Genomic DNA, 72,089 nt, shown 5'->3' with positions numbered 1-72,089 from the left:
AGCAGACAGCAGCGATACCTAAACAATACGTAGGCTGCACCCGCGGATGGAAGCATCGTTCTCTCTCACCATCCAAAACGGGGACATTTCTGCTTCATCAATCTGTGTATAATATTCCTCCTCCTCCTCCTGAAACCTCACGTAATCACGCCGAACGGGCAATTTTTCTTAGGGCCACAAGGCTCACTCATATAATTTTTCTTAAAATTTTTTATATGTTTCAATGCTCTTAAAAGCGTTGAAACTTTAACTTGAACCAATTTTTCGTTAAACTGGGCTGCCTCCAGGCCTAGTTACCACTTAAGCCACATTAACCAAAGCGATTAATGGGTTTCACCTGCCATCTTGGTTGGGCATGGCCAATTTTTTCTGAGGTACATTAGTACTGTTGGTACACCAATTTTTTTGGCACTCACCTACAGTGTAATCATAGTAATTTCTATGTTCTTCGCCTGCACTCATGGTACAGAAAGGTGTGTGGGGTTGGCCTACACTTTAGCTACATAAATGTAACTGGGGCCTTGTCTATACTGCAGCTACTGAAATGTGAAAGAGACTGTTATCTCCCTAAACTGCTGCAATGGGAATGTTACTGGGGCCTGTCTTGAGTGCTACTATTACTGAAATGGAACTAAGACTGCGCTCCCCCTATACTGCTGCTAGTGATATGTTAGTGGGGCCTGTCCCTAATGCTACCGCTGAAATGTTAATAAATCTGGGCTCTGCCTATACCGCTGCTAATGGTATGTTACTGGGGTGTGGAAACAGAGGCTTCACAAAGACATGATGGCGGCGAGGCCATTTCCCACCAACGCGGTTACTGTTAAGGTGCATATAACAACGGACACGTGTAGAGGACACATAGTGCCTCCAAAACATCCCCCTCCTCCTCCAACAATGAAAACATTCTTGGCAAATACCTTTGCATTGGTCCGTCTGGTGGCAGTCCAAGAATTTCACCTTTAACGACACAACAAGAGAGCACCACCACCATCCCCCCGCCACGGCCCACTTAATCCTGGCCACATTCCAAAAACCAACTACATTAAACCGCGCTACCAGGTCCGCAGTCACCACCACATTACCACCAACGAGGTTACTGTTAAGGTACATATTACCAGTCTGACTGGGGCATGCAGTGTGGGCCGAAGCCCACCTGTATTAAGCACGACATTACTACCTCAGCTGTGTTGGGCAATGCAATGGGATATTTTTATGTACCGCCGGTGGGTTCCAGGGAGCCACCCATGCTGTCGGTCCACAGGGACTTCACAATAGGGAGTTGTACCTGCCTGTGTCTATGAATTAAAAAGCCCGGTCTGACTGAGGCATGCAGACACCTTGACAGAATGAATAGTGTGTGGCACATAGGTTCCCCATTGCTATGCCCACGTGTGCAGCTCCAGATGGAGGTGGCACAGGATTGGATTTCTCATTGCTTCTGTACAGCATTGTGGACTATCGCCCCGCCCCTTTTATGGGGGGGTCGCTGCCTAGCCATGCCAACCCTCTGCAGTGTGTGCCTGCTTTTCCTGTGGCAGACGCACTTATAAATAGACATGAGTGTGGCGTGGCATGAGGGCAGCTGAAGGCTGGGCAGGGACAGTTTGGTGTGCGCTGTGGACACTGGGTCGTGCAGGGGGGGGTTGGGCAGCATGTAACCCAGGAGAAGTGGCAGCGGAGTGTCATGCAGGCAGTGATTGTGCTTTGTTGCAGGTAGTGTGGTGCTTAGCTAAGGTATGCTTTGCTAATGAGGGCTTTTCAGAAGTAAAAATTGTTGGGAGGGGGGGGGCCCACTCTTGCCGCTATTGTGGCTTAATAGTGGGACCTGGGAACTTGAGATGCAGCCCAACATGTAGCCCCTCGCCTGCCCTATCCGTTGCTGTGTCGTTCCCATCACTTTCTTGAATTGCCCAGATTTTCACACATGAAAACCGTAGCGAGCATCGGCGAAATACAAAAATGCTCGGGTCGCCCATTGACTTCAATGGGGTTCGTTATTCGAAACGAACCCTCGAGCATCGCGATAATTTCGTCCCGAGTAACGAGCACGCGAGCATTTTGGTGCTCGCTCATCTCTAATCGCATGAAAACGTGATTATCGTGTGGTGCAATACAACTTTGACAGTAGGAAATCCTACTGTGAAAGCCCTTAGCTAAGCCCTAGCTGCATAAAAAAACAAAAAAACACATACATCATCTAGAAGCACTGTCTGCCTCTGGCCCGTTTTCTCCTCGGTCCCTGGCAGTTGTCTTCAGCATTTCTTCTGGCCAGGGATTAAAAAATCCCCGCCTCCAGGAAGAGCTGCCTCTGATTGACTGAGGGCTGCGACTGAGACAATCAGAGCCAGCGCTCGATGCATTAATCACAGCCAATTAATTGCTGTGACTGGTTCATCGAGCAATGGCTATGATTGGCTGAGCATTACAGCACTTAGCTAATCAGAGGCAGCACTTCCTGGAGGTGGGAATTTTCCAGTCCCCAGCCAGAAGAGATGCTAAAGACTAGTGCCAGTGCCAAGAGAAGATGAAGCGGAGCCAGACAGGTGATATATTCTTTTTTTCTGCAGCTAGGGCTTATTTTCGGCATGGGGCTTATATTTTAAGCCCCCCCCCCCAAATAAATTTAAAAAAAAATTCCTTGCAAGTGGTGCTACAAAATCGCAGCGATATCACATTGGTGGTCTGTGCAATATCGCTGCACCTTCTCCGTGATACCGCGATTTTGTGGCTCTACAAAGTTGCAAGTGGTGCTACAAGGTCGCATGACTGTGTAGCACCACCTGCGAAGATTTTTGGGGAAGGGGGGTGGTGGCTTGAAATATAAGCCCTATCCCAAAAATAGGCCCTAGCTTTAGAAAAAAAAAGAATACATCACCTTAGAAGTGCTGTCAGCTCCGCTGCATCTTCTCCCCGGGTCCCCGGCACTGGTCTTCAGCATCTCTTCTGGCCAGGGATTGAAAAATCCCCGCCTCCTGGAAGCACTGCCTCTGATTGGCTGAGTGCTTTGACGCTTAGCCAGTCAGAGCAGGAGTTCGATGAACCAATCGCAGCGCTTCTAAGTTGATATATTCTTTTTAAAAAATTTTTTTCCTGCAGCTAGGGCTTAGTTTAGGGCTTTTACAGTAAGATTTCCTTCTGTTAAAGTAGCATCGCATCGCATGAAAACCACGTTTTCGTGCGATGCAACAGAAAGGAAGGCTCCATAGGGAAACATAGGCTACAAAAAATTGCAAATTGTGGCAGTATAGAGCATGCCACGATTTTGTAGTCTCGCAATGTCGCAGGCTACAAAATATCACTCGTGTGGAAGAACCCATAGGAAAGCACAGGCTCTACATACATGTGATTTGTAGCATAGTGAGAAAACCGCACGAAAAAAGTCAGATGCGGCCTCACATACATGTGTTTTGTAGCAACGTCATATCGCTACAATATGTGTAACCAGCCTAAAAAGACTTAAAATGAACAAAAATTAAATACTTCTGTACTATAAAGGCCCTTTTACATGGGACAATTATCATTAGTAGTTGTTCCGAACTCTGTGCTCCCGCAGGGTTTTGAGCAATAGTCGTCCCATGTAAAAGCATGCAGACTCTGAATGACTCAGTCGTTCGGGTCCCAGGCGTTCAGTCTAAACAGCAGTCATTCAGTACTTATAGTGAATGGAGAGGGGCGGCGGAGAGCGGAAAAAAAGAACGCTCCCCGGCTGCCCCGGCCCCCTGCTGGCCACGCTGTGAGCGATCCAGTAATACTCGCTCCTGTGTAACAGCACGGGAGCGAATACACACAGGGAAGAGTGTTGGGCATCATTTGTCCGACGCTCATTCCCTGTTAAAGGGCCTTAAAACATTATACTACTTAAAGGGGTTGTCCTGCGAAACAAAGTGGGGTTATACACTTCTGTATGGCCATATTAATGCACTTTGTAATATACATCGTGCATTAATTATGAGCCATACAGAAGTTATTCACTTACCTGTTCCGTTGCTAGCGTCCCCGTCTCCATGGTGCCGTCTAATTTTCAGCGTCTAATCGCCCGATTAGACGCGCTTGCGCAGTCCGGTCTTCTCCCTTCTCTTGGGTCTCGGCAGCAGCGGAGTTCTGGCTCCGCCCCTTCTACGCGTCATCGCGTAGCTCCGCCCCGTCACGTGTGCTGATTCCAGCCAATCAGGAGGCTGGAATCGGCAATGGAACGCACAGAAGACCTGTGGTCCACCGTGGGTGAAGATCCCGGCGGCCATCTTCGCAAGGTAAGTAAGAAGTCACTGGAGCGCGGGGATTCGGGTAAGTACTATCTGGTTTGTTTTTTTTATCCCTGCATCGGGTTTGTCTCGCGCCGAACGGGGGGGGCTATTGAAAAAATAAAAAACCCGTTTCGGCGCGGGACAACCCCTTTAACCAGCATAGTAAATTCCGAGAAATAAAAGAATACCAAAATAGCCATTTCCTGTACATCTCATGTCCCCAAAAACAGGAATAAAAAGTAATCAAGAAGTCAAATAAATGTTATCCTGCACAAAGCAGCTCTGTCGAATAACAAATAAAAATGGTCTAGTCTTGAAATGTAGTTACACACAAAAAATTTTTTTTGTACAAGAAAAACTGTTTTTACAATTAGTGTAGAAAAGTGGGCAACATAATAAAAAACATCAATTTGGTGCTGCCATAATTGTAATGACCTGTAGAATATCATAATATTTATACCACAAGCTGAAAACTGTTAAAATTATTTACAAAAACAATGGGGAAACTGCATTTTTGTCCACTAATCCTAACCAAAATTAATACAATTTATTTAAAACATAATATGTACCATAAATTTATTCACAAAAACACAAAATTTAGGCTGGCAGCTAAGCTGATGTTAAAATAAAAAAGTTATGACCCCTTGAACACAAAATGGGAAACTGTTTACTACTTCTGAATACTAACATTTGTTTACAAGAAAGACTTATCCACCAACTATACTTACATGAAACAACAAAAAGTGATAGGCCTCATGTCCACTTGCACGCACGGACTCCACTGCTTATTCCCACAGTGGATTCCAGCCGTGCCCGTGGACATTAGGAGAAAAAAACATTTTCTTACCTCTCCGGCTCCAGTGCGGATCGCCTCTGCGCCGGCCGGATCTTCTTTCTTCAGCATGGCGGATGCGTCCGGACGTGCTGGCAACGTGCTGGACGCATGCACAGTGCTATTCTTTTTTTTTAATCAACTGCTTTCCGCGGATCTGCGACACAGCCACAATGACAGCAGTGGCTGTGCCGCAGATAGAACGGCTTCTATTGACTTCAATGGAAGCCGTCCCTGCAGGTTCTGCAGAAAAATGGAGCATCCTGTGATATCTTCGCGCACGTGTGATCCGCACACCAGGAAAAAAATCACATCCGTATGCTTTTAGTTGCCATGTGGATGCTAATGCAACCCTTATGGGCAACTTGATTTCCAGATTTCTCATGTGGGTGCACCGCACGGGTTCTATAAATCAAATCCATCCGTGGACATTGGGCCATATTGCTTGGAAGCTTTCCCAGTTTTAGGCTGCCTGCACACAGCCAGGTCGGACAGCGCATGTGGGGTCCTGCAGCGGAGTTCGACCTGGTGCCCAGCTGGCGGTCCCAGCGTACCTTTCTGGCATCTTCTTCCTGTGCTGTGTATGTGCTGGAAAAATTGCTTTATTCCATTGCCCCCCAGTAAAAAAAATAAATTAATAAAAGTTAATCAATTATGTACCCAAAATTGATTTCTACAAGAACTTATCCAATAGGATTCAAGGCCTCATACAGCTATATTGACAGAAGTATAAAAATGAAACACGAAAGAGGAAATGGTTCTTTAGGCAAACATTAGCTATGTCACTAAAGGGTTAAAAATGAACATGAATTGATTGAGTTATGTACTAAACATATTTACATTAGACAAATTCAAAATCTCCAAAAAAAAGGGAAATTTTCAGGAGGGTTGTTTCAATTTTTTTGAAGTGACTGCTAGGAAGTTAATAACTTTATTTTTAGGTTATTTAGGACTAAGATGCATATTTTAAACAGCAACCTTCCATCCGCCACACTGGGATAAATATTATTCCGAAGAAGAAGAAATAACAATGTTTAAGAAATCTGTTAGAGCGTTCTACTAGGATCTGTTATTCTACATAGGTTTTCAACAGCAAAGCCCCACAGTTGGGGGTTGATTGAGCTGGCTGGGTGTGGATTGATCCAGCCAACCCATACCCTAGGTCTGCTGCTCATGTATACCAACTCCTCTGCTAGAGGCTGCCCGTGTTTGTTCATTGTTTTTAGGTGTGAACAGTGTCATGTTCCTGCCTGTCTGAACAAGTGGCCAGACATGAGGTGCAAACAGTCATGTTCAGTGTATTTAGGTATGAACAGTCCTGTTCAGGGTCCATGGTGTTCTGTCTTGTATGCAAATCCCTGGCATGTTGGTGTGTGTTTGTCTCAGACACCCAGCATAGGTCCTGTCTTCCACTACTTTGTCGGCACTTATTCTGTATTCATATCTGTATTCATTTGTTTGCTGCCTCCCTGTCTTTTGTTTGGATCCAGTCTCTGTCCTCATTGTCTGTCCCTCTGTCTTTTGCCCTTGTCTGTGTGCATTTGTTCATTGCCTTCCTGTCCCTGCACCATTCCCATCTCTGTGGTTTGTATTGCTCTGTCCTGTGTCATATTAGGGATAGTCTGGCCCATGAGGAAGACCGTGGGGCCGTCCTTGTTAGGGCACCTACCCCGCTTTCCTGACTAGCAAAGAGTAAGATTTCCCCTCTGACCACTGAGGGATGGTTGGCATGGTAGGTCCACACTCACAGTCTCTAACAAAATCTACTGTTAGTTTTTCTCAATTTTGAGGATATAAATTCCTTGACATCAGTATAATGTTGTTATTGATGATGATTACATCCAATGTGTAATGCAGTACTGTGATTTTAATAAATGTACCAAATGTGTTTTGGCTTACAATGTTATTCCAAAATACACCACTTAGGCCATGTAGGAGCCACAACAGCTATAATGAAACCATTTTTCAAACAGATCCTTACAAATATTGAGGCATCCCACTGACCAGTGGCGTAACTATAGAGGATGCAGGGGATGCGGTTGCACCCGGGCCCAGGAGCCTTAGGAGGCCCATAAGGCCTCCCTTCTCCATATAGGGAACCCAGTACTATGAGTAAAGTATTATAGTTGGGGGCCCCGTTACAGGTTTTGCATTGGGACCCGGGAGCTTCAAGTTACGCCTCTGCCACTGACTTATATTGGGGTGCATCAAGTTTCCACCTGGGCTCTGGAAATTTTGAAAGAAAGAATAGTGAAAAAAACGTGCTATTCTTGCCATGAAAAAAATCAGTCTCTCCGATGGTGAGTGAAAAAAAGCTAATGTGAGCAATTCTAATGCTATTTATTGTATATGTTTAATTTGCTTATATAAACTTGGATTTGCACTGTGACTTTTGAGCATCGATTTGAGTTTACATTGCCGAGTCTATTACAGATACACTGGTTGTGTCTGCCTTGCATCCTTCCATTCTATCACTTAAAGTGTTTATAAGTATGTAGATTGGATTTACAGATTAGATTTAGGATAGTCTAGAATGAATCTCTTGGCCATGTGGCTCAGTCTAGTACTATACTGTAACAGATGTTAGTGTTTAGATTTGGTACAATATTAACCAAATGATCAATACTGCTTTTATAGTTATATTAATGTACAGTACAAAAAGAATATAACAAAGGAAGACAAAAACATACAAATGAAAAAACGTATCATATAGTGTATTTTACTAAGATTATTTTCAAGGTATAGAGTACAGACAAGTTAGGACACAAAATCTCCCATAAATGTGAAAGTTATAAAAAAAAAGTTTTGTGTAGATTACAAAAAGACCTTTCTAAACTGATAACTATTACTCCCCAGTAGTGGTGCAAACCATATAAAAAGGAGTTTAAAAAACTCCACTGCTATTTTCAAATTGGGTGGCTGGTATATGCTGGGTATTACCAGATCATCCAAGTGTCTAGCTCCACCAGCCCCCAGTTTGTTTATTAACCCTATGGAATCCAATTTTGGATTCAGGGTTTCCTAGGGGGATTTCTCTTTCTGCCATTATACAATGGCATCATCTGCTGGCTAGAGCCAGTACTGCGGTATGGGATATGCTGGAGAGCTCCTCGACAACAGAGCTGCCAGTAATATACAGTAAGAATACCCTGCCAGACGTCTTTTGACATTGGAGCTGTATAGCCTTCAATCAGAATGTCTGAAGATGTCAGACAGTGGATTGGAAAGGGTTAACATAAATAGTGCTTCCTACATCATCTATGAAGTCTCATGATGCAGGGTACAGGAGGGAACAGTGCATGCGCAGTCTGTTTTCCCTTGTGTGGTCATAGAGTTCCTTTCTGTTTTGTACATCTGCTGCCTCTCTCTGATGGCCCAGAATTTAGAGTGAGTCCAGCCTATGCACAGTACAGAAATTCATTTTATATCCACAAATGGCAAAACACACTGCACATAAACGGTGGTTCTCTTCTGCACCTGAAATACAAGACTTTGTAGAGGACTGGAGGTGTCATAGGAAACATCATCTATTTAATACGTATGCGGCACTACTAGGGAATCCATTCAGTCCTGTCAGCGAAACTAAGAAATAGATGTAGAGGTCGAGTACTGAGGCAGATAGAGTGATGTGTTATGCACAGGGGATAACAGAGATGCTACAGATGCAAAACAGTATAACAGTCAGTGGTAGTAACAGAATCAAAACCATAGTACTTCCTCTATATCTGCCCTTACTGCACCTGCAAATAGAGCGGAGAAAAAAGTTGACCCCACAGCCGAAACCTAACTTGATTCCCTAACTGTTCCTAAATGATATAAGGAGAAAAGGGAAGAGATAAGGAAAGGGATAGACAAAAAAACTAACAAACAAAGGTCGGAGTATAAAAGCAGCACCAAAAAGTTCCTGAGACAGACTGTAAGTAATAGTACAAAGTCCAAAGTCCAAGAACGGAATGTTCAAAAAAAGTACTCAGAAGTTCCAAAACAAAGATATGCCTAACAAAAGTATTCCCAGCATCCTCTACGCAAAGAAGCCAGAGAAATATCCAAAATGAATCGCTGAACAAATTTGTAAAATCATTTAATATTTAATGTTCACTTCAGTGCAAACGCCAGAGAACCCCATGAAGATTTATCAAAGTTCCATATATGAGAAGGGACTTTCAGTCACTTTTTGTCATGAAGTTGTCGTGGGTCTTTCATGCTATGGAAACTGAAGCTGCTTGAAAATATATTCTACTGCAGAGCGATTGTTTTATCCATGCACCAAGTGTAGAAAAGGAACAGTCCTTCAGAGTGTAGACACTAAAATCAACTTTTTTAGATATAAATTAAAATATACGGGGCTAAGACTGACACACAAACATACAACAATTAGTTTCTATCAATATTGGAATGGTTATTGCAGAATAGGAAAGGCATGCTTAATCAAAAATGGACAAGAAGTAAGAAAGGTACAATTCAGAGATTTGATCCCTATGATAAGCACCAATCACAGTAGGGACAGATATTCCATGCTCCCCCAAAAATAAGACACTATCTTATATTAATTTTTGCCTCAAAAGAGGCATAGTGTCTTATTTTCGGGGGTGTCTTATACTTACCAAGCTGCCGGCATCTGTGTCCCTTGCACTGGTCCCTGCGCTGACAGGATTCTCTAGTCCTAGTAACGGGGCTTTGAATAACCCGCCTCTAGTAAGCGCTGTGATTGGTTCATCGAGCGCCGGCTCTGATTGGCTGGCACTCGATCCAATCACAGCACTTACTGGAGGTGGGGTAGTTACTAGGAGAAGAGGTACCAGGAGAATCCTGTCAGCGCTGAGATCTGCAGCCTGCAGCAGCGCGGGGACCAGCGTGAGGGACACAGACACCGGCGGCTAGGTGAGTATAAGCAATATAAGCAATCACAGCTCTCTCTTACTGGAGGCGGGTATTCAAAGCCCCATCAGCAGAAGAAAATCTGTCAGCACTGAGGACTGCAACCTGCCACAGCGCTGGAGATCAGCGCGGGGGACACAGACGTCGGCAGCTGGGTGAGTATTACTTTTTTTTTTTATTCTAGTGTAGCTAGGGCTTATTTTGGAGGAGAGCTTCTATTTTTTAACAAACAGGAGTGTTTCTTTAATCCCTTAAGGCCCATTTACACAGAGCGATGATCGCTCAAAAATTGCTCAAACGACAGTTTGAGTGACAGTTTTGAGCAATCATCTTTGCATAACTAAGTAGCTACTTAGCTACTGAAGAGTTAATGCAGGCAGAGTGGGATACCACTGCTATAGCTTGGAGAACAATGCAGCTGTTTTAAGTATGCAAACAACTGCACTGTTCTCGGCGCTTTCAGCTGGTGTCCCGCTGAGAACTGCCAGCAGGATACCAGCTGAAAGAATGCTATCAGTACCGCCTGCTGAGATATCAGCGTGCCGTGCTGATAAGGCTCATCCCTCATTTTTAGCTGGCTACAAATGAGCGATGAACGAACAGTGCACGATGGCCGCGTGTTTATACGCAACGATTATCGCTCAAGAGACAGCTTTTAAGCACATTTTGAGCAATAATCGTTGTGTCTAAATGGGCCTTTAGGTTAGTGACACAATATTTAAAATAGTTCAATGCACGATAGACCTACCTAGCTGAAAGCTAAATAGGTATAGTAGAGAGAGCATAACCAGCAGTCCTGATGGTGGGTTACTGGAGGAAAAGGAACAGCATTATCCCTTCAACGCAGTTTTAAGTAGACTTCAGACTTGTGACCAGGTGATGCCCCGCAGACATATAGAGAGCACATCAAATACCCGTCAGAAGAAGTGAGATCACGGCACACACGACTACCGATGCTTTGCTTTGTTGTGTTTTTTTAAGCAAGGAATACATTTGGCGAGTGCTGCAATTTCACTTTTTCCTACTGGTATTTTATACCAGTTCTATCCATTTTAACAAAACAGAATTTGACGTAACAAAGAAACAGTGAGATGAAAATATGGGAGAGAAAAAGGCATAGAAGGTACTCTACCTTAAAATAAAAGTTGGTGGCTGTTGAAGATTCTTTCATGACAAACATTTTTCTAGCCTTCTAATAGAAAAATTAGGATCACAATGCTGTCTGAGGATTGTGAATGTTATTTCAAAACATGAATAATATGTTTTTTTTAACATCCAAAAGTACCTTTAACCCTTTCCAATCTACTGTCTGATGTCTTCCAACATTCTGATTGAAGCCTGTACAGCTCTAATGTTGGAAGACATCAAGCAGGATATTCTTACTGTATATTTCTGGCCGCTCTGTTGTCGGGGGTCCCTCCGGCATGTCACATACTGCAGTACTGGCTCTAGCCAGCAGATGGCGCCATTGTAAGATGGCAGAAAGAGAAAGCCCCCTAGAAAACCCTGAATCCAAAATTGGATTGCAAAGGGTTAATGATTGCAGCAACATAATTAAATCCTTGTTTCATCAGACCACATCACTTGATTCTAAAATGGCTTAACTAAATCCTTGGCAGTGATGTTGGGGTTTGCTGGGCATAACTGACCAATTTTCAGTCGGTTCTATCAGTACCAAGAACTAAGTACTAGAATATTATTTTGAGAGTCAAAGCCACTGAAATCCCAAACCATGCTTTTCTCCCAAAACACCTAATATTTGAGATTAAACCAATGCTATTTACTATAATGGAACACGGTTTTTGCCTATTTACTTTGCATTGCAATACCAACACAGTAAAACAATGATTCTTGACCCGGTTGTTGTATATTAACACACAGCAGATTTCTTGAAGAATTTATTGCAAATTTCCCAGTTTTCTGAAGAGGGCTTGCCCAATCACTCAGTTGCAGAAACTGTTGCAAGAAAATGTGCTACTTGTGGATATACCCTTATAAAACTGGTATCACTCACATCATATCTGTCTGGTATAAGATATTATTGAACACATACTGTAGATGTACTTTATTTACTAAAGAAAATAGATTAACTGTGACACAAAATTGTGAACACACTTCACACAAGAGAAAGCTACAGCCATATCAGATATCAGACAAGCACATTGTTCTCAGATTGGCAAGGCAGTTGATATCTACCTTATTCAACTGGAAATTACCAAGATCGGGGAATTCGACCACCATGGGAGTTTCTACTGTGCCCTTTTGTGTCAGGTGGTTCTATGAACACAGAAGGTTTGCCTACAACTGTTCTGCCACAGGACACAGAGAAGCCACTCTCTACCAAGTGGCGTATCCCAGTCTTTGTAGCCATCCGTATCTCTGTAGTGCATCAAATCCTCTGTGGAGAATGCCCTCCTACATCTTTCACATCTACATGGCTGTTAGCAGTGTCATTGCCACATTTTGTATCAGGACCAGACACCCTCGTTGATACATAAGCAACGTGCAGAGTACCTTTAGGTGCAAACAATCGGTGTGTATTTTGTCTCCACCGGAACTATGGGTGGAGACCTGGGATTGTCCTGGTGGAGTTCTAGGCAAGGCCCACAGTTGCCGATTGGCTGCTACGTTTGCTGCTGCTATACCATAATCTCCCCTCCCGGCTCCTGTCACTCTCGTGGCCGCTCCCCCTTCTCCCATCAGCTGTTATGCGTGCTGCCGTCGCTGAATGTGGGCTGCGTTGTCACCTTGCCGGCTGCGCTGTCTCTATCCCCGCCCCCGGCAGCTGTTCAGAATCTCTGCGCCCTGCTCCAGTCTCTCTTGTGCCTGCTCTCCATTCTCCCTTGATGGCTCGTGCACTGTCACCCTCACGGCCTCCCATATCTGCTGTAATGCGTGCTGCTGTCCCTGAAGGCGGCCAGGCTGTCACCTTGCTGGCTCCGCTGTCTTTGTCCGCCTCCCCTGAGGGCTGTCAGATCTCCTCTTTGGGTGTCACATCTTCCCGTTTCCTGACGGCTGTCAGATCTCCTCTTTGGCTGTCACATTTCCCCGATCCCCGGCATCTCTCTCTCTTTTTCTGGTCTACCGGCGGCTCTCACCCGCTTTCTTCACCCTTCGTCCAGGTAGCCAATTGGCTGCTGTGGGCGTTCACTATAACTCCACCCAACAATCCAGGTCTCCAACAATAGTTTCGGTGGAGACAAGATGCACCAGTACCCAAGCAATTATGGTATTACGGTTAGGAAGGTGTATAGTCCAGAGCTAGTGTAGGATTTATAGATTTACTATATGCAATTGCTGATGAGAGCACACTTACCTGGTTGATTAGTGATTTATTCTTCAACTAGTTGCTCAGGAGAGGGTTATTCCTCCTCTACTGGACAATCATTTTCAGGAGTATATTATAGGTATTGAATGGGTTAATTGAACTATTTTTGCCTAGAAGGTATTTGTCTGTCATATATGCTTCCTTTCTACACCAAAAACAGTTTTATTTTGAGACTAAACTGGACTGCTCATAACATGACCACCACGCACATTACATAGAAGTAGGTTGATGATTAAACAATGGAGATGCACACTCATCCGAGCTTGATGCTAGTTCGAGTATTAGACTACTCGAGATGCTTGGTACTCGAGTTGAGCAACACGCGGTACTCGAGAAAATTAAATTTCCCTTTCCCGCATGTTTAGCGCCATTTTGTAGCCAAAAAACATGCGGGGAAGGCATTACCACTTCCTGCTGTGACGTGCCAGCCCTCTGCACGTCTACAGCAGTGAGTGGCTGGACTGATCAGGTGACCGCCGAGTACTTAAACTGGTGCCACGCACAGCTCGCCTCAGATGCATGCTAGCAGAGGTTAGGGAAAGAGCTGCTGACGCTGAGATAGGGAAAATGCTGGTGTAGAGTGCGGTTAGACAGGGATCCTGACATCAAGAACCCAACAGTCCTTCATAGGGCTACTCCTCATTGTGTGCATTACTTTTGTGGCTGGCTGGGAGCAGTAGTGCACCAATTTTTATTTTCTAGGCCTGTACAGAGCATTGTACCTATACCATTCTCTGTGTGCAGTGCATTAGGCAGAGTTCTCATCGCTAAACAGTACGCTAATTTTTCCTGGGGCACTGCAGAGCATTTCAGCTATACCGTTCCTCGTGTGCAGTGCATTAGGCAGAGTTCTCATCGCTAAACAGTGCCTTAATTTTTGCTGGGCCAATGCAGGGCATCTCAAGTCTCCCAGTTGCTGTGTGCGCTGAATTAGCTGAAGCTACTTCCCATCACTAAACTGTTCCTTAATTTTGGCTTGGCCAGTGCAGAGCATCTCACGTCTCCCATTCGCTGTGCGTGCTAAAATAAGCCGAAGCTAGTTCCCATCTCTACACAGTGCCTTAATTTTGGCTGGGCCAGTGCAGAGCATCTCACATCTCCCATTCGCTGTGTGTGGTGAATTAGCCAGAGTTATCAGCACTATCCACTGGGTTAATAGTTTTCTGCCCCTGTGCAGAGCATCTCACAATAAACTTTCCTTGTGTGCGGTGAAGTAGCCACAGTTATCAGCACTATCCACTGGGTTACTTTTTTCTGCCACTCAATACAGCCTCTCCTATCTACAAGTCTCTGTGGCCGGTAAATTACCCCTAAGTATCAGCGCAAGATAGCAGTTTAATTTTTTCTGTCACAGCGTAGAGCCTCTGGTATCTACAAGTCTCTGTGTGAGGTGCATTAGCCCCAGTTCTCAGCGCTATACAGTGGGTTAATTTATTAGGGCCCTGCTCTATCCTTTATCCGACATGATGAGGAGTAGGGGTAAGAGTTGAAGACGTGGACGCGGGCATCCTGGTGAGGGTGTGGGACAAGCCGAGGTCCTGGGCGGGAGGGATTAGGAGAGCACCGCGTCTGTCCGCTCCCCAGCTTCATCTCACAATTTGTTGGTCCGCATGGCAAACCTTTATTACAAGCACAGCAGTGTGAGCAGGTCCTGTCGTGGATCGCAGATAACACGTCCAGCAATGTATTGAACCCCCAGTCTTCCACGCACTTCACTACTACTGGGCTAGGGACTGCACCTCTAAATCCTCTGGCTGCTCTTCCTTCTTCCCAGCCTCGTCACTCCAGGAAAATGACAGATTCTGAGCAGGCAGAGTCCCTGGAACTGTTCTCGGGTCCCTGCCCTGAGTGGGAAAAAACGGTTCCTCACCCACCTGAGGAGTTTGTCATGACCGCTGCCCAACAGTTGGAAATTCCCCAGAGTCCAGGTGATGTGGCTAGGGACTTCTGGCAACTGTCTTAGGAGCTTTTTGCGGATGGGGATAATGCAAAGCCTACTGAAGACAGGGCTTCAGGGGGGGAGGCAAGTGCAGCATCAGGACAGGTTGGAAGAGGCAGTGGGGTGGCCAGGGGGAGAGGCAGGGCCAGAGCCAATAATCCCCCAACTGTTTCCCACAGCACCCCCTCGCGGCAAGCCTCCGTGAAGAGGGCTAGGTGTTTCAAGGTGTGGATGCTTTTAGTGAGAGCGCGGACGACCGACGAACAGTGGTGTGCAACCTGTGCCGCACTAAGATCAGCCGCCACCTCCATCTGTCAATTAAGAAGTGTGAGCACGTCGCCAGCAGTAGGTAGCGCACAGCAGCACAGCGATGGGCAAGCGTCAGCAAGCCGTGCTGAAACTAATCAGCTTAGGTGACAAGAGGCACACAGCCCCTGAGCTGTTACAGGGTCTGACGAAGCAGACCGACCTCTGGCTTTTGCCGCTGAGCCTCCAGCCGGGCATGGTCGTGTGTGACAACGGCCATAACCTGGTGGCGGCTCTGCAGCTCGGCAGCCTCCCACATGTGCCATGCCTGGCCCAAGTCTTCAATCTGGTGGTTCAGCGGTTTCTGAAAAACTACCCACACTTGTCTGACCTGCTTGGCAAGGTGCGTCGCGTGTGCGCACATTTCCACAAGTCCACCACGGATGCTGCCACCCTCAGGACACTGCAACATCGGTTTAATCTGCCAGAGCACCGACTGCTATGCGACATGCCCACGCACTGGAATTCTACGCTGCACATGTTGGCCTGGCTTTATGAGCAGCATAGAGCAATTGTGGAATACCAGCTGCAACATGGCCGGCGGAGTGGCAGTCAGCCCCTGCAGTTCTTCACATAGGAGTGGGCATGGATGGCAGACATCTGCCAGGTCCTCGGAAACTTTGAGGAGTCTACCCAAATGGTGAGCGGCGATGTGGCCATCATTAGCATTACGATCCCGCTTCTTTGCCTGCTGAGAAGCTTGCTGCAAAGCATTAAGGCCGACGCTTTGCGGTTAGAACAGGAGATGGGCGATGACAGTATGTCGCTTGATAGCCAGACCATCCTCACGTCCAGTGATTCCCAACCGGTGTGCCGCGGAACCCTGTGATACTGTGAGAGGCTGCCAGGGGTGACGCAGCTCCAGGCTGGAAATCATGTCAGTACTGGTATATTATGTTGCCACTGGAAGTTAGGGGTGGGGACATAATACACCAGTCTGCCATCACTCCTGCCTGGCCGGGGCTTAAATGACCCCGGCACTCCTGCCATCAGTGACCCACGGCCCGTGCAGTCAGCTCTCCTGCCATCAGTGGTCCCCGGTCCTCTGCCTGCTCCGCTGTGTGCTGCAGACCATGTTTGCCGGTGCTGGGCTTACTGACCCCCCCACTCCTCTGGCTGATGCGGTCAGCGCAGCTGTGCGGCCACTGTCGGCCGCACAGCTGTCACTCACCCCACCTCTGCATCAAGGTACTCCAGTATCATCTGCGGCGGGGACACAGTGAGCGTGGGACTGCAAGGAGGAGGTAAGTATATGGGTTGGGGGGGTTAATGTTATTACTGGGGCAGGGGGTTAATGTTAGTACTGGGGGGTGGGGGTTAATGTTATTACTGGGGGCAGGGAGGTTAATGTTATTACTCGGGCTGGGGGGGGTTAATGTTATTACTGGGGCTGGGAAGTTAATGTTATTACTGGGGCTGAAGGGGTTAATGTTATTACTGGGGCTGGGGGGGATTAATGTTATTACTGGGGCTGGGGGGGTAATGTTATTACTGGGGCTGGGGGGGTTAATGTTGTTACTGGGGCTGCAATAGGGGTCGCTATAACTACTAGGGTCGCTATTACAATTGGGGTCACAAAAGGGGTCGCTATAACTACTGGGGAAGCTATTACTACTGAGGCAGCAATTGGGGTCGCTATAATTACTGGGGTCGCTATTACTCCTGGGGCAGCAATAGGGGTCGCTACAACTACTGAGGCAGCAATAGGGGTCGCTATTACTACTGGGACCGCAATAGGTGTCGCTATTACTATTGGGGTCGCAATAGGGGTCGATATTACTATTGGGGTCGCAATAGGGGTCGCTATTACTATTAGGGTCGCAATAGGGGTCGCTATAACTACTGGGGCAGCAATAGGGTTGGCCATTACAACTGGGGCAGCAATAGGGGTCGCTATTACTACTGGGGCAGTCATAGGGGTCGCTATTACTACTGGGGCAGTAATAGGGTCACTATTACTACTGGGGCAGTAATAGGTGTCGCTATTACTTCTGGGGCAGTAATAGGGGTCACTATTACTACTGGGGCAGCAATAGGGGTCGCTATTACTACTGGGGCAGTAATAGGGGTCGCTATTACTACTGGGGCAGCAATAGGGGTCGCTATAACTACTGGGGCAGGAATAGGGGTCGCTATTACTATTGGGGCAGCAATAGGGGTCGCTATTGCTGCCGGAGCAGCAATAGGGGGCCGCTATTGCTGTTGGAGCCGCAATAGGGGGCCGATATTGCTACAGGGGGCCGCAATAATTGCTACACTGGGTTCACCTACACTCTTGCTACAGAAATGTTTCAGGGGTCCCCCTATACTCTTGCTACAGAAATGTTTCAGGGGTCCGCCTATACACTTGCTACAGGAAGGTTTGAGGGGTTTGCCTATACACTTGCTACTGAAAGGTTTGAGGGGTTCGCCTATACTCTTGCTACAGAAATGTTTCAGGGGTCCACCTATACACTTGCTACTGAAAGGTTTAAGGGGTTCGCATACACTGTTGCTACAGGAAGGCTTGAGGGGTCCGCCTATACACTTGCTACTGAAAGGTTTGAGGAGTTCGCCTATACTCTTGCTACAGAAATGTTTTAGGGGTCCGCCTATACACTCGCTATTGAAAGGTTTGAGGGGTTTGCCTACACTCTTGCTACAGAAAGGTTTGAGGGGTTCATCTATACTCTTGCTACAGAAATGTTTCAGGGGTCCGCCTATACTCTTGCTACAGAAATGTTTCAGGGGTCCGCCTATACTCTTGCTACAGAAATGTTTCAGGGGTCCACCTATACACTCGCTACTAAAAAACTTGAGGGGTTTGTCTATACTCTTGCTACAGAAATGTTTCAGGGGTCGCCTATACATTTGCTACTGAAAGGTTTGAGGGGTTTGCCTACACCCTTGCTACAGAAATATTTCAGGGGTCCGCCTGTACTCTTGCTACAGAAATGTTTCAGGGGTCCACCTATACTCTTGCTACAGAAATGTTTGAGGGGTCCGCCTATACACTTGCTACTGAAAGGTTTGAGGGGTTCGCCTATACTCTTGCTACTGAAATGTTTCAGGGGTCCGCTTATACTCTTGCTACAGAAGTGTTTCAGGGGTCTGCCTATACTCTTGCTACAGAAATGTTTCAGGGGTCCACCTATACTCTTGCTACAGAAATGTTTCAGGGGTCCGCCTATACACTTGCTACTGAAAGGTTTGAGGGGTTCGCCTATACTCTTGGTACAGAAATGTTTCAGGGGTCTGCCTATACTCTTGCTACAGAAATGTTTCAGGGATTCGCCTATACTGTGGGTGCACAAAGGCTTCCCATAGCGGTGTTTAGCTGTCTGGAACAAATACACTGAATGACTTGGACAGAAGTGTGGCCGAGGCGAGGTCCTGGGCGGGATTAAACTCTGCCATGTTTGGGCACTCTCATTTCTTCATGTGTTATACTGTCTTTGGGTTTCATGGGCTCGCCTATGCTCAGGGTGCACAAAGGTTTCCCAGCGCTGTGTTCAGCTATCTGGCACAAATACACTGAATAAATTGTGTGGGTACACATGGGTTTCCCATAGCTATGTAGCTCACGGCACCTTGGGTCACACAAGGTGGAGGCTGGGACCGAGCTTGACCCTGGGGCCGCTCACGTGCTTCCCACACAGAGTATTGTGGGTCCTACCTCGGTCACGGTTTCTCAGGCTTATTATGCTACCTCCTCCTCCTCGGGGTCTGGGTAACAGCGCTGGTAGCCATGTAGTATCTCTCGTTTTACCACAGTTATCCGAGATACTGGATTGGAGCATTCACAGTAAGCGTAACTGATTGAATGAGACGTTCACAGGGTCACTGTATACCTGTGGTGGCTACTTTTGCGACACCTCCTGCTTCAAACCAATCTTTGCTGTTAGTATGCGCTGCTGCATTGTGGAGATGTGTAGAAGTACTGGCACCTGAGTCCCCTTTATGCCCCCGTTTGCAGCTCCTGACAACTTTGTGACGGAGGTGGCACGGGATTGGAATTATGATCGTAAGTCAATTTATCATTAATTCTCTTCAGCATTGTGGGCTATTGGCCACACTTTCAAAGAGGGTCGCTGCCAGGCCCTGCTAACCCTCTGCAGTGTGTGTCTCTGGTTCTTCCTCATCCAGTATGCACTTATAAATAGACATGAGGGTGGTGTGGCTATTAAGTGAGCGTGTGGCATGAGGGCAGCTGAATGATGCGCATGTAAATTTTTGTGGCGCTGTGGACGCAGGCTCGTGCGGGGGGTTGGACAGCAATGACAGCATGTAACCCAGGAGAAGAGGCAGTGGTGTCACCTGCAGGCGGTGATTGTCCCTGGTTGCAGCTAGAGTGGTGCTTAGCTAAGATGTGCCAGCGTGTGTGCCTTGCTGCTTATGGTCTGTCCCAAGTAAATTGTTACAGGGGTGACCGCCAGGCTCTTGCCACCAATTTAGCTTAATAGTGGGACCTGGGAGTCTCAGATGCACCCATGCATGCTGCCCCTGCCGTTCCTTATCTGTTTCTGTGGTGTTTCCATGACTTTCTGATGTTTTTAGGTGTTTCACACAACCTCCCCCATGCAGAGTATCGGTCAGCTTTAAAAATGCTTGAGTCCCCCATTGACTTCAATGGGGTTCGTTACTCGAAATGAGCTCTCGAGCATTACGAAAAGTTCGACTCAAGTAATGAGCACCCGAGCATTTTGGTGCTCTCTAATCTCTATTAAACAACCGTTGAATAAAATGTCTGGTCAAAGATCGTTTTGCAGATACAGCCATACACATTTAGTCAATATTGGTCAATACAGAGGATTAAAATGGCTGTATCTTTTCAAGGAAATCACACAATCTTTCTGGAAAGATTCTTCCAAAGAAAGATTGTTCTGACAAAAGATCATTATTAAGAATGAATTTTTTTTCATCCGACTGTCAGACAAAAATATTGAAGGCGGTCAACTTCTTCCCAGACGATGATGATCTGTCATGTGTCAGGTAAATTATTGTTTAATGGTAAATTTCACCCAAAAAAAGGATCATTTTGGATGAAACCTGCCATTTTCATCAATTTTACTATATTTTACATGGGCACCTCTGGGTCGCAAGGTGTCCTAGTGGAAAAATTTAATGAGCCCAGCATTTCCTGTGTCAGGCCGCCTGCAGACGAGCGGGTCGGATCCGGCAGCGAGAAATCTCGCCGCGCGATCCGACCCCAGAGCCTGCAGGGACGAGCGCGTACTCACCCGCGCCTGGCGGCCCCGGCTCTTTGATGTGCCGGCTGCCGCGCAGCCGGCGCATGCGCAGACCGGAGCCGGCGGCCGGGTGAGTGCGTGCCCCGCAGAAAATTAGAACATGCCGCGGTTTGTTTGCCGTGCGAGATTTCGCGCGGCCAAACCGCGGCCGTCTGCATAGGAGTGCGTATTGTAATGCACTCCTATGCAGACTTTCAGCGGCGGAAATCCCGCGGGAAATCCCGCGGCGGGATTTCCGCTCGTCTGCAGGCGGCCTCAGGCTTAGTAAGATATCCTCCAGTGCACGGTGTGATGAATACATTAAGAGGGGCACCCTCTTCATGTAATGAGCACATCTCCTGAACCTCCATGTGACTGCTGAGAAATGTATGCCTGGTCTTTATCCTGACTTGGATCCATGGCGCCAATGTTGTCTTGGGGCCAAGTCCCGTGTGGGGAAGGAGACTCCTCCTCCCGAATGCTGCAGGGTTCTTCACCCTGGTGATCTCATTAGCCTGTACACATCGGACGTTGTGTCTTCAGCTCCAATTATCAGGACCTTTTTGCATCTCTTCTTTTTTGCTGCACTCCAGTATAGGTACAGTGCTACATACACCAAACAGTGGACGGCGCCATGTATTTTATGGCATCTGCTGGGCCTTTCCTTGTGCCCTGCTGAGTAGCACACACTGCTGCATTTACCCCTCTCTGCTACAGTACTTACAGACCACAGTTACAGCCTTCTGGCGGATTCCACAGGGGAAGAGATAGAACTTCCTTCCCTCTCACTTCAGCCCAACCAATGGGTTTTCTTCTGGGTGATGATGTTCTAGCCACATCATTGCCCACATCACAGAGGGGGAAGAGCCTCCTCTTGGCAGCTCCACACACAGGGCTTTAAAAACATTCTGTTAACACCTTCCTCCCTCTGCTGCATTAGCAGGGGAGTGGGGCACTTTTCTGTCACTTGCATGAGCCTGTAACAGCACTGCAGGCGCTATGAAGAAGGCACTTCTATGCACTGGCTCCTCTCCCTATCCGCAGGGGAGGGCTTAGCAGGCATCAGCACTACAGTGAGGGGACGTGCGCCAGTACTACTCCCTTACAAGGGCATGCATTTCAACCTTTAAATACGGGTGACCTCAGACACAGGGCGTACGTTGAGGAGCTGGGAGGGCAAGGTACTGGCTTGTCACGGCGGTACTTACATGCTCCCTCCCAGAGGGATGCATGTAGCCTCGGCCAGGATAGCGCTGGGCCTCTTCCGGACACCCCTAGGATAGGGATGCCCAATAAACTTTAGACCAGGGATAGCAAATGTCACGGGTGACGCCACCATTCCGTTACCCACTGGTATGACCCTCAGCGGTAAACAGATGGAGCCGCAGACAGAAGTAACGTACCTCAGGTTCTTGGGATCGGTCAGGGCCTGGCAAAACTTTACTGGAACAACTTGTTGCATACAAGGCACAAATGACAATGATTTGCAGTGCATGTAATAGACAGACTTGAGAGTACCTCCACCCGGTGATACCAGACTTCAGGATGGCTGGGTGTGAAAAACAAATGGGTATACCTACACCCGGTGATCCACTAGATCCGGACAACCGCGTAGGAAAAATGAATAAAGAGTACCTCTGCACTAGGCTTTGGAAGTGGTACCGGCTACTTGCTCACGCTCTCTCTCTCTCTCTCTTCAATTGGGGCTTACTCCTCTCTCATCTCTGGAACATACATTCTCAGAGAACCTCTCCACTTCCTCCATTCTTCACCACATGAGGGTTGAAGGTACCCCCATATGGTTGGCACTTTTAGGAACCCAAAAGCAACGGACCCTTTTCCAGTCTCACACACTCACATTTATATTCTCACTCATACCACGTGACAGGACATAAATTGATACATTTACAGGCAATCCCCAGGCTTTTGCAAACACTTAACCCATCACATGCTGCAGCTGTGCAATACATATAACAGAATGACTAGACAGGTTTGCACAGTGCACCAACATAAGACATGACATGTATGACATTATGGAGGGGAACAGGAATAGATGTACTGGGCCACAACAAAAGCGTTTGCTTTGCAGTGCAGTTTTCACTCCAATGCTTCTAAAGCAAAGCATGTACAGTACTATCATCAAGGGTGTTAAAGAGTAAAAAAATTCTGACTTACTCAGCTGCTAACTGAATAGGGGTCATAGAACAATTAACACGAAGTTTGACCATTCATCTGGAAATAATTACACATAACAACACTTGTGGATAAGAAATTACACATTTATTTCTAACGCTACATCATTTATTATTAACCAGTAGTAACAGATCAATAAGCTCTTATGCCAACTACAAGCTTCCTTCAGCGACTGAAAGTGACTCCGTGGTATCAAGGGTCTCTTATCGCAGTGGCATTATAGTTAACAATTTCTGCTAATCTGCTGCTTTATATGTTCTATCAACTCATTTACATAAAAGAGTAAAAAAAAACATCATGCTGCCCGAAGAATGAAATCCAAAAGCCAATAATTTTTCTGAGATAAAAAGTTTTCTAGATCTGTTTGTTATAAGTATGATAACACAAAATTAAGCTCATGTAGGCCACAAAAATCGCCATTTTATTAGTAAGAATAAAGGCCAGCTCCTCCCAAGCTCCCCTCCGACTAGGGGCAAAGTCCTCACTCTCCTCATCCAGCAACAGCCCATACATTAAGGAAACCACATGTGCTACAGCTGAAGATGAGAGGCATAACTTTTCATTGGGGATGAGTTCCAGTGTACTATATAACTATATAACTAAAACTATATAACTACGTAGCTAGAAATATTTTACCCAAGACCTTGGTATGATCCTGAGACCCCCTCTTAAATCAAAGAGTGATCACAGACCCAGAGGGCCAAATACATCACATAGGAACACAAGGAAATGGAACCACCAGTAAGGAGGATGGAGATGTACTGGACAATGTAAATGGAAACTGGGTTACCAACCAGGGGTGTAAGAGGGCCAAGAGATGAGACCAGATTGGGAACAGCTAAAAAATATATGCCAAGTCCGTAAGAGAACAAGCAGGCACAATGAGTTAGACTCCTAATGTATTCCAATTAGTTCCCCTGAGGAATCCAAAAAAATCCCTTAGATTGGCACGGGGTTCGCACTCTATTGCTACCTAAAACTTGGTTGGCCTATGATGGAAGAGGTCAAGAAGACAATTACAAATGGATGATCTGTGGTATAAATCAACATTGGACAACCCTATAACTCCCGGCAATTAAGGCCTAGTGAGTAGTCTATAGCTTAGACTTGATGTAGATTTTTTTAAAATAAAACAGCTTACTAGCTTGCACAATTTACAAAGATAATTCCTGGGAAAATCCCAGGGAACAGTTTGAAACACATATAACAACCTGGGTAGGATGTCCATTTTTAGGGCTTTAACCCTGTCAAACCAAGAAAATGGCAACCAGCTCCAAGCTGTAAGATCAGATTCAAGGGTACGAGGAGGGGGTTATAATTTAATGCAAACATCTGATCTGTGTCAACAGGGAGATGAATCCCTAAATATTTAACTGATGCATCTCTTCATCTGAAAGGGAATGTTTTCTGAAGATCGCGTCCACCTCCTGGGCCACTAAGGTAATATTCAGTATCTCAGACCTTTGGGCATTTACTTGGAAATTACTAACTTTACCAAATCTGTTGAATTCTTGAAGAATGACTAGGAGACCAACTCTGGGAAAAGGAACATAGATCAGCAAGTCATCTGCAAAAAGTGACAAGTTGTGCTCTATGTTCCCTACTTTTATTCCCATAATAGAGTCATTTTTCCTAAGGGTGTTGACTAACAATTCCATGACCAATATGTACAAGTATGAGGAAAGAGAACAGCACTGTCTCGTCTTATTCTTAACCAAAAAGAGGGCCAATAAGGAGCCATTCACCCTTACGTGTGCTGAGGGCTGACAATGAAGGGTCATGATCTAGGCCATCATTCGTGCCCCCAAGCCTATTTTCATAAGAGTCTCCTTCAGGAACTGCCAGTATACTTTATCAAACGCTTTTTCAACGTCGGCACCTAAGAGGCATAGAGGGCTACCAGTCCTGCGAGCCTGGGCAATCAATGAGAGAGTCTTTATGGGCCTCATGTCCCGGTACATATCCCACTTGCTCTTTGTATATGTGAGTCGGGATGTGAGAAGTCAATCTGAGAGCTATCATTTTTGAAAACCACTTGACATCCACAATAATTAATAAAATGGGACAAATACTACTGCAGGTTAAAAGATCTTCCCCTGGCTTAGAAATAACAGTGATATGAGCCTGCAGGGACTGAGGAGGGAAAGGACAGCCATTAGATACTGCATTAAATGCCCAAAGTAAAGGGCTGGATATTAGTTTACTACAAGGCGTTATAGAATCTGGGTGTAACCCCATCAGGTCTCGGGCTCTTTCCCACCTTCAGCTCCTGTATAACCAGAGCTAGTTCAGTAGAAAAAAAATCCTGATCCAGAGCAGCACTAGTAGGGATATTTCCGGGAGCAATGACCTCCAAATAATTCCTAATATTACTTTGAAATGGAATCTCAGAGGAATTGTGATTTTATGAATATTATATAGTTTGAAATAGTGGGAACAAAATTCCTCCAAGATCTCCTGGGGGAATGCACCATCCCCTTAGCAGGAGAATTATTAGAGAAGATATGGGATTGAAGTAGATGAGGGTGGAGTGCCCTCGCCAGCCCCTTCCCACATTTGCTTTCATATTCATAATATCCGGCTCTTAACCTATCCCTGAGATAGAGCAATGTTTGGTTGGGGAGTGCTTGAATTTGGTGTCAGAGTGAAGATATTTCAGCCCTTAGCAAGTCTGAAGATTGCGCCTTGTTAGAGGTTTCTCTTAGCCCCAGCGTATGAAGCAGAGAAATCAGTTTAGCAGTGTGTTCTTTTTTCAGTGTTGTGCCATAAGATACTGTATATAAACATGCCTCAGACTACACGTGTTAAAACTTCCCATTGTAAGGGGGCAGGTGTGGGGTCCGACTGATGGTCCGTCAAGAAGTGACTGATAGCTTGTTTGACATCTGTGAGGCACACCACATTATTTAATAAATTATCTTTTAGACACCAGTTATGGCATCTGGTCTCACCCCTCAGGCCCACCAAGAAACCTTAGACTGCAGCATGATCTGACCATAACAAGAAGTTCATAAAGCACCTCGAGTTTCCATCTAGGAGGTCATGAGATATAAAAAGATGATCATGTCTGCTCTAGCTATTGTGAGCTAAAGAATGGAAACTAAAATCTTTTAGGGTTGGATGTAATACCTGCAATAAGTCAATGAGCATAAACTCACCAGGACCCTCTTTAGCCATCGAATTGCAGACTGGGAGACCAAAGTTCGAGCAAGTTCCTGATGAGTACAAACCTCAAAGGGGACCTGTTCTTGATTTGGAAAATAAATGTTAGCAATCGTGTACCTGAAAAAAGGATTTAAAGGAAATATATTTCTCAGTAGTGTCAATTTCAGAAGCCAAGTTTCCAAGTGCGTTTTTTAGAGATTTATGGAATGCTATTGAAACTCCACAAGCTTTACAGTTTGGATGAGGATTATGAAGCCAAGTGGTATAGTATTTATTAGTACATTTGGGGGTGTTCGTGCCTACAAAAAGGGTTTCTTGGAACAGTGCCATCATTATTCTTTACCTATGAAGCCTAAATAGAATCTGACTGCAGTTGTTAGGTTTGTTAAGGCGTCTAGCATTAAAGGTACACCGAGTTAGTCGAGCCCAGGGGCGTAACTATAGGGGATGTAGGGGATGCAGTTGCTCCCGGGCCCAGGAGCCTTAGGGGGCCCATAAGGCCCATCTTCTCCATAAAGTAAGCTTAGTACTATGAATAAAGCATTATAGTTGGGGGCCCGTTAGAGGTTTTGCATTAGGGCCCAGAAGCTTCAAGTTACGCCTCTGGTCGAGCCATTACTCTTTGGATAAGCACTTACATGTAGAATAACCAGAACACCACCAGAGGAGCACCAAAAACAAGAAAGGAAAGAAGTAGTAAAGAGAAAAGGGATAGAAGAACAAACAGAGAAAAACAGGTTGCAAGTAGAGCAAGCAGTACCAACTACAGACATACGACTCATGTCTATGACAACACTAAGTACTGTAGTCCCTAACTAGGAAAGAGGAGGCCAGTGACCAGTGGAAGCTTCACCCTCCTACCAAACCCAGCATTAAAAATACACCTTTTAACTATGTGAGAAAAATGATAAGTTTGAAGCAGTAAAACCTAATTAACCAAACAACATGACTGCAGATACAGTAACATATGAGCGCCCCGCGCAAGAGAAAGCAGGTCAGAAATGTAAATAATGCTATATGGTATAGAAAGTCACCTGCATGTGGAAAGGGTACAAACAGAACCTTTGTGTTCTACATAATAGCAAAGTTAGTAAAGCATGTTGTATTATATTAGGCAGGACAGGAATAATATATACTTCACTGGGCCTACTACAACAGGATACATATTGGATTTCATTATGGCCGAAGGACAATCTCAGGATAAAATGACCAGCATTCTCTCAGAAGAGAAGCTGGTATTTATGTGCAGCAGACCAGAGGAATTGGCTAGTGGAGAATACCACACCCAGCCAGCTCAATTAACCCACAGCTGAGAAGGTGTGCTCATGGAATACCATAGATACAGATCCCAGAAGCACAACTTAACACCTCTAAATGGTTAAACCGACTGTCCATTTCTAGCTTGGTTGGAAAAAATTTTAGGTGGGCCCTCCAATCCTAGTTATCATCATCAACTTTGGCAAAAGTAGCAATAGTTTCCCTCTGTCTGTGGTGCACAGGGCAGTGTGCTGCTAGTGGAGAAAGGGGACCTATGTAGGGCAGGTGTTTGTACCATAAATGGTGAGGGTGTGAAGGATTTCAAGCCTCCACTTACCACCTCAGCAGAAGGAGCGATGCCCCCAGCCGCTACTGTCTGGCCATTTGAGCTTCCTGGTGAGGTGTAGAGAGGCCGGTCCCACTGGGGAGCTATTACTCGGGTCATCAGAAGAGCATGGTGCAGGTGCTAGCGCCATCGTGGAAGGCACCACTGGATCTGACTGTGGTGTGTGAGTGCCTGGATCTCCTTCTGTTGTGGCAGCAGCAGGAATCCTCTGTCTGCGCTGTGTCCCATTGTCAAGTGGGAGATTCGAACATGCCCTAATAGGTAGTTATCGCTGGGGTGTTCAGGAGCTGCCAGATTCTGCAATGATATGGTACAGTTTGAGCCAAATTAAAATATTTTTTTCCTTTGTAAAGAGTTGTCATTATGACTTTGCTGAGTGCATCTGTAGGATAAATTTTTGCATTTTCAAAAAAATGTAGGTGTCACTCATACTTGAAAACCCTAAGGGCTCATTCACCGCATATTACGCACGTGTATATCGCGCTTGTAGTATGTGGTGAATAGAGTCAATGAAAGAAAATGGATCCATTCACACTTCTGTATAGTCATTGCATATGTCATGTACGTAAGAAAAATCGCAGCATGCTCTATTTAATCGCGTATTATGCGCGTAAGAGCCCTATCGTTCTCTATGGGTACATATGATAAGCAATACATACGCCATGCTAACGCAAGTACTATCGCAGCAGTTGTATTTTTCATGCATATTGCTAGTAATCGTGCTAATGAATTTAAAAAAAAAACAGGAAGATCATCACTCTAGGCTTTTTTCCTGCTTGCGTTTTTTTGTGCATGCGTATCATACGCAGTGCATACGCTTGCAAAAAAATTTGCATACACGATCAAATGCAGGGAACATTTAACAATTATGTATTTCAAACGCTGCGATGTTTATGCATACGGTTGTGTGAATGAGCCCTAACCAGCAGCCCCTACACAAAAAATTCCCACAAGGCTTTACAATGAGCTGAACAGTTCTACTTATATAGAGCCTGCTCATTGTTAAAGTGGTTGTCCCAGAATGGTCTACCTACTTTCAGAATGCAGCTGCCCCATTCGTCAGTGAATCCCCACAGGTAAGGCTCCTTAAACCTCTGGAGTTTCGCTGTTATCGCTACAGGAATATGGGGGCAGCAATACATTTCTCTTGCAGAAAGAATGCATTACATGGCATGATTTAATTCCATGATGTAATACTTGGCCGTGCCAAGTCTTCCAGAGTCACAATGGTACACTCAGCACTCCAGTAGATAAATGGTGCCAGTTACAGATTCTTTATGGTATGTATCACAGAGATGAGTAATTAAATGTAGAACATCTGATTTGATACATTTATATGTTTGTTTGTTGTTTTTTTTAAACTTTTCTAGACCTTGGTCATACATACTGCAAGAGAGGTCTCTCTACTGCTGGAGAAATAGCCACATCTGCAGATGTCAGACAATAGGGGCTGTCAATCACTAGTAGGACTGCCCAGATGACTCCTAAGCCCAGAATGAGCAAAGAATCAAGAGCATAAATGACAATCTATACTGGAACGTTTCAAGCAAAACTATATATCAGTCTGATGGGCTCCTCTTGCTCTATAGCGGACCGCACTGCATTTCCAATGCGATAAGTTTGCATTAAGCCTACTAGCCATCCTATGCAGCTGCTCTTCACTTGGGCTAATGGGGAGGGGGGAATCCTAGGTATTTGCATGCTCCAAAGTAAGGCCCTATATCCACAGACGGATCGGATTTCGCATGCGAGAACCCGCAGCAGTCTGACCCTGCCTGCGGCTGAGGACATTGCTTACCCATCTGGGTCTTCTATGTTCTTCAATGCAGATGTGCGCTGAAGTGCCAGCCAATTGGCTGGCGTGCCACCACACATGCACAGTGGAGGTTTTTTCTTTTTAAACCTCTTGCTTTCCTATGGAATCCGCGGCCTGTCCACAATTGAACAGGCCACGGATCGGACGGCTTCCATTGACTTCAATAGAAGCCGTCCATTCGGGAACCGCACTGAAATGGAGCATGCTGCGATTTGTTTTCCGGACCGAAAGGCTTGCAAAACAAATTTGCATGCTTTAATTCATGTGCAGAAGTCCGTGCTTCACTGTGGCAGGCTTGATTTGTGGATCTTCCACCCGCGCAGATTCCACAAATCAGATCCGCCCATGGACATTGGGCCTAAGGGCTCCTGCTCACAGGCTGATATTTGCTGCAGAATCCTCGTCGGCATCCGCACCGCGAATCCGCAGCAAATACCACACATTACTTACTAAGGAGATCCGCTGCTTCCTCCACATGAGCGGAAATCAATTGCGATTTCCACTCGCGGAGGAAAAATCGCAGCATGCTCTATTTTTGTGCGGATTCTGCACGAACAGCTTCCATTGAAGTCAATGGAAGCTGGCCCGTCCTCAATGAACATTGCAGATAGGTCGTGGATTCCACGTGATCGCCTGGCGATGGTGCGGGGAAAAGAAAAATTAAAAAAATCTGTACTGCACATGTGCGATGACGAGCCACCGGATCTATCCACAGCGCATATTCTCCGGTGAGAGAGCAGGTACGTGCGGGGGCGCCGCTGCTACCAGAGCTGGATTCCACTGCGATATTCTGCATGCGGAATCCGGCTCTGCAGTCGCAGGAGGTCTAATAAAGGGTGCCTACTGAAATCAGTTGGGGCACCACAGGTTTCAGGTACTTCGAAGCAAAGCATCTTACTATACACGGCTCTCAGCTTCAGCCAATAGAATGTTTTTACTAATGTAGGATAAAACAGGAGGTTTAGTCAATGCCAGCAATTTAAAGCTCCGATCTGTGTTCTTTTGGTTGCTAGGACAGCCCTGTTTACTCAGCAAATCATTACTAATTCATGGGCCATCCCACAAGCAATGGCTTTCTACCCGGCAGAGCTCCCATTCTGTTTTGTTACATCCTCTTATGTACAGAAACTTCTTGTTTTTCTTACTAGGGTATATAAAGCTGAGGACCGCCCACAGCTCCCATACAAGGAGGAATGTAGAAGCTGAAAACAGGTAGGGAAAGCGCTTGTATGTAGTGTGCCATATAAGTGCTGTCCTGGGTGCTTTCATATGCAGTTTACGGTAGTTTATTTTTATATTGTCTCTACTGGCTTTAATTAGATTGTAAGCTCTTTGGACTATGAACCTTCCTTTATTCTCAGTTTGCACATTAAAGGCGCACTAAAGTAACCCATACATGTTAGAGTGGTCAGCACACCCTGTCATTTCTGACTAGTACACCAGTTATCTATGTGTATGGGGGCTAGCAGACTCCTTAGGGCATTTCGGGGTCAGGGGCTTTTAGCCATTGTTAACTTTTGTGGATAATGTCTAACCAAAGTTATGCAGAGTCACAGACATCTACTTACCTCCCCAGAGAAATGACCACGCACATTGGCTGGAGTCTAAGCATTTTCGTGGGCAGATTGGAGGTGATAGCTGCTGTCTTATGTGTATTATGGGGTGATAGCTGCCGTCTTATGTGTGTTATGGGGTGATAGCTGCCGTCTTGTGTGTTATGGGGTGATAGCTGCTGTCTTATGTGTATTATGGGGTGATAGCTGCTGTCTTATGTGTGTTATGGGGTGATAGCTGCTGTCTTATGTGTATCATGGGGTGATAGCTGCCGTCTTATGTGTATTATGGGGTGATAGCTGCTGTCTTATGTGTGTTATGGGGTGATAGCTGCTGTCTTATGTGTGTTATGGGGTGATAGCTGCTGTCTTATGTGTGTTATGGGGTGATAGCTGCCGTCTTATGTGTGTTATGGGGTGATAGCTGCTGTCTTATGTGTGTTATGGGGTGATAGCTGCCGTCTTATGTGTGTTATGGGGTGATAGCTGCTGTCTTATGTGTGTTATGGGGTGATAGCTGCTGTCTTATGTATATAGCTTATCCACATTTGTCAAGTTTTTCCCCTGTTATCAGCATTTCTAGCAGAAGAAACTGATTGTGGTATTTGGCAATATACAACAACAGACAATATATAATAACTGACAATATATAACTGACAATATACACAACTGATAATATATAACAACTGACAGCTGGACTATAACATTGTGCCTGTGGATGATACTGGAAGCTATTCTGACACTTCTCTAAGCGCTGCCTGTTGGTGTAGTGCGCTTCCATAGGGTGATGGCCGGGAGGAGAATACTAGTGACTTTTGGCACATATACTTTGTATCCTATGGAATTTCTTCTGTACATTGGCTATTGCTGATTGCCGGGTCCCTCACATTGCCGACCCCCCTGCCTCCTCGCCGCCCCGTGTGTAGGGGTATCACACGTGTCTATATGGCCGCCGTCCCCATATACATCTTGGAGGCACCTGACGTTACCGCATTCCCAGGGAGATTTGCCGGCACTATAGCATGTTCTCGTGGGATAAGAGGCTTTCCCCGTCGGTCCATATACAGGCTATGTGGGAGGGTGGCCCCGGGGGTCGCCGGCACTTTCTCCCCGTCCCCCTCCCCCACTGATAAGAAATGCTTTCTCCACAACTCTGAGAATCCGCTGAGTGATCTTGTCTTCTTTCGAAATCCTGTTGTTTCTGTACCTTGCCCTCCTCCTCCCTGCAGGCTGCTGTACGGGCTGCCCTCCTCTCCTCAGCCTCTTCAGCCAGGGCGGCCGGCGGCAGCAGAAGGCATCCAGGAGCTGTGAGTGCGACCCCCACACCCCACCATCCCCTCAGGACCAGGCATAGCCCACTGACCTGTCACCCTGCAGCTCCACACACGGGGCATGTACCCCTCATTTACATCCACTTATGTACCCCTCATATATACACCCACTAATGTACCCCTCATATACACTCACTAATGTACCCCTCATATACACCCACTAATGTACTCCTCATACACACCCACTAATGTACCCCTCATATATACACCTACTAATAATGTACCCCTCATATAACCCACTAATGTACCCCTCATATACACTCACTAATGTACCCCTCATATACACCCACTAATGTACCCCACATGTATACATCCACTAATGTACCCCTCATATAACCCACTAATGTACCCCTCATATACACCCACTAATGTACCCCTCGTATACACCCACTAATGTACCCCTCGTATACACCCACTAATGTACCCCTCGTATACACCCACTAATGTACCCCTCATATACACCCACTAATGTACCCCACATGTATACATCCACTAATGTACCCCTCATATAACCCACTAATGTACCCCTCATATACACCCACTAATGTACCCCTCGTATACACCCACTAATGTACCCCTCATATACACCCACTAATGTACCCCTCATATACACTCACTAATGTACCCCTCATATACACCCACTAATGTACCCCACATGTATACATCCACTAATGTACCCCTCATATAACCCACTAATGTACCCCTCATATACACCCACTAATGTACCCCTCGTATACACCCACTAATGTACCCCTCATATACACTCACTAATGTACCCCTCATATACACCCACTAATGTACTCCTCATACACACCCACTAATGTACCCCACATGTATACATCCACTAATGTACCCCTCATATAACCCACTAATGTACTTATATACACCCACTAATGTACCCCTCGTATACATCCACTAATGTACCCCTCATATACACCCACTAATGTACCCCTCATATAACCCACTAATGTACTCATATACACCCACTAATGTACCCCTCGTATACATCCACTAATGTACCCCTCATATAACCCACTAATGTACTCATGTACACCCACTAATGTACCCCTCATACACACCCACTAATGTACCCCTTATGTACATCCACTAATGTACCCCTCATGTACACCCACTAATATAACCCATATATACACCAACTAATGTACCCCTCATACACACCCACTAATGTACCCACAGTCCCCCCACATCCTTGTCATCATGAGAGCTATTCCCCTGCCTCGCTGTCAGTGGCACCCCAACATTACCACATAACCGCTACCCCCCTACACTCTTGTAATGACCCTCTTAAACCACAACGCACAGTCAGTATCCCCACAACCCCCATATCTCCTCACAATGACTAGACCTATCCCATAACCCCCATCATCATCCTGTACCCCCATACTACATACACACCACTCTTATGTGTTCACAGTGGACATTGCTATACAATAAGCTTATTATATATGTAGCTGATGCCTTGTGTGCAGCAATGTTCCATTACAGGTTCCATCCAGACTAGGATCTATAACGGACAGATTAGATATAAGGAGATGTGTAGAAGAATAAAATGGTGTAAAGTGCAATTACCGCTGGATCTATGGGATCCCGTCATAGCTGTAATCTGATTGGATCAGAGCTCTCCATTATGGGCTATTAGAGGTTTTGATGATGTTAAAATTGAAATGTGGATATTGTAATTTTTGTTGCTTTTTTATCTGATGAAATGCAATGGGCACTCAAAGTATCGGGGTGATTGGGGCGAGAATCTGGGGGTGTAAACCCCGCTGTATGTGACTCATTGGGGATTAACTAGCATTTATACAATCATTAATAGGCATTTTATTGTATTGAGGAATGTGTCCGCGGCCCACATAGAATTACAGTGCAATCAGTAATCAGCCTTGATTAGTACCAGGGGAAGTGCCAGGGTCACCGCTCTGGGTAGACGGCTTGTTTATAACTCTGGAAGTACTTAGCAGGAAATACATTGTTCTCATCTGCCGGGCACTGACGACCGCTCGCTACAATGCCATTTACTTATTGAAGGTGAAGCTGCTTGTTTAGGCTTCTTTTATCAAGTAAGGACTAAACAGATTAGCTATAAGGCCTCTTTCAGTGTTTTGAGTGCTTATTTGTATGATAGCCCTCTTGTGAAAAGCCATCCCTATGGGCCATTTACACGTAACGATTAATATCGCTCAAAACTCGTTCAAGCAAACAAATCTGAATGTTAATCGCGCAGTGCTAATCAAAAAATCACTCACTATTCGTTTGCAAGTCGTTATACCTGACATTTGTTGTTATACCTGACTTTCAGGGTGCGTTCACACAAGTGCATAAACGGCGCGTTTTTGCGCCCAATCGTATATACGTGACCATCTGAGGCGTTGGTTTCGAATGTATTCGTTCGCACGGGCGATTTTACAGCGTGTAAAAACTGCAACCCGAAAAAAACACGGAACATACGCGACCGAAATACGCGCCAACGCATATTCAATGGCCGAAAAGATAGTTTGCAAAGTAGGAACAAACGATAATACGCTTTCTAGCTCTGGTCATGATCGCCGAAAAACGTTCTTTCTGGCGATTATACGCTGCGCACGTGCGAACGTAAATACGCCTATGCTCGTGTGAATGCACCCTCAGTTAGCATAAAAACTATCATTGGATCGCGGGCTTGTCGTTCCGTGTAAACGCTCCCCGCTCAGCGCAGAGCGAGAAGCTAGCGAGAGCCCAGCGAAGTCTGTCTAAACACTCTGCACAAGTGCTGATGACCTTAGCGGTGACGTCTGCACTTGTGCAGTTCTTTATCCGACTGTCGTCCCGTGTAAAAGAGCCATTCGTCTCTAAATAGTCTAAAGCCCCATTTACACGGGATGAGCTGTCAGGCAAACAATGCCCGACAGCATGTTGCAGTGGTGCTCGCTCCTGTGCTGTTACACAGGACCAAGTATCACTAGCATCGCTCAGAGCGTGGCCAGCATGGAGGCGGAGCGGGCCGGGGAGCGCTCTCCTCCCACCTGCCTTCATTCACTGTAAGCAGTAGTTCAGCACTGAACTGCTGCTATTTATGTTGAACGGCTCGTTGTTCTATTTTTTTACATGCTGAAACTGAACGACTCTCATCTATTCGTTAAGTTGCTGCAGGCATTTAAACAGGACGACTATCGTTCAAATTCCCATGGGAGTTTGAACAACTCTGGATGATAATCATCCCCAGTAAATGGGTCTTAAGACTTCCTGTCCTGTAGAGAGAATTTCACACAGTCATCTCATTATCATCACAAGCAGGATTACAATGAGGGGTAAACACATCTATATAGATAACCCAAGATTCAGCATTCACAATAGGTGATGATTACAGTTTATCTACTCCCCCTCCCTGCTCAATGACCTCTGCAGAGGTCACAGAACAGACCTAGAACAGTCTTCCATTGAAGTCAATGAGTCCCTTTTTGTCCTTTGGGTGAACCCTCAAAGCATATCTCTAAGCAGAATCGCAACCCCCATAGTGATGCATAAGCAGTAAAATTAAAAATCTACAATTGGAGACTAAAAACAGAAAAATGAAATATGTTTCAGTAGAAAAAAATATGGAATACATTCCCTTTAAGAGTGCTTCCACACGTGCGGAATTATGCAGCAATTCACATCAAAAGACACGACTTAAAGGGGTTTTCCAGTGAAATACTATTGATGACCTATCATCAGGGTAGGTCATCAATAGCTGATCGGCTCGTGTCCGCCGCTCAGGACTCTGACCAATCAGCTGAGCAGGCGCATGCTGTCAGCACGCAGTAACACGCGGAAACGGAAGCCTTCGCTGACCTCTGTGTAGTGGCCGGTGCTTGTATCTGCAGACATGGCTCTCATTGATTTCAATGAAAGCCGTGCCTGCAGTTACAAACGCCGGCCCCTACACAGCCATGGATGCCATCTTGGTTCCTGGCTTCTGTATAGGGGTTTTCCCAGGACTTAAAATTGCTTTGTCCTTCCTGGTTGCTGCTGACAAGGACATGTGATCACTGCAGCCAATCACTGTCCACAGCAGTGACCTTCTATAGCCAGTGATTGGCTGCTGCAGTCACATGTCCTGTTCAGCAGCACTCGGAAGGATAGAGTGCTTATGAAGTAATTTTATGCAACGGGAAAACCCCTTTAAGGCATGTTCACATGGGGTGGAAACACTGCGGAAATTCCACAGCAATTATGCACAAAAACATACGTCAAAATCCGCACCATAGGATTGTGTGAATGGCCGATTTTAGTAACTCCATTGCTCCCCCTCACCTTGGAATACATAGTGCTGTCACTGCACCCTAGCACAGACCCCTTGGCAGCCTCAAGTCAGCGCTGAGCGACTGGTCAGGTGATGCGGAAGTAGAATCACCTGATCAGCAGCTTGCTGCTCACTAAAGGCTGCCGGGGGGTATATGTCGGGATTATATGACAGCGCCATGTATAGCGGAGAGGGGGAGCGATGTAGCTACTAAAAACAGCTGCGGATATGCAGCTCATTCCTGGTCGAAATCCGCACCATAGAGGTAGATTTTGACTCAGCTTTATATGCAGAATTCTTTGCAGCTGATATTCTGCAGCGTTTCCACCCTGTGTTGATATACTTTTAATGATACTTGAATTCTGCAACTTGAAAAACCAACACATTGCTTTTTTATAAAAATATGTTTATTTTAGAACTTGAACACATGATATTGTTAGTAGCCTAGATCCTGCTGAATTACAAATAACAACGTGAATCGAGCAGAAGTACCAACTCCCTCAGTGTATACCACCTGACTGCTCTCCCCAATTAAGGGCTCTTTCCCACGAGTGCCTATACGGCGACAGCGTTTTTCTGTTTTCACACCTACTCGGTATAAGTGCCTGAACGGGCTTTTTTCCGCGATCACGAACAGCGCTTTCTCATCCATTCACACGACCGCGAACGTCATTTTTAGCAAAAAAATACGCCGCACCCCGAAAAACCCTCATTCTGCCAAAATCCTCAGGATGCCTTACAGTGTCTATATAGAAGCACCTGTAAGCTTTTCACAGCGTTGGACGCTGCAAAAATGCCTCCCCTTCCCTTCTCTTCCTTTACTCCCATAGGAGTCTATAGGACCCGCCGGCGTATATTGGCCAAAACATAGTTCCAGAATTATGTTTTGGCTGTGCATATATGTGCCGGCCGCATATACGGTCTTTTTTTTTTGCGCTGCCGGTGTATTTACATGACGTATATTCACCCGTCTGAACAGCTGCCTTGGAAATCAATGCTTCACATGGATACCCTATATGCGCCGGGGCGTGAAAACGTGGCGCATATGTACTCCTGGGAATAAAGCCTAAAGGTGTGATCACACGTAACAATCTATAGCCATTCTGCACGGGTGAGTCAATTGGCTTATAGCCATGGAAAAGCCTATATATATGTCAAGTAGTTTTTATTCACTTTTTTTCCACATAAAAAGCACAAAAGAAAACAAATTTCTAGCCCAAATCACCCCCCCCCCTCTCTTACCCCGTAACAGGAACAAAAGTTACACCAAAATCTATTAGGTCAGAATACAATTCCCTTCACAAATATCCAAATCCTAATGAAGTCCTCAGTGCTAACAGATAAGGTAAGTCCATCCAGATGCAAAGGATTAGGGTTATCAAAACCCTCTAAAAGGAGAAATTCTATCCCTGGTCAAGGAGGCTGCAACTCCAACTGGGTGCATATCCTCAGATTTCCATCTCACTCCTCCTTATGTATATGTGAGGGAATTGGATTCTGGCCTAACAGATTTTTGTTTACCTTTAGTTCCGGTTTTGTTTGGTTTTTTTTGTGTTATTTATGTAAAAAAAGTTAATAAAAGCTACTTTATTATAACAAACAAACAATATATGGGAAGCACTGAAGAGATAACACTTTGATGTAGCCGTATCACTCACCCTCTGCCTCTCCTATTTCCCTAGCTGGACATGCTGTTGTGCTGCTGACACTTTCATTCAACCATGGGTACCTCCACTAAATACACTCCGGCTTCGGCAGAGGAGCCAACTTCCAACGGCAAAAATGGAACTCAGACCGAGTCCAGCTCCCAGGAATCCATGAAACTCAAGAAGGAAATCTCATTACTAAATGGGGTGTCCCTGATTGTGGGCAATATGATCGGCTCTGGGATCTTTGTGTCACCAAAGGGGGTTTTGATGTATAGTGCTTCCTATGGTCTTTCACTAGTGATCTGGGCAGTTGGAGGAGTGTTTTCTATATTTGGTGCCTTATGTTATGCAGAATTAGGCACGACCATTACCAAGTCAGGAGCAAGCTATGCCTATATCCTGGAGGCTTTTGGTGGCTTTATAGCCTTTATTAGGTTGTGGACCTCTCTATTAATTATTGAGCCTACTAGCCAAGCTGTTATTGCCATTACCTTCTCCAACTACATGGTGCAACCCATCTTTCCATCATGCGAGTCTCCCTACTCTGCCAACAGACTCCTAGCAGCAGCATGCATAGGTAAGAATCAAACAATACTGGTTTATGGTTTACTACATGTCATTAATAACCTGGCTCATATGATGGCAGCCTTCCCTGTATATATGTGGCAAAGCCATACATATTCGGGTGTTTCCATCTTAAAAACAACATTTTACAGTTTATAACTGAATTAAATATGAAAAAAGATGCCTAACTTTGCAAAGAAATGATCCAAGATAGCATCCAGGACGCCAATAGAATCCATGAGGCCCAATGTCCACGGGTGGATTTGATTTGCGGAATCCACACGGGTCATCCGCGTGGAAGATCCGCAATTCAAAGTGTCCATAGGGAAGCATTGGCATCCAAAACTGAATTTAAGCATGTGGATTTGATTTGCGGACCGTTTGGTGAGGAAAACAAATCGCAGCTACTTCATTTCAGTGCGGATTCCGTGTAGACGGGCTCAATAGAAGTCAATGTGTGGGGATGATCCGCAGCGCATCCGCAAATACAATTGTGGATGCACTGTGTATTTGAAGGTTAAAGTCCATAACGGAGGTGGGGAAATGGATGGGAGGGGGGGTTGCAGATTTTTTTCAGCACGGATGATCCGCAGTGCATCTATGTGCAAAAACCATTACATCTGCGATCTCCAGTAAATGGTTTCCGCAGGTCTCCTGCTGCGGAGATCCACCCGTAAACATGAGGCCTTAGGCTGGGTCCACACGGGTCTGATTTCCAGTGGAATATTCGCAGTAGATCGGCCACAGAATGCCTGCCTCCAAACCACAGGTTTGGAAGCAGGTTTCATCGCAAGTTCCTGTGCAAATTTCACTCCCTCATTGAATTCTGCAGTGGAAACGGCGATAGAATTGACATGTCGCGGATTTGAATTCTACGCCGCAAGTTAATTTCCAGATGGGTTTTCTGTGGGTTATTTCTGCAGCTTGTGGATGGGATTTTCAGATTCTTCTCCACTTTGCTGCTAGGGTAAATGCTGCAGAATTCCCTTGTGGAGGGTCCGCACAGAAATTCCATGGCGATTCCGCTTCGTATGAACCCCCCCTTAAAGGTTCACAGCTTTATTGGGAATTAAATTGCATATAAGACCATTTCAAGCTATTGCCTGTTTACATGTTTCCAACGAGAGTGAACAATGTGTTAGATGTCTGTAGCTGGAAATGGTCTTATCTGCTGCTTTGATTCCCATTAAGCGGTGAACTTTGAATAGATTCTTTTGCATTGCTGGATGTTGCCTTGGATATTGGATTTATCAGCTTCCTTGAGCTGCTCAGACCCAAGGACAAATAAACGTGTGATTGTGGTAAGCTAGTAGTGTTCTTTGGTACATCATTTGTAAATACATTTCATTACGTATTTGGTATGTATATCTGTAACGTATAGAGATGAAATCCACATGTGAAACGTGGAGATCTAACAGTGGAATCACTGTGGATTCGCGTCAAGAACCATGGTGGAGAAATTCTGCCACATATGGCTTTACCCTTAGGCTAGGTTCACACGGGGCGGATTTGTTGCGGTTTTGCTGCAGTTTTTCTGTTGCGGTTTTGCCACAGAAGAACCGCTTTAAAGGTTCTTTTTGGCTAGGGGATTTTCTTGCATATTTTGGCCGCTTTTTCAGCTTGGAAAATCTGCAAACATTTTTTTCCGCAGCGCTTTTTTAAACTTTTGCAGCGTATTTAAGTGCGGATTTTGCTGCGTCCATGGAGGCTATGGGCAAAAAAGCACTGCGGAAAATCCAAAAGAATTGACATGCTGTATATTCTAAAACTGCGCCGCATCTGCATTTCCGCACAGCGGCAGTGCTGAAAAATTCCGCCCTGTGAGAACAGCTTTTTGGCCAAACACATTTGCACTGCAAACGCAGCGGTTTTGCCGCAGTGCATATATGCAATGGCAAACCTCAGCAAAACTGCAGCAAATCCGCACCGTGTGAACCCAGCCTTACTGTATACCTGTTAAAAAACATCATCTTGCAGCGATGTACACATCGCAGCCCATTCGCTCTGCCGGCAGAGATGGCGTACGAGCTGCGATTGGCACTGCACATGCCTGGGATTCTGATATTACGGACATGCGCAGTGTGACTTTTTTTTTAATCCAAATTCCCAGCTCTGTGCAGTGGCTGTGTATTGAAGCACTGCACCTTTGCAATGCCTGTGAATGGACAGCGTGCGAAATAGAGCAGAAGTTAAGTTAAATAGTTATGATTTTTTTATAACGGGAAAGAAAAAAAAACGAAAATCAAAAAAATGACAAATTTACTGAAAGATTTAAAGAACCTGATATACCCGATAAGGGAACAACAGGTTGCATTCAACTGCACAGCAAGTGAACAGAAGAAAGTCTTTCGCTTTAGTGTCTCTTTAAGCTCTTGCATCTGACACACATATCATGTGCTATAGTCATGTGCCAGGCTCATATGGAAGTGAAACTGGATGATATGCTGAGTGATGATGTTAGGAAGTGGGAAGGAACTTTATGTAATCTAAGGCTCTACGTATTTTCTCTGTAGTCCTTGCCTCATTCAGTGTTCCCGTCTATTGCCCTTCCCTTATTTCTGTCTTTTGAACTCCGAAGTCCCCGGTCTGTGTCTAACAGGATGTGGGTGGAAATTGGTACACAAGGAAGTGGAGCAGTGGATCTTCTGCTGACAGCAGCAGGACGGTCTCATGACCGGCGTGTACGGTACATCCTCACTGCTGTCAGACAATCTGCCAAATCTGTCTACAAAGAGAGAAGTTCAGGGGGCCCTGAGCATGACTAATGATCATAGTAGGAGAAATACTGGGCACTCCGAGGAGACTGCAGGACCGGCTCCATGAGTTGTATAACCATGCATTTAGCTCCATGATGTAAATGGCTGTTGTACGGCCCACTTGTACTGTTGCCCTGTCTCTATCAGTGAGTTGTGTATATTGATATCTATATGCACATCTCACTGTATGAACAAGGCTGTATAGGTGAGCATTGCTATAGGAAAACAGATAGTTCCTACTGTATATATTAATGGTTTTAAACAATGTCAAATACAGGGATATTTTGGGGGGGCTTATGTTTTCTTCTAAAGCACTGTGCAACGTTTTATCTCAACTATGTCCCCCCCCCCGACACAGGTATAGGAGATAGCCATCGGATGAACACTCATTTGACTGACCCGGCTTGGCTGAAGTGTGCATGTTCATTTCAGAAACATAGTATGTAAGGCCGAAAAATGACACATGTCCATTCAGTTCAGCCTATTAACCCCCAATGTTGCAGAGGAAGGCAAAAAACCCCAATGAGGTAGAAGTCAATTTTCCTCATTTAAAAATTCCTTCCTGACTCCAATCTGACAATCAGAATAATCCCTGGATCAACAACCCTTCTGAAGTTATTAGTGATTATAATATTGTATCGCTCTAGAAAGGCATCCAGGGCTCTCTTGAATGCTTTTATCAAATTTGCCATCACCACGTCCTCAGGCAGGGAGTTCCATAGTTTCACTGCTCTTACCGTAAAGAACCCCCTTCTGTGTCGGTGTAAAAACCTTCTTTTCTCTAGATCAGTGGTGGGGAACCTATGGCACGCGTGAAAGAGGCGGCACACAGAGCCCTCCCTGCTGGCACGCGTCACCATTGGCTGCTCACCACATTAGTGAATGCCTGCCGGCATTCACTCAGTAGCTCTATCTGCACTGATCCCAGCGCACACTGTGACGTTAGTGTGCAGCCTGGATCCTCCTCCCCCATCGTCTCCTACTTGGTCAGCGAGAGCAGGGGGAGGAGTCAGTGTGCACCAGCGATCAGGCAGAAGAGGAGCGGCGCTTCCACGAGGAGGAGGGGGTAAGTATGTGGGTCTCAGGGAGGGGGGGGATGGGGGGCAGCTGTAGGGGGGCATTATTACTGCTGGGGGCCGTCACTAATACTCCTGGGGGGGTGTAACTATTATTACTGCTTGGGGACTGCGGGGGGGGGGGGGGGGGGTGTCACTATTTTTACTGCTGGGAGGCCGCTGGGCAGTGTCACTATTATTACTTCTGGGGGGCCGCTAGGGGGCCGTCACTAATACTCCTGGGGGGGGGTGTAACTATTATTACTGCTTGGGGACTGGAGGGGGGGGGGGGTGTCACTATTTTTACTGCTGGGGGGCCGCTAGGGGGTGTCACTATTATTACTGCTGGGGGACCATCACTATTATTACTGCTCGGAGACCACTGGGGGGTGTCACTATTATTACTGTTAGGGGGGGGGGGGTCACTATTATCACTGCTGGGGGGGGGGGGGTCACTATTACCGCTGAGGTATGTTCACATATGGCGGAAATGGGCAGGGCTGTTTCAAAATAGACAGTGTGCAGATTTTGACTGCTTTTTAGATGCAGAAATGCTGCAGAATTTTCCACAGAAATTTCCGCTGAGGACATTCTGCAGTATTTCTGCATCCAAAAAGCAGTCAAATTTTGCACGCTGTCTATTTTGAAACAGCCCTGTCCTTTTTAGAACGACGGGGGTAAAATCATACGTTGTGGTAAGCCCCGCCCCCTGACGTGTTGGCACTTTGCGATAAATAAGTGGGTTTTAGGTTGCAGTTTGGGCACTCGGTCTCTAAAAGGTTCGCCATCACTGATCTAGATGTAGACGGCGCCTTCTTGCTACAGTCATAGTCCTGGGTATAAGCAGATCATGGGAGAGATCTCTGTATTGTCCCCTGACCTATTTATACATAGTTAAATGGTCGCCCCTCAGTATGGAAAGGGGAAAATGCTGCCAGGCTCTTAGTGCACTTACAGTTGCAATCTAAATTTTTCAACCCCCATTGCAAATTATGTTTATTTACCAAACTTTCAGCTGAACAATGTAAACAGCTCAACACAACTAATATAACAAGTGGTTGATCCAAATTCAACAAACATGCCACTTTTAATGACTACTACCGTCTCAGAATTATTCAACCCTTTCATGACCTGCGTCTTTACTACTTAGCAGAGAACCATTTGGATGTTATGACCTGCTGCAACCCAGATAGAAGCTTCTGACAGCATTGCTGAGGAATCTTAGCTTATTCCTTATAGACAATGGCTTCCGATTAACTAATAGTCTTGGGTCTGCGTGCTGCAGCCGCCTTCTTCAAATCCCACCAAAGATTTCCTATGGAGTTCGTCAGGCAACTGTGATGGTCACTGAAGAATCTTCCAGGAATTTTTCGGAAACCAAGCCCTAGTTGACTTTGAGTTATGCCTGCAATCATCGTCCTATTGGAATGTCCAATGATGCCAAAGCTTCAGCTTCCTCACAGAAAGCATGATGTTTTCCAGGATTTCCTGATTCTTGGTTGAATCCATCTTCGGAAACCTCAGTGCCTGCTGCCACCAAACTGCTGCAGGTCTTTGACTATCCACCTCCTCAGGAATCTGCTGACCGCCAGGGATAACTTCCTCTTTCTGCCATGTCCAGATAGTACAGCTAGCTGTTTCTTTAACTTTAAACTTGTGAACCTTGCTTGCAACTCTAACTCTAGGAACATTCAGTGCTTTTGCTATCATTTTTCATCCTTATTCTTGTCTGTCCATGGCAGTGGTCTCTTCTCATAAATTTTTGGACCACTGTCCTGACCTAGATATAGTACTAACAAGCAATCAAATGTCATAGTCAACGACATCCCAGCCAGTCCAGGTGTTTCATCTCAAGCACACCTGATGCAACTTGAGGTTCCTTTACATGGGACGACTGTCTGGCACATTAGCGTCCCACAGTTGTCCCAGCGACTATCACTCTTGTGCTTTTACACAGGAGCGACAGTCGTTTTTTGAATGGAGACAGAGAAGGCTGAAGATCACTCCGGCTGCCCACCTCTATTCACAATAAACAGGCAGTTGCTCAAAAATTGAGTAATTCCTGTTCCAGGGTTGTGGAGTCGGAGACGGTAGAAATGCACTGACCCCGGCTTACAAAAAAAAAATATATATTATAAATATTTATAAATATGGTATATTTAACTCAGTGCAGAATTTGTGTCAGGTTTCCTTTCACAGGAAAGTTTTGAAATAAATATGTTCTATTCATCTAAGCCCCTATTTATTAAAAACATTGATAAATAACCAGGATCTGTAAACGGCAATAGAAAATCAGGTTTCACCTTTGCTGTCCATTAGACTAAGTATCCTTATGCTTCTTCTTCAAGGTTTTTAGTTGGGATGAGACTGTGCTGCACTGTCTGCACATGCTCAGTAGTAAAGCCCTGCCTTTACAGAGCAGAGGAAGAAGGCGCTGGGCAATGGGTATTCCAGCACTCATGTGTATGAAGGAGTCGGGAATTGGAGTCTGGGAAAATTGAGGAGTCGGAGTTGGAGGTTTGGCTTAGTGACTCCACAGCCCTGGTTTACATGGCCTGGAAGTTGCTTGGTTTTTGGGTGAGCTAAAAACCAAGCAACTCCGACAAATGAGCTTTTATGAGTCAGGTAGTAGATAAGGTGGCTGTCCTGCAGAACGTAAAGTGGTGTCTTCGAGTACTTCAGATGTCCATGGATGTCACTACTGGAAATCAGTGAAAAGCAATGTTTGTTAATATCTAGAGCAACTACTCTATATCAGATGAAAGAAGCAGCAGGGTCATGTCTATGGAGCTGGAAGACAATCACTTTATATTTGGTAATGATTAGAGTTTTTTGGATCTTAGAAAATCATGTATCTAATAACATTACTGCTAACTACGTTATATAGCATTTGTCAGATCTTACCATTAATGAGCTATACGGTTTACAGAGTTTATATTTTATTGCTCCATTTGGAAGACTTTTCTGTATAACTCACGTTTTTCTCTGCCTAGCACTCCTCACGTTTGTGAACTGTGCCTATGTGAAATGGGGCACACGGGTCCAGGATGTCTTCACTTATGCCAAAGTACTGGCTCTCATTGCTGTCATCATTGCTGGAATTGTGAAAATCTGTTATGGTAAGTTATTTGGGAAACTGACTCAAGGTTATTGCAGCAAGCAGATCCACTGGGTAGAAATGCAGCAAATAAAGCAGATATTTAGCTTGGTTGCTTGTGCAATGTGCCCATCTTGTCAGTCGTACTCAACTCACACAGCTTGAAGACATTTGGTTTCACGGTGCCTATTACATGTACTGCCTTTGACACCCACCCACAGTCGCCTCCAATTGCAGTGGTGTCATGGATGATGAAACTGGGCTGCTACGGAGTGGAACTGGGTTGTCTTCAGTGATGAATCCAGGTTTAGTTTGGGTACTGATGACAGCTGTGTTCATGTTTGGAGACCGAGGGGTGAGCACCTCAATCCTGCCTTTGCTGTGAAGCAGGACACTGCCCCCTGCTGGTGTGATAGTCTGGGGGGCCATTGCATATGACAGTTGATCACCCAAACAGTGGTATGACGGACAATAACAGCTCAGTGATATGTCCAGGACATCCTGCAGCCACATGTGTTCCTTTCGTGGCGGCTTCCATGAGGCTTCCAGCAGGATAATGCTTGGCCACACACAAGGGGGTCACAGGAACCTCCACAACATTGCCACACTTTCATGGCTTCCTGGTCACAAGATTTATCACCAATAGGACAAGTATGGGACCCTCTTGGATGCCAAGTTCAACAGCCTATGAGTGTGCACGATTTAGAGGCTCAGTTACAGCAAATGTAGACCAATATAATGCAAGATACTATACGGAACCTGTATGCCTCCAAGTCTGCCCGTATCTCATCTTGTATCCAAGCTAGAGGTGGTACAACAGGGTACTAGAGCCTCCATGCCCGCCCATATCACATCTTCCATCCAACCTAGAGGCGGTACAACAGAGTACTAGAGCCTCCCTTCAAGGGGTCAGTTTTCCGCAATAAATCATCCTTCTGCTCCGATAGTGTAATCACTTATATCAACGTTACAATCACACAGAGTTTAATTCCATTCCGACAACTTCTAGGGGAGGGATTTCTTATTACAGTGAGTATATGCTTCCTCTGAAACAATATGACAAACAGACATATACTCCCTTCTCCCAGCTCCCTGCATCTCAGACATCACTGCTCGGTCCTCCATGCACTTTGTTTACGGGCTGCTGTCAGCCTGTGTACGGGACAGCGCTGGAGTACTGAGCTGTGTGATTGGCTGCAGCATCCTGTGACATCCTGTAAACAGACTGTTGCAGCCTGTAAATATGACATCACAGGGGAGACCCTGAGCACCTGTTCAGGACTCAATGAGGGCTGGGAGAGGTGTGTGTATGCCTGTTATGTTATTGCAGGGGGAACATAGTTTTGAGGGGGAAAAAAGCATCTTGGACAACCCCCTTTACTGACTGATTTTTATGCCTCAGCTTCTGTTTTTCCATCCATGATCATCTGCTGAAGTAAATGTGAACAGATGAAAGGGTACAGGAGTGCTACTACCTACATTTACATGATAGAACAATGGCACAGCTGTGCTGTTGTCTTCTCCTGAAAAGCCAAGCACTTATTGTTTTGCTCTTATCCTCATGTCATCCATCTGCTGTGCGAGCCAAACGTGGGATCAAAGCTGCCCTTATACAAGCAGACAGCGATGTTGGGTACAGAGCTGCCTTATCTGCACACGTGACTGACAGCTGTCTGTATTATCCAGATGCTATTGCTGCAGTCTTCAGAGCAACATGACAAATACTCACAATGCTGGCAGTAAGATAAATGATAGAACTGTATGATTTATGCCACTCTTGCAGATCGTATTTCATAAAGTTTAACTTAGTTTACTAAATGAGGACCAATCATATTTTACGGTTTCTATAAAGGGGTTTAGCGCCTTTTACACGTCCCAGTGATCGGGAAAGAAGGTTTGCTTGCCCAGTCATCGGACCGTGTGAAGGTGCTACTGATCACCCAAAGAATGGGCAAACACTCGTTCATTGAGAGATCATATCTTTCACACCACACTGAAAATCATAGTTGCTGGCAGCACTTCTCCCTCAGTAAGGAGGATGTGCTCCCAACAGCGATGAAACAGTAAGGGGGACGAATGATCGTTCGTATATTCTGAATCGTTCTGCGTAAAGGCCAGACAAACAAGCTCCAATCTCATCGATCAGCATTTGTTACATGCAGATTGAGCGGTGTAAAGTCCCATTTACACACAACCATTATTGTTTGAAAATACGACTGAATGAATTTACTTTTTTGCAAGGAAATGCTGAGCATTTAAATGTACAGATAATCCTGTGAAATCCGCTCCATTTCCGTCATTGGCTAAAGTAAACACTGTATGTGTTGTTTGCTCAGATAGGCCAGCGTATGTTTATGTGAGGAATTTCTGTCTGGCAGGGTTTTAATTAGTGTGAAGATACACCATTGTCTTCTGCTGGCATGAGTAAAGAAGTATTTATTGTGTTTTGGAAAGGCAAACAATCACCCCTCCCCGCAAGTTGTTCAGTCTTTTAAAGACTGAATGAATGCCATTTAAATAAAGTGAAAAGCAAATGAACTCACGACCATTTATATGCAGGCAGAAACTCAACGATAACCTAATGAATAGTGCATGATGGCTTCGCATTTACATGTAACGATTATTGCACCAATTTGTTTGTTTGAATGAATTTTGAGTGATAATCGTTGCGTGTAAAAGGGCCTTAAGAGGATCTATATGTAACAGTCTGACTTTACTGAAAGGTTTTTTTATCTTCTGTATTTACAATACAGAAATGAGTTCACTAAATGTTATTACTGTAGAATCAAACGTTATTCCATGCATGGCCACCCTTTAGACATATTCTTTCTCTGCCCAGTCTATATTCCCATAGGAATGTAGCATTATCATACCAGTATGCCGCTCGCTGTCACACAATAACACATACGCTGTTAGATTTCCATAGCAAGTTAAAGTCTTAGGCCTCCTGTCCATGGGCGATATTTCACTGTTATCTGCGGCGATAATCCGCATTTGGGTAACGCAGTGAACACTTTCCATAGGATAACTATGGAAAGCGCAGCCCGATATCCGCTCATGTTTAAAAATCGTGGCATGCCGCGATTTGTCCTCGATTTTCCGCGATCAACCTATCATAATGATAGGTTAATTGCGGGAAATCGCGATAATTTACTGCCCCCCGGCAGCGGAATTCCGCGGCAGTATATCGCTACGGCCGTGGACAGGCGGCCTTACATAGAGACACGATTGCTTGAATTAGCATAGTTTATTTTCCCAATCAGAATGTTTATTGTAGTGAAAAAAATCGCTACATTGCAGAATGGGAAATATTTGCCATTTTTCCTTATACACCACTGGTTACTCCATTAACCTTACTTTCTGGCTCTACTAGGTAAGACAGAGAATTTTGAGGATGCTTTCGCTGGTTCCTCTTATGAAGTAGGAAACATTGCTCTTGCCTTGTATTCTGCGCTCTTCTCCTACTCGGGATGGGATACTCTAAACTTCGTTACAGAAGAGATTAAAAACCCAGAAAGGTAAGGTTTGGAGCAGAAATTAAGTGGCCTTATTGTACCTAGCAGTAAAGATGAAGGATGGATGGAAGAATAAGGTGACAGTAAAATATAGGGATTTTGGAGACTAAGGTAAAGATTCAGTAAAGTACAGAATGTATAATCAGTATCCTGAGTATACCCGACTCTGCAGATAACCAAATACTTTACAGACTACAGTGTATAATGATGACATTCTGTACAGGATTCACATACTGTACATTACATATAGGCATCTCTGTAGATGATTGTAGCTAGAATTGTTATATTACAAATAAGTCTTTGCACCATCTTGTAATTTTGCTGCCATATGAAGTTGTATAACCTGTAGATGCCACTTGAAATGCCTATAGCTTGGCTGCAGATAGGGAATTGTGACTGCCACAGTACACATGTATTTTGTAAGAAATCAGCTGGTAGTAAACATCAGCCATAACATTTCTTCAAATACCATATAAATGATGGATATAAGGATCTGATTACTAATGAAAGCAATATTTAGCAATGCATCCTGACAGATGACGCCACTCATATCATCTTATGCCGTCCACAGGAACCTGCCCCTTGCCATTGGGATCTCCATGCCAATCGTGACTATTATTTACATACTCACTAATGTAGCATATTACACCGTTCTGGACATACGCTCTATACTGGGAAGTGATGCCGTAGCAGTGGTAAATAGACAGTACATGTACTTGTATGGGGGGAGAGGGAGGTGGAGAGGGAGGGGGAGAGGGAGAGCGAGAGACCCGGCGTCCCACATACAAAAATGCTCAAGTCTCCCATTGTAGTCAATGGGGTTCGTTAATCGAGTAGAGCTCTCGAATTTTACGAAAAGCTCGACTCGAATGACGCGGACTCGAGCATTTGGGTGCTCGCTCATCTCTACACCTTACAGATGTCAAGTTCTGCCAGACGTTTGCATCCTTCTTTTTTTAATCCCTTGTATTTAAACTGATCCCGGATTCCTCTTTTCTTAGACCTTTGCGGATCAGATATTCGGGATATTTAACTGGACAATCCCCCTGGCTGTAGCACTTTCATGCTTTGGAGGCCTGAATGCATCAATTCTAGCTGCATCAAGGTAACTAAATAATGATGACATGGGTTATTGAGCAACCTTCTTTCAGGCTACATGCAACTACAACAATGATGTCAGCACTGCAATTAACTGTGAAAGCAATCACTGTTATTCATGTATTCAGTACCTTCCTCAAGGTCAAGTAGCTCCACTCCAGCACCCCCCTTCCATCCTGAACTGCAGAGTGAAATGGGCAGGCAGACACTGCCAAATAACATGTAGGAGACGGCTGACACCTAACTCCTTAAGGACCACTCCTTTTTTTCATTTTTGGTTATTTCTTCCCACTTTAAAAAATCATAACTCTTAGTTATCCATCAGCATAGCTGTTTGAGAGCTTGGTTTTTGTGGGATGAGTTGTATTTTTCAATGGTACTATGTAATGTACCATATAATGTACTGAAAAACTTTAAAAAAAATTCTGAGTGAAGTGGAACGGAAAGTGCAATTCCGCAGTCTTTGGGGGGTCTTGTTTCTATGATGTACGCACTGCAGCAAAAATGACATGATGAATTTATTCTATAGGTCAGTACGGTTATTACGATACAAAATTGATGTAGTTCTTTTTTGGCTGTGTTATGTTTTAAAAATAAAATATTTTTGGAAAAACATAACATTATTTTTTGCCGTCATCTTCTGGCAGCCATAATTTTTTTATCGACATTGTTGTCTGAGGTGCTCATTTTTTGCATGATGTCCTGTAGTTTCTATTGGTACCAATTTGGATTACATATGACTTTTTGATCACTTTTTTAAATTATATTTTTTCTTGGAGACGGTGAGACCAAAAGAAGAACAATTCTGACGTGTATTTTTGTTTTCTGACGACGTTCACCATGCGGGGTAAATAATGCATTACTTTGATTGATCAGATTTTTTGGATGCACCAATACCAAATATGTATTTTTTTTATTTAGATTTTTTTAATTAAAAATATAGGAAAAGGTTTTTTTTCAACTTTTATTTTTTAAATAATTTGTAAAACTATTTTAAACTGATTTTTACATCTTTTTTAGTGCCCAATGGGGATATGAACTTGCAATGGTTTGATTGCTCCTGCAGTATGATGTAATGCCATAGCATTACATTATCTTGGGATCTGACAGGCAGTCTATTAAGCCACATCACAGGCATGGCTTGACAGGTAATCTGCAGTAACAGCCTCGGGCCTTTCAGAAGGCCCCTGGCTGCCATGGCAATAGAACGGCACCATGCGATCTCATCAAGGGGCCGTTCTGGACTCCTGAACTATGATCGGGGCATTTAAATGCTGTTGTCAAAATTTGACTGTGACATTTAAAGCGTTAACATTTGTGATCAGCAGCAGGGCTGATTGCAGATGTTGCTGCTGGGTGTCAGCAGTGAGAAATAGTCAGGGCACCAGCTTTGTATGGAGTGGGCAGAAGAAGTAGACATGGGGCACGGGGCCCCCTATTCTCGGGATTGATGGGGGTCTCAGCAATGAGACCACCATCAATCATCAAGTGATCCCCTATCCTTTGGATTGGAAATAACTTGTTATTCTAGTACAACCCCTTTAAGGCTAAAATGTTGGATTGGTGATGCTATTTATCTTTAGATGTACATATTATATACTAGTTACAGGTCAAGCTTTTTTTTGTATCAGAGCTCCAGGTAGATAAATATTATGTAATAATAATAACAGTGAGATTTCAGAATTAGTAAATTGAGCAGGAAAATATTTGGTCTTGTGAGCTTTATATACCCTTCTAAAATATCCCATTGATATTTCCTGATATTCATTTCCTTAGTTGCTTAGTTAGCTCTTGTCTTCAATTTCAGGCTGTTCTTTGTTGGTTCTCGAGAGGGACACCTTCCTGATGCTCTGAGTATGATCCATGTGGAGAGATTCACCCCAATACCAGCCCTGCTGTTTAATGTAAGTGCCAATGGACAGACGATACCCACAAGTTTTAGCTATGTACAGTAGTCCCTTAACGTACAATATGAAGTGGTTCTGTTACCACCATTGTATGTTGAAACCATAAATCTATGGATAACTGCTTTTGAAGCCTTCAAAATGACAACCAAAATAATACAAAATGGAAATTAAAGAAAATTCTGCAGATAACTAATAAAGAGAGAGTCCTTATATAAAGTCTTTGTAAAAAAAATTAAGCACGTAGAAGTTGTCGTTTTGCTGTAAAACTCGGCATGCAGTTCCATCTCAGGCAGATATGCAAATGATTAGAGTTGTGTGATTAGATAGACGGTCCTGCCACCCGAGGCCTTAAAAGTGGTCACTTCGCCTATGAAAAGGCTCTCGGAGGCTCCTTGTGTGTAGTGACCTCTTTTTCCACTTGTGTAGAGCTTGGTGACCACTAGACGCCTCAACGACGCAATCAAAGAGATTTTGCCCAGTTAACAGAGTTTGAGCAGCAATGCATTATTGGAATGCGAGAAGCTGGATGTTGGTATCGACGAATTGCCCGCCACTTGGGCTGTTCTCACAATAATGTAAGGTAGAAAAAAAACCTGCGCTCCTTAGTTGTTTGGATAACAAGGAAGTATAGATCTATTGATAGTAGTGATAGTTAAACTTTCTTCGTAGAGGAGCTCAGGACGCTATTGACAGACCCCCTGATTGTTTGATTGCCCAACAAGCACGAGCCGCTCCAACTGTTTCGTTGTTTGCCATCCACAGACAGGTGGCGCCATCATTACACCTCTGTGTCTGTTGGAACCATTTCCAAGCACTTGGCTGAAGGACATTTGGTCTCATGACGCTCATTACGCTAAGTGCCTTTGTCACCCACCATCTGTTTTGTAGCACCCCTAGTAGTGGTACGAAGGACAATGACAGCTCAGCTGTATGTTCAGGACATCCTGCAGCCACATGTGTTTCTCTCATGGCGGCTTCCAAGAGGCATTTTCCAGCAGGATAATGCTCAGCCGCACACAGCAAGGGGGCCACAGGAATGCCTCCACAATATTGCCCCATTTCCATGACCTGCCTTGTCTCTAGATTTTTCGCCCATAGAACATGTATGGGACCATCTGGCATGCCAACTTCAACAGCCTATGAGTTTGCACAATCTAGAGGCTCAATTATAGCAAATGTGGTCAATATGCCTCAGAATACCATACGGAACCTGTATGCCTCCATTCCCCCCATATCACACCTTGCATCTAAGCTAGAGGCGGTACAACAGGGTACCAGAGCCTCGATTCCCGTCTGCATCATGTCTTGTATTCAAGCTAGAGGCATACAACAGGGTACTAAAGCCTCCATGCCTGCCTGTATCACATCTTGTATCCAAGCTAGAGGCGGTACAACAGGGTACTAGAGCCTCCATGCCTGCCTCCCTGTATCATATCTTGTATCCAAGCTAGAGGTGGTACAACAGGGTCCAAGAGCCTCTCTTGAAGTGCTCAGTTTTCCGAAATATATAATCCTTTTGACCTGATATAGTAATAACTTACTTATATCAACTTTACGATCACACATATAAAGTTTCATTCGATACCAACAACTCCTTCTAGGTGTTTGATTTTTTTTTAACACTGAGTGCATAAAAGTCAGACAGAGCTATTAATCACTTTCTCTGTAGAGGTCTGGAGCTTCTTCAAAGTCCCATACAGGACACACAGTCTACCAAAAAAATAAAACTGTGTCCAACTGGCCAAAGAGATGTACAGTACATGTGGTACCGCAATGTACTGCAGAGGGGCGTTACAGAACAGACTGTCAGTGCATGCATTTCCATAATCCGACTCCTTTACCAGTAAAATGTGCATCCTGATTGGCTGGATTTTCTAGGACTGTGCATTTGCCGTACAAGCAGGCGGTCCGTGACAAGTTACAATGGCCCTGCAAAGACTATTATATGTTGAAAATATTGGATGCCGAGGCCACTGTAGCTTGAGGGATCACTGGTATACTATATGCTAAAAAGGACAGCAAGACATACGGCAGGAACTTTCCAAGCATGTTATATGCAGGTTGTGCAAGGAGCGATGGCAGTCACCTTTCTATGGATTGCCTTGAAGAGATTTAAAGAGAGAGGCAAGAGGGTTAACTATATACAAATCTTCAGTGACACTGCAAACAGTACATAAGCTGATCATACTAGCAGAGTCTCTGGGCCTGCGGCCCTATAAGGGAGGGCACACGATCTCTAGGGAAATATCTCTGAACTACAGGTCAATAAAATATTTGATATCTTCTTCTTGCAGAGAGGCACGCTCTTTACACCGGTGGTTAGCTGCAAATGACTTCTAGGTTGGCTTACTCAATCAATCACAGCTCTCACTGTCATTTCTCCTGTACCTCGTTCAATCACTTTTATCTTCAACAAAGTAAATAGTCATAAAACATAATAACTACAGTTCAGACTGCAAAAAAGTGGCTCACACCGTCCTTTCCACGGAAAAATAAAAAAGTTATGGGGGTTAAATGATGCCAACAGAAAGCAATTCGTTCTATTTCTATTTAAAGCTATTTTTTTTAAGTATAAATGATTTAAAAAGTATATAAATTTGGTGTCGAGCAGACCCAGAGAATAAGACGTGTCATTTTTACTTTACCATGAGTGCTGTACAAATCCCCCCCCCCCCCCCCCCCCCAATGGTGCAATTTTTTTCCAATTGGACCTACTTAGACATTTTTAAAAGTCTTCCAATACATTATATGGTAAATTAAATGGTACCGTTGAAAAATACAACTTATCCCTCAAAAAACAAGCCCTCATGTAGATATTTCACCTGAAAAATAAAAAAAACGTTTTGATTTTTTTGAACATAGGAATACCAGAATTGCAGAATGTGACCTGGATGCAGACAAATCAATGACCCTTCGTGATGAAAGGGTTAAGCTGTCTTAATAAAGGGGAAAAATTCCAGAAAAAAAATGTTTTCAAGTTCAGGGGAGACCTTTGTGCCCAGATATGATATAGAGCAGGAAGCCCACTTTAAAGGAAAAGTGTGTTGCAATCTATTTGTGATAGATAGAGGTGTATTTATGTTTAATACTTCTGACTTATGTGTATAAACTGTAGAATTACTGAGATCCCCAAAAAGCTGGAATTCAGAGAGAATGCTCGGGAAGCTAATCTCCAGATTAGACGTGTAAATAAGAAGATCATCCGCATAAATGGCCAATTTATGGACAGAGCTACCCACCATCACTCCCTGAATGGAGTCAATAGCCTGTAAGGCTCTCACTAGACATTCCATAAAAATAAAAGGTATAACAACGGCAAGAGTGGGCAGCCCTGTATTGTACCGTTATTGATGGCAAATGGAAGTGAGGGGCATCCATTCACTCTAACCTGGGCCATTGGGGACTCATATAAAGCCATAATCCGACTGGATGTAGGAAGTCCAGTTGCACCCAATCAAATGCTTTTTCAGCATCAATTGAAGGTGAACCTAGCTGAGCAAGTTTTGATCGTATTATTTCTAGCTTCTCATATTGGTTCAAACCCCACCTCATCCCTGTGTTCAAGAGACGCAATAAAATGCATCCAATTGGCCAACAGTTTAGTGTTTAACATCTATGTTGATTAGATAAATCAGTCTATAGTTCCCAAAGAACATAGGCTTAGGAGTAATACAGTTATGGGTGGTCAGAGCCTGAGATGGAAAGTGTTACCCCAAAAGCTTCTAACAGAGGGTACACGGGGTTGGGCAAATAACTTGTAAAATCTAGGGGTATACTCACCGGGACCTGGACTTTTCTCGATTTTAACTCTTGAACCAGAAAAATAATTTAGGTTCACTGAGTGGGGCATCAATCATATCACTAACCTCCTTGGACAGGGCAGGAGAGATATATTAAGAAAGCTACATCTTGATGGTGTTCAATGGGATTGAGATCTGGGGAGTTTCCTGGCTATGGACCCAAAATTTCAATACTTGTTCACTGAGCCACTTAGTTACCACTTTTGCCTTGTGACATGGTGCTCCATCATGCTGGAAAAAACATTGCTCATCAACAAATTGCTCCTGGGTTGTTGGAAGAAGCTGCTCTTGGAGGATGTTTAGATACCATTCATTATTCATGGCAGTGTTCAAAATCCCTCCCTTCGATGAAAAGCAACCCCACACATGAATGGCTTCAGGATGGTTACTGTTGGCTTGACACGGAACTCATGGTCACGTTCACCTTTTCTTCTCCAGACAGTCATTCTTCTAGATGTCCCAACAGTCTGAAGAGAGCTTCAGCAAAAAACATAACTTTACTCCAGTCTTCTGCAGTCCAATTCCTGTACTTCCTGCAGAATTTCAGTCTGTCCTTTATATTTTTCTTGAAGTGGCTTCTTTGCTGCCCTTCTTGACACCAGGCGGCTTCCAAAAGCCTTTGCCTCACTGAGCGTGCAGATACACTGACACCTACCTGCGCCATGCCTGAGCAAGCTCTGCACTAGTGTTGAACCGATCCCGTAACTATATCCTCTTTAGGAGACGTCCTGGCACTTGCTGGACTTTCTTGGGTGCCCTGAAGCCTTCTTCACAGCAAGTGTACCTTTCTCTTTGAAGTTCTTGATGATGCGATAAATGGTTGCTTTAGGGGCAATCTTACAAACAGCAATGTCCATGTCTGTAAAACCCTTTTGATGCAAAGCAATGATGAGGCATGTGTTTTTTTTGGAGGTAACCATGGTTAACAAAAGAAGATAATGATTTCTAGCATGCATCTTTTAAAGCAACCAGTCTGCTCTTATATGCAATCAGTATGACAGAGTGATATCAGCTGCCTTGACCTCATTAACACCCTCCCCTGAGCTAAGTAAAAGATGGTTTTTTTATAATTAAGCTAATTTACATGACAGTTAATGACCTTACAATTTATTGCAATTCATCTGATCACTAATTTAGAGTTAATGCAACTTGCAACTATAACAACCAAAACCGTAAACTTTGTGAAAACCAAAAGTTGTGCCAATCCCAAAACTTTTGGCCATGACTGTGCTATCTTTCCTACATGTTTTTTTTACCTGGCAGTAGTGCTAAAATAAGTAGTTCTACATGACTTTTTAATACATAGCACATTAACTATTTAAAATGAAAGGCCGTGTGCTAGTAGCAAAAATCACGTGTAACCCTAGATTGATGTAACAGACATGTAAAATTACTCTTTTATGTATGGACACCAATGCAGTTCCACCCCCCCCCCCATGGTCAATAATCAAAATTGCTTAGTACATTAACCAAACTAATATGCATTCCTGACTCTACTTCACATTTAGCTACAGTGTGCTGCAGATTCTATATCTAAATGTTTGCTAGTAATTCAGCTTGAGCAGTAAACACCCGCGTAGATTTGGAGTGACATGCTGCCGCCTGTTGTCTATTTTCAGGGCGCCATGGCTCTGGTGTATCTCTGTGTAGAAGATATCTTCCAGCTCATTAATTACTACAGCTTCAGCTATTGGTTGTTTGTGGGTCTGTCTATTGCCGGACAACTTTATTTGCGCTGGAAGGAACCAGACCGGCCACGACCGCTCAAGGTTAGTGTTGCCTGTATAAGTGTCTGTGTATAATATCTGTTTTAGTGTTTTTCTGTCTTGTCCTCTGACCTTTTCTAAGTCAAGGTGGCTTCTCTGATCACAGGAAGTTTTTCTTTGTCGCCTTTGTAGGTTCTTATATTAACCTTTGTTCACTACACCACTGGTGTCAGATTTAAATAGGTATTCCGAAGACAGAAAGTTTTTTTCAAGTTTTACTGTGGGTAGTAAAAGCAACTACGCAGTGAAGAAGAGGTCCTCCATTTTCAGGATCAGTAGAGGTCCTAGCGGTTGGACTCCTATCACCTTTCCAGTGAATGGGTGAAAACTTGAAAAAACATTCAGTTTCCGGAATAACCATTTAATTTACAAGTCTGAATGAGGCTGCATTCCCACGAACGTATATCAGCTCGGTTTTCACGCCGAGCCGATATACGTCGTCCTCATGTGCAGGGGGGGGGGAGAGGATGGAAGGGCCAGGAGCAGGAACTGAGCTCCCGCCCCCTCTCTGCCTCCTTTCCGCCCCTCTGCACTATTTGCAATGGGGAGAGGCGGGCCGGGGGCGGGGCTAATTCTCGGAACTTAGCCCAGCCCCCTGCCCCAAATAGTGCAGAGGGGCGGAGAGGAGACAGAGAGGGGGCGGGAGCTCAGTTCCTGCTCCCATGGGAGATAAGCGGCCGCCACAGGTGTCTGTCATTGAGAACATATGCCGAACTGAGCATGCATGTGTACAGGAGGAGCTATATAAGATGTATGACCCCCTTAGAGCTGAAAATAAAACCAGAATGAATTAAGTCTCATGTAAATTATATTCTTTTAAAAATGGTTCTGTCATTAGAAAAAAAAAATTCTATACTTGACTATTCCTTCCCAGGCAGTCTTCTTACCACATCTTCTCCTCACTGATCTTCTCCTGGCTCCTGCAGTCCCCGGGGTTATGTCACTGCAAGCCGGCCCTGCAGGAATGTAGCAAATGGACGCTACGTAACAGGGAGAAGATTCGGCCGGCTGGATGTGAAGTGACCCGGGCAACTGAAGGAGCCGGGAGGAGATTGGTGAGGAGAAGATGCGGTAAGAAGACTGTCTGCGGAAGAATAGAATTTCTTTTTTCTAATGACAGAACCCCTGTAAAGTACTGCATGAATCAGGGATCTCTGTTTTTTTTGTCAATTACAGCTCAGCCTGGCGTATCCAGTAATATTTTGCCTATGCACGGTGTTCCTGGTGGCAGTGCCACTGTACAGCGACTTGATCAACTCTCTGATTGGAATAGCGATAGCACTTTCCGGTGTTCCCGTCTATTTCTTATTTGTACGTGTTCCAGAGAAAAAGAAACCAGAGTGCCTACGTCGTGTAGCAGGTAGGAATTTCTTTGACTAGATCTTTTAGGTAGCACTCCACACCTCTGAACAGCAAAATACGTCTCCTGGCATCACGATATTTTAAAAAATGATTGCCATATATTTTAATTATTTTAAGCCCATTACGGCATATACTGGATTCATCCTAAAGTTATATGATTACAGTTCTCCAGCTGCAAGAATAGCTGGTGGTCGAGCTTGTAAAATAACAACCCAGAACCTTTTGCTGCGTGCTTCAGCACCACGGCGGGTTCACGGGATGTTACTGATGATGTCCCTGTCCAAACCTCCTATTGGCTGCAGCAGTCACATGGGTAAACCGGGAATGGGGGGAGAGGGTAGCCCAACAGTGGAGAGTTTTTTTCATTTTTTTTTATATCTGAGTCCCCCCCCCCCCCCCCTCCTCCACTGCTGCCAATGATTAACGAGGTTGGAAAAGCCCTTTAATGGTTATAGCTATTAACCCTTTTATGTCTTTTCTTGTAGCGATGATTACTCGTTATACCCAGATCTTATGCTATTCCGTGATCACAGAGATGGATATGGAAGAGGAAGAAAAAATAGCAGCAAAATCTAACTGAGAGACATCTGGAGGCTGCTGGACCTCCGGAAACCGGACGTCACGTAATTTATTTCCTACACTGGATGGACATCTTTTATGTCATTAGAAGCTTCAATGCTGGGTGGCTGCCGGGCAGCGCTCTGACATGAAGATAGCCGAACAAGTTCTCTCTGGCAGGGGAAGTGTTAATTGTCCTTTTCTTTCTCCCATCATCAAAATATATATTTTTTCCCTGAATTGGGAGGCAACAATCCAGAAGTGCAGGGCTGGCCCATGAAAGAGGCTTAATAAGTGATTCTGTGTGATCAGCAAGTCTATATGGACCAACCACCAGGCTCGCATGAATGGGCAATGTGCCTTACATGACAGAGGAATTCTCTGACCCTGGCAGGACTGGAAAGATATGTTAAACTGTTTCTTTGCACAGGATTGGTGGGAACACACTCGAATAAAGTATTTGAACAAATCTTACACTTTGGTGTTGATTAGAAATAGAATTATGGAGAAAGTTGACCAGGGAGTCAGAAAATGCATCAAATTTATCAATTTGGCACAATATTAGACTCTTGGCTGGTTTATTGTAAAATATGCGGCAACTGCCACCATTATTTTGTCGAATTATAGTAAATCTTCCCCCTAGTGCTTAGTATGTTACAAGACAAAGCTCTGATAACTGAAGTATAAGGACAAGAAAATCGAACACGTTTTGTGCGAGACACGCAAATCTCGCACAAATATGAACCGCAATCTTTGGAATGGAATCATAGACATGAGCGATGTTTGGTCGTGCCCTTGCATCACATCTCCCACTGTGTTAGATGGGGCCGGTGGCAGCACCGCACAACGTGTTAGGTGCACGCAGTGCGATGCGAGGTTCCCCCATCCAAAACAAAGGAGGATCGCTACTTCTCTGATGCAATGCAAGGCAGTTTTGATATAAAACCGCTTTGCATCAAAGGGAAAATCGCATGTTGGCGGGTGTGATATCGGCTGTAATTCATGATAGGTTAACTTCACACCGGCGAGTGCTAACTGTAATAAGCTGTGTGCCCATGTGTGCATCACATGACCAAAAATGTTCCTATTCAAGGACTAGAAGCAGAGATCTTGAGAAATGTATGCAAATAATATAGAAATCTGATATTAAAAAATATGGCAGGTGGCGTTCTGCGGACAGAGTGCAGGCAGAGTAGTTTTAATTCGACACTCACAAAAGTTAGGCCTCATTCACATTCCCAATAAATTACATACACTGTGAAGCGGACGTTCTGCTCGAGTAGTGGTGTATGTGCCACATCAGGCAAGGATTAGGCATGTTTAAATCCAGTATGCCCAAGTCTTCTTTTCTCCATCACAATAAGGGCTTATCCGCACGGGCAGCAATCTCACGCGAGTTTTGTGTGTTGTGAGATGTACTAAACTCGCATGAATACCATTCATTTCCATGGACTTATTCACAAGGGTTTTTTCTCAGCGATGCTGCGAGGATAAAAACCACAGCATGCTCACACGTCGGCCGTTCCTGCAGAACGCCTCACCCATTGTTTTCAATGGGACCTCAAAAGACATTGCATGGCATTCGAATGCGATGCATGTGAGGGTTATGCGATGTTTCCTATTAAAATCAATGGGAAACACTTCTGATCCTCTAACCTGCCTGAACCATGTGCCTGGGGATTGCAATTTCACAGAAGTGATGTGAATCAAGAACGCCTCGCATGAGCGTGAGAAACACGCATTGTCAAGCACAATATCAGACGAGTTTCTCACCCGACATCGCGCTCGCCCGTGTGAATGCAGCCTACACAATATCCAGTCTATGCAATGTTTTCTGATTCCAGACTACAGCACTGCAGCAAACTACCGGACAGCTTTGTGCAGCTGCTGTATTTAAAGGAGTTATCCCAAGATAGACTTTTATCCATAAGGTAGGTAATAAAAGTCTGATTAGTGGGGGTCTCACTGCTAAAACCGCTACAATCTGTAGCACAGGGCTTACTGCACCACCCACAGCGACAGGTGACCGAATGGAGTGGTGTCCCGCTTCAATGGGACTGCTGGGGATGGCTGAGCGCTTCTGATAGTAGAATGCAGTCCCAAGATCTCACTCACGCATGGTTTAGGTAGCCGGCTCAAGGTTGACTCAGTGTCAGGACAGTGTCCGGGATATGGGGGTCCCTGAGATATCCCGCAACCCCTGTCCCTGCCTACTTGCCCCCCTGGGCTACCCCCCAGGGCGACAACTGGGCGACGGTCCCTACCCTCACTAGGGAAGCGGGACACGGGAGACAAACAGACACTGAGACAAGCAACGGTAGAATGGTCAGACAATCCGGGTAGGCAACAAGAGGGTACGCAGTACGGAGGGGTCAGGCAAAAACGTAGTCAAGTCCAAAAGCAGGTGTCAGAAAAGCCGAGGTCACAAGAGCAGTCAGGATAAACGCGGGTGCAGCTGGAGAACCAAACTAACACTGGCAAGGCCTGAGAGGAAAACACACCTATTTAAATGCTGTCAGCGCTCCCGCCCCAGAAGCTGATTGGGGCGGGGAGCCTGACAGCAGCAGGGCTAATCAGGGCGGTGCTGGGGGCACGCCCCCAGTCTCACTGCACAGACAGTTACTAGGGAAGCCAGCCTGGTAGTCAAGCGACTAGAAGCACCAGCTGCCTCCCTAGCAACCCGGCGGCGACCAGTATTACAGCGGCCCGGGGAGATCACAAGAACCGGGGTACCTCTGCGCCGCGCTCCTGTACCCCGGGTGGCCGGACCGGTGGTGCGGGCACGGCGGCCCCGAGAGTTGCCGGTTCTGACAGTACCCCCCCTTCTACGGGGGTACACCGGACCCCCATGGCCAGGTGCGGGCTTAAGCGGGAAAGCCCTGTGGAATGCCTGGACTAGGCGTGGCGCATGAACGTCCCTGGCAGGGACCCACGTCCTATCCTCAGGGCCAAATCCTCTCCAGTGGACCAGGTACTGCAGCCCACCTCTAACCCGTCGGGCATCCACAAGCCTTTCTACTTCATACTCCAGTTCCCCCTGTACCAGAGAGGGAGGAGGCGGGTTCTGGGTGGGGAGAACTGGAGTCACATACTTCTTAAGCAAGTTCTTGTGAAAAACCTTGTGGACCTTCCAGGGGTCAGGAAGTGCCAACTTATATGACACCGGGTTGATAACCTGAGAAACCGTAAATGGGCCAATGAACCGAGGAGCAAGTTTCAGGGAGGGAACCTTAAGTCTCAGATTCTTAGATGATAATAAAACCTGCTCCCCGACCACAAAAGGTGCAGAGATAGTACGTCTTTTATTTGCGTATTTACGCAGTTTCTCTTGGGAACCCTGAAGGTTCTTACGAACCTGGGCCCAAACTGTGCACAGTTCTTCGGCGGATATGTCGGCGGCCGGATTGTTCGAGACCAAAGGAGTAGAAAGCGAGAACCGGGGATGGAACCCATAGTTACAAAAAAAAGGTGACAGTTGGGTCGACGAGTTACCATGGTTGTTAATAGCAAATTCGGCGAGAGGTAAGTAGTTGGCCCACTGATGCTGGTTATCAGAGACAAACAGTCGCAGATACTGGATAAGTTCTTGGTTCATCCGTTCCGTTTGTCCGTTACTCTCGGGATGGAAAGCGGAGGAAAAGGACAAATTAACGTTTAGATTTTTACAGAAGGCTCGCCAGAAGCGAGCGACGAACTGAACCCCTCTATCAGACACAATATCCTCGGGGATCCCATGTAACCGAACAATCTCCTTGATGAACATCTCAGACAAAAGTTTGGCGTTAGGCAACTTGCCAAGTGGAACAAAATGAGACATTTTGGAGAAACGGTCAACTATTACCCAAATGACCGTATTCCCCAGCGAGGATGGCAGATCAGTAATAAAATCCATGGACAAATGGGACCATGGCCTGGACGGAATGGGCAAGGGCAGAAGAGGCCCCTCAGGACGTCTCCTGAGGTTCTTCCCCCTTGCGCAAACCGGGCACGCGGACACAAATACCCGTACATCCTTGGCCATGTGCGGCCACCAATAGAGTCTGGCCGCTAACTCCAGAGTACCCCTGATACCGGGGTGTCCAGCTAGGACTGAAGCATGTGTCTCCTCTAACACTTTCAATCTCAGTGACAACGGGACAAATAATTTGCCTTCCGGAAGGGCTTCAGGAGCAGATTGTTGAGCGGCGTGAATGAGAGGTGAAAGGTCGGAGGAGACAGCAGCGAGGACCACCCCAGGGGAGAGAATGCTCTCAGGCTCCGGCTCGGAAGGTTCCGGAGAACCAAAACTCCTAGACAGGGCATCAGCCTTGACATTCTTAGAACCGGGTCTATAGGTAACAACAAAATTGAACCGAGAGAAAAACAAGGCCCAGCGGGCTTGCCGAGCATTTAACCTCTTAGCGGAATCTAGATAAGTGAGGTTTTTATGGTCAGTGAGTACAGTAATCTGGTGATGGGCTCCTTCCAAAAAATGCCTCCACTCTTCGAAAGCCCACTTAATCGCCAGCAATTCCCGGTTGCCTATATCATAGTTCCGTTCGGTGGACGAAAACTTCCTAGAAAAATAGGCACACGGTCTAAGGTTGGTGAGAGTGGAGGGACCTTGGGACAGTACCGCTCCCACACCAAACTCAGAGGCATCTACCTCCACCACAAAAGGACTGGACAGATCCGGTTGTACTAGGACAGGTGCAGACGAGAACGCCGCCTTTAGGGTATTGAAGGCCCTCAGAGCCTCAGAAGACCAGGTCCTCACATCTGCCCCCTTTCTGGTGAGGTCCGTTAGAGGTTTAGCCACCACGGAGAAGTCTTTAATGAATTTGCGATAGTAGTTGGCGAAGCCGAGGAAGCGTTGAAGGGCTTTCAACGACCCTGGCTGGGCCCACTCCGTGATGGCCTTCACCTTTTCAGGATCCATCTGGAAGTCGCATGGCGTGATGATATACCCCAAAAATGATATCTTTTGTACCCCGAAAACACATTTCTCGAGTTTAGCAAACAGCTTGTTATGTCTGAGTCGAGCTAGCACAGTCTGAACGTGAGTATGGTGACTCGGCAAGTCGGAGGAAAAAATCAAAATGTCGTCTAGATATACAACCACGAACACCCCCATGATATCCTGAAACACTGAGTTCATGTACCCCTGAAAAATGGCGGGGGCGTTACACAATCCAAAAGGCATAACTAGGTATTCAAAATGCCCGAGGGGCGTATTGAAGGCGGTTTTCCACTCATCCCCCTCCCGAATGCGGATGAGGTTGTATGCTCCCCTGAGATCAAGTTTAGAAAACCATCGGGCACCAGCGACCTGGTTGAGGAGGTCAGGAATGAGTGGAAGAGCATACTGGTTTCGGACTGTGATTTTATTTAGCTCTCTATAGTCAATACAGGGCCGGAGACCCCCATCCTTCTTCTCAACGAAGAAAAACCCGGCACCCACCGGGGATTCTGAGGGCCGGATGTGCCCCTTGGCCAGGCTGTCCTGGATGTAGTCCCTCATGGATTCTCTCTCTGGAACCGTAACGTTATAAATGCGGCCCTTAGGAAGTTTGGCCCCAGGAATCAAGTCTATTTTACAGTCCCATTCCCTATGAGGGGGCAGAGCTTCAGATAATTGTTTGGAGAACACGTCAGAAAACTCGGAGAGGTATTCTGGTAGGGGGCTCCCCTCGCAGGTGGAGATTCCCACCTTCACCGCACAAAGGTGATTGGCACAGCGGGGACCCCACTTTACCAGTTCCAACGTGTCCCAATTTACTACCGGGTTGTGCTCCCGGAGCCAGGGGAGGCCTAGGACGACGTCCACAGACAAATCTCTCATCACTAGAAAGGTGCAGGTTTCCACGTGTAAGGCTCCTATAGTAAACCTTACTTCAGGGGTCACCAGATTAACCACCCCTGCTTGCAAAGGAGTGGAGTCCACTCCTGAAACCAGAATCGGAGTTTCTAAACGTAACAAAACCCCGGACAGTTGAGCAACGAAATTAAAGTTAACGAAATTAGCCGCAGCCCCCGAATCAACAAAGGCTTGCCCAGTACGGTGGAAAGCATGAAATTCTAGGGTGCAAGGCACTAACATTTTGGACAACACAGGGAGTACCTTGGCTCCTAGACAGTCCCCCCGACCACTGCCTAGGAGCGGGAGTTCTTCCTGCCGTGGCTTCTTAGCGCAGGTAGCAATGCGGTGACCCGGCTCCCCACAGTAGAAGCAGAGGTTCTTCTTCAGGCGGTGTTCCCGTCGTTGCTCGGGGTTCACGGCTCCCAGCTCTATGGCCTCGGTGGTGGGAGGGTAAAAGGTCGGGTCAGTCGAAGAAGTAGACGTGGGGAGTGGGGTGGTCCGAGCGGCGTGTCTGGCCCTCAAACGTCGGTCGGCTCGAATAGCCAGCGACATGGCTTGCTCCAGGGTTCTAGGCTCTGGGTGGGCCACAAGTAGGTCCTTGAGACCCTCAGACAGACCGGTCAAAAATAAGTCTTTTAGGGCGGCATCGTTCCACCGGGATTCCGTATAATGTTGACGGAATTGGGAACAGTAGTCCTCCGCCATCTTACAACCCTGGCGCAGGGCCAGAAGTTTGGAGACTGCGTAGCCCGCCCGGTCGGGTTCGTCATAAATTTGACCCAGGGCGGAAAAAAAGGCGTCAAGGGATAGTCGGGCTGGAGAGCCAGCTGGTAGCGAGAAAGCCCAATTTTGGGGCTCTCCCCTCAGGCGGGTAATTACGATTCCCACTTTCTGGTATTCAGTACCAGAGGAGTGGGGGCGGAGATCAAAGTAGAGCTTGCAGCTCTCTCTAAATGCAAAAAACTGATCTCTCTCTCCGGAGAAGCAATCCGGAAGCGTGGCTCGAGGTTCTGACATCGTTCCTGGAGCGGACGAGGGCTGCATGGGACCTGCAGCTGCCACTTGTTCCCGTGGCTGCAAGCGGGCTGTTAGGTCCTGGGCAAGGGTCGTAAGGACCTGGACCTGGTTCGCTACACCGCCACGGCCTCCATCGAGGGGCTCAAAGTTGCCGGGCGGATGCAAGGGTCTGACCTTAGTTCGGCCAGTGTTACAGCGGCCCGGGGAGATCACAAGAACCGGGGTACCTCTGCGCCGCGCTCCTGTACCCCGGGTGGCCGGACCGGTGGTGCGGGCACGGCGGCCCCGAGAGTTGCCGGTTCTGACACTCAGCTTCCATCCTTCTGGGGTCGGTTAAATGAGTACCCAGCTTGCCGTGGGATAATATATTACCTGAAATTACTTGTAAGTTGGCGCTATACAAATAACATGTCCCCTTTCCCCTCCCTTCCGCTTCTATTTCCATGAACCTCACTGAAATGAACGGAGCAGCACTGGACATTTGTGAACACCCTCCATTCAGTCTGACGTCGCTGTGGATGGGTGTAGCGAGCCCACGGTCACAAAAAAAAGCGGGGGACACAGGACCTCTGTTCTTGGGATTGGTGGGGGGCTCAGCACTGATCAGACTTTTATCCTGAGATAACCCCTTTCACTCACAGATTATTGTGTAGACAGGATACAATTATATCCACTTGTCAGCAGAACTACAGTAGGTCTATACAGGTTTGCATTTTGGGAACATTGGGCCCCTTGCACATTACTGTATTTTGAGCGGTGTGCTCTCAGTATTAATCCACGGGTAGCACATGCCCCATTAAAGGCCTATGAGGACATGTATATGGACGTTTTATTTACACAGACTGATGGAGAAAACTCATGGCATGTCCTATTCCTCTCATCAGTGCATGTCAATGTGCTGCCTCCGGATAATTGGACGGCCTACTTGTGTCGGTGTGCTGCGGGCTGCAAGTTGCACACAAGCCTCTTGGGCACAACTTGCACGCACGGCTAGTGTGCAATTAGCCTTAACAAGGGTGTTCTCATTCACATCATTGTTGTGGCTTCCATTTATAATGGAAACAACACTGCAGTGCCAGATCCATCATAGGACATATACCAGTGGTGCCCGACATATGCCATTGATTCGTAATGGAGGTCATTGGGCTGCTTCAAGAAGTTGGCCATTTTGATAGCTCTATTCCTTTCCTTTAAACGTGCTGGAATCTGCTGGCTCCGATGCAGATGTGACAGAGCCTGCACCAGTCCAAAGGATTTCAGTGCCTCTCTCACAGTAACATAGCTCAAGAATGGAGCTGTCAATCAACACTAAGTGGGAGGACAGGGTTTTCTGATGAGAGTGGAACACTTCCTGGACTTGGGACCACCACTGTGAGCTCATTTGCATATGCAATCAAAGTTCTAATTCTCTGTAGTGCTAACTATCTGCAAACTAAAGGTATATTTGCATGCGTTAAGTTAGTTTTGTAGGACAACCCCTTTTATCACCTATTCACTGGTGATATATAGTAAAAAAACAAAATCCCATGTGAAATCTTAGTATAATCAATTGCACTAAAAGATTTTGGCCAAACTAGTCACCATTGGTGTAACTTCACTTTAATTTCTAAGTTCAGGCCTATTTCACAGCAGTGCTATAAGGACATATTCTGATATAGCGATCATGTGGTTTTTTACACCACAGTTTTTGCAAAATCCCAGGAAAGGCAATGCAGTTTGCTGTAGGTGGAAAACCGTCTGAATTATACCCCAATAGTCACAGTCAGTGCAAGTATTTTTTTGTTTAAAGTTAAGGCCCAGTTAGACACAATAATTATCTCTCACAGTTTGCTCAAAAGCCATCTTTTGAGCGATAATCGTTGTGTGTAACTACACTGACACCGTGCAGTTTTCGTTCTCCCGTCGCTCATCGTTGTCTTTCAGCATGCTGAAAGACAACGATCAGCCTTATCAGGGATTCACAGCAGGATACAGCTGATACTATTGTTTCAGCTGTATCCCGCTCCTTGATGACAGCTGGGTATGAAGAACAGAGTGGTCCAGCTCTGTTCTCCATACCCGGCACGGAGCGCTCAGCTGTATAACAGCCGGGCGCTTCATGCAGAAAACATCTGGATGCAGAAGACAAACGGGGATGCCCCGCTTGTCTTCTGCATCCTTCGCTCCGAGCGCTCGGCTGTATAACAGCCAGGCGCTCGGAGCAGAGAACAGCTGTATGCAGAAGACAGGCGGGGACACCCCGCTTGTCTTCTGCATCCTCCGCTGGCAGCGCAAGGTGATCACTCATCTTTAGCGATTACCTTACGCTGTAAATGACACAACGATTATTGCTCAAAAGTTGCTTGAGCGACATCTTTTGAGCGATAGTCATTGTGTCTAAATGGGCCTTATGTTTTCTCTGATCTGTATCTGAAGCAACCCTCGTTACAGACATTAGTGATATTCTCTGGCTGCCTGGGGATTATACAATTAGTCATGTGATTAAAAAGTCTAATTCCTTCTGACAGTTTATAGTTGATGAGATCACAGACTGCATTACAATGTGTAGAATAGAATCAGATCTGCTTCTCTGGCCGCTGAGCTTCAGGAAAGAAGAACCGCTTTAAAAAAAATGCACAAATTGATATCTTACCATAACAGAGCCCTGTGCTTATAGTCTGCTATGTGGCCAATGCAAGCACTAAAAGGGAAAGACCTTTGTGTTCCTGCTTAGCGGCAGACAAAAGGACTACTGTGCCTTGTTTGGTTTGGCTCAGCTTATATTCTACTAGATTTATTGGATAGACTGTCAGTAAATGATAAATACATCAAAAGTATGTGCAAAGAGCTCGGTGACTACACTGCACATTGTTTTAGCGATTGTGATGGAAAAGCCGATCCAACTGACGATTCGGAGTATTCTCAGATATGGCACTCAATAATTCTGCGTAATTATCCCACTACATTAGGTTGTTAAATGGTCCATAAATGTATTAGAAACGGATGCGATGCACAGACCAGGCTGCTTCCATGCCCTTGCACCCATATTCTAGCATAGCTTGCACATCAATCGAAGGGCAGATGGGTGGGATTAGGCTCAAGCTTGCCCGAAATTTCACTGTGCAACCAGCGGACACTCCTCTGCTCATTTGCATATGGTGCGCAGGAGATTAGACTTCTTTTCCTGGTGTAAACTATACTGTTGATGCCACACAAGGGTATGTTTAGAAAGATTTCCTCAGTACCTACACATTGCAGTTACGCGGTGGGGGGTGGGGGGTTTGAGTGACAGTTTTGAGCGATCATCTTTGCATAACTCTAAGTAGCTAACTAGCTACTTAAGAGTTAATGCAGGCGGAGTGAGATACCACCATGATAGCTCAGAGAACAAAGCAGCTATTTTATATATGCAAACAGCTGCTTTGTTCTCGCAGTTATCAGCGGTGTCCCGCTGAGAACTGCCAGCAGGATACCAGCTGAAAGAATACTATCAATGCCGCCCGCTGAGAAAATCAGCGTGCGGCGCTGATAACAGTCATCAGTGATTTTTAGCTTGCTAGAAGTCACCGATGAACGAATAGTGCACGAACAGTGCATGATGGCAGCACATTTAGATGCAACGATTATCGCTTAAAAGATGGCTTTTGAGCGATAATCGTTGTGTCTAAATGGCCAGAAGCACCCTTTTAAATGTCCCACTGTTAACCCCTTAGTCCCCGTGGGGATGAGGGAACTCCCGTAGCGTTCCGTTAATCCCTGCAGGGAGTCCCCTCAGCACTGAACACTGTATTGCTTTCAATGTGGCCGGCGCTACTGAAAGCAATGGAATAAAGGCATTCCCTGCAGTGATGAAATAAAGCCATATAAGCAAGCTCTTCGTTTTCAATTGAACTGGTCTAAGAACATAGAGAAATAGACCCAAAGTGGACAAAAAAGTCTACAAGTGAACTCTACTTATTATGGAACTACTATGTTTGGGTTGCAGTCAATGAATAGAAACATTCATTATTTATGTTCAGATGCAGAAAATCTCCTGCTGGCAAAGCTGCAGGACCCGTTATAAAAGAACAATAACACTGTGCAACAAGTTTTTAAAAATTTTCATAATAGAAAGTAATTTATATGTTTCTGTAAAATTAAACCTGCTGATCCCACTGGTAAAACGGAATAATAGCAGCACGTCTTATTTTGAAGTTACGAAGCATTTTGTTTAATTAAGACAACTACAGTTTGGACGGACTGTAATATTACTATTTGACTGTTTTTGGTGGTAAATGACGCTTAGATCTTGACTTCCCACTGTAAGAAGCATTACTTTCCCTCTGTAAGAACCAGCAAAGGTTGCCCATCATATTCAGATTGTACTTCCCTTTGTAGCGGTCTTCAATGACTGAGATGTCTTGTGTGCGTAATACAAAGTGAGTAGAACCCATTGATTTCAGTGGGTTTGTTCACATGAGTGTATTATGTATGATGTACGATCGCATGAAACAATACGCAGCATGAGCTTGTTGGGGCTTATTACACACTGCAATAAGCCATTGAAGTGAATGGGTGAGCACAATACGCAGTGAGTATGCAGGAAACCTGCATATTTGCACACACTTTGCACAATGAGCCTGTATATGTTCTTTTTTGTATGTGCCAATATGCAGTGTATTTGTGCATTTAAAAACAGGCCAGAGCGGGTGAAAGATACATATCACATTTTGCACGACTGAAATGCACTTACATCCATGGGAATGAGCCCCAATAGTGACCCCTATAGTAGCCCCAGTAGTAATAGTGACCCTCATACTAGCCACAGTAGTAAGTGACCTCCATACTGATCACAGTAGTAAGCGACCCCCCATAGTGGCCCCAGTAGTAACAGCATCCCCTATATTGGCCCTCAGTAGTAACAGTGACCCCCATAGTGGCCCTGGTAGTAACAGTGTCCCCCATAGTGGGCCAAGTAGTAATAGTAACCACCATAGTAGTCCTAGGGATGTTGCCCACCAAGAGGCCAATAGCAACCCTCCCATTGGATCCGGAATACGTAATCTGGCATCATAAGGTACAGGTTGTATTGCAGAAGGTATATCTGGATACAGAATGTTATCTTTCTGTTTACTGGAGAAACCTTTGGTATTTGTCATGCAGAAATAACAGTCAGTAGGGTGGTCTCTTTGTTCTCACCATACCATCGGAATGGCGAATGGCGTTCTACTTTTGCCTTTTCAGCCTCTTTGTGAGCTGAGTGTTACATGACACACAGATGATGTGTGGTCCCACTTCTTATCTTTCACCAAGCTTTATCCCAAAATACTTGTGATAGGCCCACTTTACCAAGGATGTTATTTTCCTCTGCTGTGTCTTTGTTGTGAACTTTCCGCATACATAGCAGAAATTGTCTGGGTTGTTCAGACATCCGTGCCGCTCAGCCATATTGTTTTTACACTTTGAAA

General features: G+C 45.4%; 1 protein-coding gene across 2 annotated transcripts; it reads left to right on the top strand.

Annotated features, from left to right (window-relative positions):
* The first annotated feature begins 30,642 nt into the window (after window positions 1-30,642).
* On the top strand, window positions 30,643-60,281 carry SLC7A7 (solute carrier family 7 member 7). 2 transcript variants are annotated; one of them, XM_066603946.1, is made up of 10 exons: window positions 30,643-30,726; window positions 38,363-38,906; window positions 45,698-45,823; window positions 49,175-49,319; window positions 49,888-50,011; window positions 50,318-50,421; window positions 52,222-52,318; window positions 57,741-57,890; window positions 59,064-59,247; window positions 59,735-60,281. In XM_066603946.1, the coding sequence occupies exons 2-10, from the start codon at window positions 38,402-38,404 to the stop codon at window positions 59,827-59,829; spliced, it is 1,530 nt and encodes a 509-aa protein (XP_066460043.1). In that variant the 5' UTR covers window positions 30,643-30,726; window positions 38,363-38,401; the 3' UTR covers window positions 59,830-60,281. The 2 variants fall into 2 exon arrangements, with proteins under 2 accessions (XP_066460043.1, XP_066460044.1); XM_066603947.1 differs by lacking the exon at window positions 30,643-30,726 and adding an exon at window positions 32,271-32,374.
* Window positions 60,282-72,089: the final 11,808 nt, after the last annotated feature.

Source organism: Eleutherodactylus coqui, chromosome 5 (genome assembly GCF_035609145.1).
Source record: "Eleutherodactylus coqui strain aEleCoq1 chromosome 5, aEleCoq1.hap1, whole genome shotgun sequence".
Classification (NCBI taxonomy): domain Eukaryota; kingdom Metazoa; phylum Chordata; class Amphibia; order Anura; family Eleutherodactylidae; genus Eleutherodactylus; species Eleutherodactylus coqui.
This window is presented reverse-complemented; position numbering and strand designations above follow the sequence as displayed.

Excerpts from the sequence above, each read along its gene's own strand:
- SLC7A7 (XM_066603946.1), top strand. The coding sequence starts at position 38,402 with ATGGGTACCTCCACTAAATACACTCCGGCTTCGGCAGAGGAGCCAACT. Across the intron at positions 38,907-45,697 it reads CCTAGCAGCAGCATGCATAG|CACTCCTCACGTTTGTGAAC; the intron begins GTAAGAATCAAA and ends TTCTCTGCCTAG. Across the intron at positions 50,012-50,317 it reads GAAGTGATGCCGTAGCAGTG|ACCTTTGCGGATCAGATATT; the intron begins GTAAATAGACAG and ends CTCTTTTCTTAG.